The sequence below is a fragment of the Mustela putorius genome, unplaced genomic scaffold (assembly GCF_011764305.1).
Source record: "Mustela putorius furo isolate JIRA1106 unplaced genomic scaffold, ASM1176430v1.1 tig00003834_pilon_pilon_pilon, whole genome shotgun sequence".
Classification (NCBI taxonomy): Eukaryota; Metazoa; Chordata; class Mammalia; order Carnivora; family Mustelidae; genus Mustela; species Mustela putorius.
In genome coordinates this window covers 91,006,682-91,078,770 of record NW_025421987.1, presented here as the reverse complement: position 1 = coordinate 91,078,770, position 72,089 = coordinate 91,006,682, and positions in this window count along the sequence as shown.

The window sequence follows — 72,089 nt, the reverse complement described above, 5'->3', positions numbered from 1 at the left end:
AAAATTATAGGCCAATATTCCTAATGAGCATAGTAGCAAAAAAATTCCTCATTAAAATATCAGCAAACCAATTTCAATATACATTGAGAAGATCACACATCATGATCAAGTAGTATTTATTCCAAAAATGCAAAGATTGTTCAACATCCACAAATCAGTCAATGTTATGCACCACAATAACGAAATGAAGAATAGAAACATGGGATCATTTCAAATAAATGCAGTAAATTCATTTAACAAAATTCAACATCTGTTTTTGATTAAAACGTCTCAACAAAGTAGGAATAGAGGGAATGTGTTTCAACATAATAAAGACAATGTATGACAAACCCACAGCTAACATTATACTCTATGATGAAAAGCAGAAAGCTTTTCCTACAAGATCAGGAATAGGACAAGGATGTCCATTCTTGCTACTTTTATTCAACATAGTGTTGGAATTCCTATCCAGAACAATTAGAAAAGAAAAAGAAATGAAATGTATCCAAATTGAAAAGGAAGTATAATTGTCATTATTTATAGATGATACAATATTATATATAGAAAACCTTAAAGATGCCATAAAAACTGTTAGAATAAATAAATTTGATAAAGCTATAAGACATAAAATCAATATAACAATATATTTTGCATTTTTTTAAGGATTTTATTTATTTATTTGACAGAGGAAGAGAGAGACAGAGAGTGTGCAAGCAGGGGGGAGTGGCAGACGGGTGGAGAGGAAGAAGTAGACTACCCACTGAGCATGGAGCCCAATGCTCTGCTCAATCCCAGGGTCCTGGGATCATGCATGATCTGAGCCAAAGGCAGAGGGTTAACCAACTTAGCACCCTATCTTTTGCATTTCTATACACTAATGATATATTATCTGAATGAGAATTTAAGAAAATAATCCCATTTACTATGGATTCAAAAAGAATAAAATATCTAGGAATAAATTTACCCAAGGAGGTGAAAGATTTATGGTCTGAAATCTATAAGGCATTAAAGACACAAGTTAATGGAAATATATTCTGTGTTTGTAGATTGAAAGTAAATTGTTAAAATGTCCATATTATCCAACATTATATATAGACTCAATGCTACACTTAACCAAAGTCCAATATAATCTTTCACAGAAATAAAACAATCCCAAAATTTGTATGGAACTATAAAAGACCCAGAGTATCCAACAGAACCTTGAGAAAAACCAAGCTTAAGGCATCATGCTTCCTAATTTCAAACTATATTACAAAGATATAGTAACTAAAACACATAATACCAGCATAAAAACAGACATATAGATTGATAGAACAGAATAGAGAGCCCAGAAATAAACCAATGCATATATGGTCAATTAATTTATGACAAAGGAGCCAAAAATATACAATGGGGAAAGGAGAATCTTTCCAATAAAACGTATTAGGAAAAACTGGACAGCTGCATGCAAAAGAATGAAACCAAACCACTATCTGACACTATACATGAGAATCAACTAAAATAGATTAAAGAACAGAATGTAATACCAGAAACTATAAAACTCTTGGGAAAAAACATAGATGGTGAGCTCTTTGACATAGTCTTGGCATTGATATTTTGTATCTGACACCAAAAACAAAACAACAAAATAAAAATAAATAGGTGGGATTATATCCAACTACAAAGGAAACCAACAAAATGCACATCAAAGTAAACTAACATGATATTCCAATGAATAAGAGAAAGTATTTGCAAGTCATACCTGATAAAGGACTAATACACAAAAAGTATAAAGAACTAATGAAACTCAGTAGAAAAACAATTTTGATTAAAAAATGGGCAGAAGATTTGCATAGACATTTTCCCAAAGACGACATAGAGATGGAAAACTGGTATGAAAAGATGGTCTACATCATTAGTCATCAAGTAAATACAAATCAAAATCAAAATGAAACATTACCTCACAGCTGTTAGAATGGCTTTTATCACAAGGAAGAAATGACAAGAGTTGGCAAGGATGAGAAGTAAAAGGAATCCTTGTGTGCTATTGGTGGGTTTGTAAATTGGTGTAACCACTATGGAAATCAGTATGAAATTTCCTCAAAAAATTAAAACTAGAACTGTCATAGGATCTAACAATTTTACTACTGAATATTTATCTGAAGAAAACTAAAACACTAACTCATAAAGATACATGTGCCTTCATGTTCATTGCAGCGTTATTTATGATAACCAATATATTGAAACAACTTAAGTGTCCATCAATGGATGCATAAAGAAATTGCAGTATATATATTATTCAGCCATATCCACTCCAATATTTGGAGTATTATTCAGTCATAAAAAATTATTCAGTGATTTAAAAAAGTATGAAATCTTGCCATTTACAACAACCTTAAGGCCATTATGCTAAGTGCAGTAAGTTAGACAAGAATTAAAAAATAACGTATGATAGATGTGGACTATAAAAATAAATACATCTTTTTTAAAAGCTCACAGATACAGAGAAAAAATTGGTGATTTCTGAAGGTAGGGAGTGGGGAGGGGCATGGGAAAAATGGTGAAGTGTTTTTGTTCTTAGTTTAAGTAAATCAAATATAAATAATAATTAGGACAATGTATTTAATCTTTGTTGGTGCCTGACCCAAAGTAAGCATCCAATAAAGCCTGCTATTTTACTATTAATGAGAAAAAAATAAATAAATGAAATATAGCTAACTGGACATCCAGAAGTATAAGAGTGGGAGGGAAAGAAAAAGTATTTAAAGAAATATTGGCCCCAAGTCTTCCAAATTTAACGAAAACTATAAACTCAGAGATCAGAGCAGTTCAATTAATCCTAAGTAAAAATAAACAAAAAGAAACTCACTCCAAGGCATATAATGATTTGATAAAAACCAGTGATACAGAGAAAATCATAAATGCAGCCAGACAAAATGCATTACATACAGAAGAACAAATATAAGAATGATAGATGGCTTTCATAAGAACTATGAAAGCCTGAAGATAATATAGAAATATCTTTGGAGTAATAAAGGAAAAATAAAACAGTAAAATATTAAAACCAGTGGTGAAATAACTTTTTCAGACACTGAGATAATTGTCATTATACCTGAATAAGGAAAAAAAAATGTTTAAGAGGTTTTCCAGGCAGCAGTATAGTGATACCATACCAGCTGGAAATTTATATCTGTGCACACACATACGTGCACAGACACAATGAAAGGCATCAGAAATGGTAAATATGTATATAAATGTAAAAGATATCTTAGAGATTCCAAGAGATGATTAATCTCTTGGAAACATATACCTACAACAACCTATAAAAAATAGTAACAAGGAATTGTGGAGATTATAACAGAGGTAAATTTTGTAAAAACAATAGCGCAAAGAACAGAGGGGAAAATGGAAACACACTGATAGAAAATGTTTATATTATACATGATATAAAATATTATTGACTATAGACTCTGAGAAGATAAAGATGAATATCTTTTTTAAATTAATTTTATCAGGTGTGATAATAGTATGGTGGTGATATATATATATATATATATATTTTTTTTTTTTACTTATTTTATTTATTTATTTGACAGACAGAGATCACAAGTAGGCAGAGAGGCAGGCAGAGAGACAGGAGGAAGCAGGCTCCCTTTTGAGCAGAGAGCCTGATGTGGGGCTCAATCCCAGGACCCTTAGACCATGACCTCAGCCAAAGGCAGATGCTTAACCCACTGAGCCACCCAGTAGCCCCAAAGATGAATATCTTAATCCACAGAGGAACTACCTAAAAATAAAACAGTTATAGATAATAAGCCTGTAATGGGTATGAAGAGGGATCATTAAAAATACTCAATCCTAAAGGAGGTAGGAAAAAGAATAAAAAGAATGAATGAATAGGAAAAACAGAAAGCAAGCAGTAAAATGGTTGATAGAGGATTTGAACAACTTGACCTAAACGTCCTTCATAGATCACACTGTCCAAACTTCATAGAATATCAGGAATTTCATGTGCACGTGGAATATTCACTGAGTCAGATTTATTTCTGGCTACAAAAAAGCCATAGTAAATTAATGAGCCTTAAGTGATAGAAAATATATTCTCTAACCACAGTGAAACTGAAGTAGAAATCTATATCAGAAAGATATCTATCATAGCACCCAAATATTTGGAGATTAAACAATGACATTCTATATAATCCAGGAGTAAAAAAAAAAAAATCATCATTGGCATTATTAGAGATTTCATTGAAATTCTCATTGCAGCTTTATTCATAATAATCTTAGACTAGAAACAATCCATTTATCTTATGAACTCACAGATGTATAAACAAATTGTGGGGTATGCATGTGATAAAATACCACTCAGTATGAAAATGGGTTACTGATACATGCAACACCCCTTACTTGTAAAAGCCTTATGCTAGGTGAAAGAACCTGAACACAAACTATTATGTACTCTATGTTTCCATTTATATGAAATTCCAGAACACTCAAAGCTATAGTGACTAAAAACAGATCAGTAGTTGCCATAAGCCATCTATGAGAAAAGGGTATGGCTGAAAACAACTATAAAGGAATGTTTGGAAAGACTCTTTATAATAACTTGGGTGGTGATTACAGAACTAAGAACATTTATCAAAATTCACTGAATTATATACTTAAAATTTCTGAGTTTTATTATAAGTTAGACCCCAGTAAAGCTAATTTTAAATTATAAAAATCAATGCCAGAGAAAATACCTACCTGTGAACCTGTTAGAGATTCCACTCAAGGAACCAAGAACTGTTTAAAGAAATATGCAAGAGAACCTTCTCTTTCAGGAAAAGTCTTCTTTAATTCCTAGTAGTGGAAGGTAATTCAGAGTGTTTATTTTTCATTGTGAGTTGTGTTGCTGCTCCTAGAGCAAATGGTAAGTGTTTGACTTGCTTGATGTGCTCTAAGAGTTAGGCTAGAAAATCTGTATCAGAAAGTACAGCTGGGATGCCTCCTGCAGGTGTCTTTTTAGTTTATTTTCATGATCTAAATATGTTACCTCATTTTTTTAGCTTAACTGATTCCCTTAGAAGCATGTATAATATTTCTTATTTCTTTATACATCATACTGTACTCTATTCTTGACCCAAACGACTTGTTATTGAGGCTAGATTTGAAAATAAAGATATACACACCTTTATGAATCTGCATCATCTAGCTGGATTTCTTCATTTAAATTTATAAGGCCATAATGAAGAACTTCCACTCAGGTCATGATCTCAGGGTCCTGAGATCGAGCCTCGCATTGGGCTCTCTGCTTGACTGGGAGCCTGCTTACCTCTCTCTCTGCTTGCCTGTCTGCCTACTTGTGATCTCTGTCTGTCAAATAAATAAATAAAATCTTAAAAAAAAAAGAAATGTCGAAGGACCCCTGAAACAAACAAACAAACAAAAAGTTAAAAAAAAAAAAAATAAGGAACTGACTTAGAAAAGTGCCTAACTCTAAAAGTGAGTTTAATAAATGAAAACTAATATTAATATAATTAATAAAATAGAGGAAAAAAGGGCAAATTTCTGTCTGATGTTATCTATATAGAAGAGCCTGAAATCCTTAAATGCCAAGCTGACATTCAAAGGTGAGAGGAATTTTGATAGGTGCTGTAATTCAGCAACCACAGTGTTAAGTGGTTGTACAGGAAAGGTTCAGAAGACAGGAGAGTCTTGAATATAGGTCCTATCCCTACCTTGAAATCAGTTCTTTTATGAATTATTTATGATTATAGGAGCCAAATATAGCTAGTAGGGGCAGCAGAAATAATCTAATCTAATCCAATCTAATCGAATTTTAACTTTACTTGTAGGTGGACCCACTGAGACCATAAGTAATATTCAAAGAGGCTATAACCTTCCCCCAAGCTTGTAGGCAAGCTTTGTAATGTGTTAGTATAGGTTGGTTGCTGTCTACCCACCTCCCCCAAGAAAAGTATCCTCAGTTTTTATGGTATTATAAGAATTAGGAGCCATTTACCTGGGACAACATATAAAAAGCTTGGTCCCATATAGAAAAGTGACTATTTTCACACAGCTAGTCAGTGACAAAGCCAGAAGTAAAATGCATTTTTGTCTTTTTCTTCAGTAAAAAATAATTTTAAAAATATGCTGTTGTATTTAATGTTTGATCTAGTTTGCTCAACCAATGAAAAAGTGAACAGTGAATGTGAAATTTAAGGGGTCACAGGTTGCATTTGCTTTGTTTACGGTTTTCCAGTGCCAAGAACATACCCAACACACGGTAGGGTCTCAATAAATATTTGTTGAATAAATTAAGGACATTAATTGTTCTGACTCAATGAATTGCTACTGGGCTAAATTTCTGAGAACAAATACATATTTCAACCACATGGTGGAGCCATTTTATAGTTTATTTGAAAAATTCAATTCAGAAGAAACCAAATAACCCAACATACTACCTTTTCTTTGGTAAAGTTATTTAAATTCAGGATATGGAGTTATTTAAATAATTTATCTGGCAAATCTACTTATTTAGAAATCCGTAAAAGGTACAATGGCCAGAATCTTTGAATTACTGATAGAGGACAGAAATGCTGCATATGAGCAGTTTTTACTTACATTGTTTTAGTTCAGAGAATGTCTTAATCCAAATGACATTTACTTGGTAGCTGGTAGGCACTATACTACAGCTCTCTATTGGTCAGTAAGCACCACTGGGACTGACAGAAGCATTCACAAAACAGCGAAATCAGGATGAAGATCCCACTTGGTCTATAAAGGTGTTGACATGTGAGCTACAAAGATCTCAGAAGGATAAACAATAAAAGCTAGAGTTTCCCCAGATTTCTACATTTTCTCACACATTAAGGTAAATCAAAGAACTGGAAACTAAGAGGTAGGAAATCAAACTTTGTAAGTGGGCTTAGGTGGTAGAGCTATAGGGAAGGACAGTTACGAAGTCTAATAGCACCAGTTCTAAGAAGAAGGGGACTCTCATTTATTTTAGTTTTCACATTCAATAACAGGGAAGGGGAAATATAGGAGAGTCCCAACAGCAACCCTACTCAACACTATTTGAGAGCTGACTTTCTGGTTTTCTTTCTAATGTTTTCAAACTCTCTCTGCACATTCACCCTACCTCCAATACACACATGTTCTTTTTACATGCACACACACATACACACGCAAACACACACCCCATACGTCCTTTTCTCAACTATGGTCACTGGCCTCATCCTCTGTGTAGTACCCTAGGTTTCACGTTACTATTGATATTTTGGCTACTAAAATACTGCTTCCCACATACATCTCTGTGTAAGTGACTTTTATCCACTTTTTCTTTCATTTAAGTTACCTGATAGAAAGCCCACTATTCTGAATTGTTCCAAGACAGATCTACCTTGAATTCCAAACCACCTGGGGTAGATCTTGAAACTACATTCCCCTATAAACTATCTGTGACAGGCAAGTGGAAAGAAACATAAAGACAGTCCTTGGACAGGTAATAGGGCATAGATTCTATTTTGGAGATCTTCTTTGGCTCTCTTTAATTACCTCTTCTAAGTGCCAGTCATACAACCTTACCTCCTCTTTTTATTCTACCAAACCTTCAAGGTCCTCATGTAGCCTCCTTTTTTATTCAAATGTCTAAGGTACACATTCAAAAATCTTGCTGTATCAATCTAGTAAGTGATGCCTCAAATTAAAAAACAAAAAAAGTTCCTTTATGCAATCATATGAAAACAACATTTTCTCAACAACTCATAGTATTATGTTAGACCATCCATTCCATCAGTAGATCTTTTTAACCTTCTCAAGGGTTTGCAAACTCAACAAATTCCATTTAGAGGAGAAATGGAGGATGATGAGAAAGTGTGTGTGTGTGTGTGTGTGTGTGTGTGTGTGTGTGTGCATGTGCACAATTTGACATTGCTGAAATAAACTTCTCTCTTCTTTAAAAGCCTTACAAAAGCTTAGGAGAAGATTATCTATAGCCAAGATCTATATTTTTTAAATGGGTAGTGGATGGGAGCATACATACAGAAGTAGTTGAAAAACCTGCTTCAAAGAACACCACATTAAGAGTTAGCCTTGAAGACAGGATCTGACATTCCCTGCAAAACTCTTAGGAAGTTCTGGAGGTATGGCTTGGCAAGGAGAATAAAGAGGGGCAAAAAGGAAAAAAAGAAAAAAAAATGGAATTTTGGGGTGTCAACAATGATGATAAGGTTGGCAGCTTTATGATAAATCAAAAGCTAAACTGTAGGCCAATTATCTTACCAGAAAGAACAATGGAAAAAGACAGTTAAGAAGAGCCCTCCTATAGTCAGAACAAAACTTAAAGACCAGTCTCAAAATCGCCTCTGATTGGATTTATTTGTAATAGGCTGTAATTCCACTTGTGCCTCTAGGGTATTATTGAAAACAATAGAGCCATCAGCAGGCAGTTAGAGGATGCTAAAATTGAGTGGGATATTAAAGTTAGCAGCAAATTTAACAGAGAGATCAGAGAACATTGGCCAAAGAGAAACCTGCTAAAATCACTGTTATCCCAGTGACTGTGTGCATGCCCAAATCTATACTCTTAGAGGAGTAATATCAAACGGTTCATGCTGACAGAGAGAGAGCCCTCACTAAAATAATCTAACCAATTCACTAAACAAATTAATGAGCCCATACAACAAAACAAGGGCCAGAAAGGGATAAGGAGAATCAGCATCCAGGATTACTATATTACCTAAAATATCAAACTTCCAAAAAAATTATGAGACATGAAATAAAACAGGAAGTTATGACCCATAGATATACAAAAAAGCAGGTACCCAGGATAGGACAAGGAAAAGATGCAAATACAGAACTTAATGGACAAAGACTTCAAACTTCAAAGACTATAATTACATTCAAATAACTAAAAGAAGCAATGCTTAAAGGAAGCTAAGATGACAGTATCTCATCAAATAGTGGATACTCATAAAGAGGTAGAAATTATAAAAAAAGAAGCAAATAGAAATTATTGAGGTTATCAAATTAATTTCATGTATAGTTCAATAACCAAAATGAAATAGTTCTAAAAGTAGATTTGAGTAGAGTAGGTTTGAATTGGAACAGTGAACTGTAAAATAGAACCAGAGGAAATATTCAATTTGAAAAAACAGTGGGAATAAAGAATGAAGAAAAATTAACAGAGCTTAAAAAAATTAGAAAATATTTGGCTAAAATCTCCCAAATTTGATGACAATTAGGAAAGAATAGCCTTTTTAACAAATGATACCAGGATTACTAGATAGCCACATTCAAAAGAATTAATTTAGACCTTGAATGCACTATGCAAAATGAATCCAGTCACAAAAGACGACACCATGTTTGATCCCATTTATAGGAGATATCCAGAAGAGGCAAGTCTCTAAGGTAGTAAAATTGTGGCTGTCTAAGGCTGGAGGGATTTGGGGAACGTAAAGAGCGATGCCGGTAAGATAGGGTTTCTTTTTGAGGTGATGAAGTGCTCTAAAATGTATTGAGGTTATGGTGGCATCATTCTATGAATAACTAAAACCATAGGTTTTACACATTAAATCTGAGTTGGTTTGTGATTTGTATCTCAAAAAAGCTATTAGTTATTTTTTTTTAAGTGACATGTACTCATGGAATTTCATGAAAATGAGAATAACAAACTTCTAAAAACTTTTAGAGGAAAAAAAAAAGTTACCTGTAAAGGATTAGTAGTCAGCATGATATTCAAAAAACTTAGGCACAGAGGAAAGAGTGAAGATTTCAAAATCCTGGAGAAAAGTTTAATTTTCCATTTGATTTCCATGCTAAAAACATTCTCATTCAAGTATAAATAATGCATTAGTTTTCTAATGCTGCATAGCAAATTACCACAAACTTAGTTTAAAACCATCTACACTGAGCAACTTCTCTGTGTCAGAAGCTCAGGTCCAGTTTAACTGGGTTCTCTGCTCAGGATCTCACACAGCAGCAATTAGGTATATTGGCTAGAGCTCTAGGTCCTCTCCAATCTTACAGGGTTGTTGGAAGAATTGGGTTCCTCATGGTTATAGGATGAAGACCCCACTTTCTTTCTGCTTTCAAATCGCTAACTTTATCTCTTCCACACCCCTCAGATCCTTGCCCTGTGACTCTCAGAGAGCCTCTTACAACACAGCAGCCTGCTTCATCCAAGTCAGGATATTCTCCTCCCTAGTCATTTAAGGTGTCATCTTTTAATCATGGGAGTGACTATTCCATCACCTTTACTAGAAGTCAGTCACAGTTCCTCACTCACAAAGAAGGGGAGGGCACTATACAAGAATTTGACTCATTTGAAGGTCATCTTATTTTTTTTTTTAAGATTTTGTTTATTTATTCGACACAGATTGAGAGAGCAAGAGACTGAGAAGGGGGGGGGACAAGCAAGGAGAGTGGGAGAGGGAGAAGCAGGCTTCCCACTGAGCAGGGAGCCCTATGCAAGGCTGGATCCCAGGACCCTGGAATCATGACCTGAGCTGAAGGCAGATGCTTAACAACTGAGTCACCCAGGCACCCCTGAAGGTCATCTTGGAATCCCTTCTTCCATACAGGTGTAAGTTTCAGAAAGTTTATCCTTCTTATGCCTTTTCAGAGAAAGTGATATCAGATACACTCTTACAAAACATGGTTAAAAAAAAAAAAAAGAAGAGGGAGTTTTGATACAAGAAGGGGCATACATCTCATGTCATTTTGATTGTGTTGCAATCAGTGACCTCTGAGGTAAGCTCATACCATACCACAAGAGCTGATTGTTAACATTTTAAGAAGTTTTCAGGCCAGTTGTTAAAAATGGTCAATATTAAAAATTAAATAAATATATAATTAAGTTATATTAAAAAACAGATAATACTCACTTCCTTGTTATTTTATTACATTTTCTTACTGCCTATGCCCAAGATTACTTACATCTATTGTACCTTTATGGCAGGCATTCTGGACAATAATGAACTATTACACATCTCTTTCCAACTCTGCCTTCAGTGACTTCAGGATGGTAGTTTGAAATTAGCCATATAGAGAGAGCCATACCATGGAGCTTGGCAAATATTACAAATAAGGCCCAATCCCTTATTGCAGAGCTGGTTGTTAAATATTTAGTATATCATTAATTGTAGAAAGAAATTCTAGATTTCAAGGTACTATGCCTTTTAGCAAAGCAGCAAGATTTGGCTCTTTATAGCTATGCACTGTGAATGAAAAGATGACAAACAGTAAAAGATTTGGGGAGTTTGGGAGTGGGGAAAAGTATTCAGAGGACAGAATAAGGGATTCAGATATGGATATAATATAGGACCCTGACTCCACACCCCAACCTAAAACTTCCATTCCAAGGTATTTTGGAATAAGAATTTCTTAATACACTTGGTTAAGATGATTACTCATTATAGTTCCTAGTTCTGAAAGATATTACTAGATTGGTTCTATAGTAAATTCTTTCCTCTGGCTGATCCTGTGGAATAATATGGAGAATAAAAATGGCTGGCCTGGATGGAGCATACATTTATGAGATCATTAGTCCAGAGAACATAATATTCCTTTAAGCTTTGCCATTACTGAAGTATAAGATTATTGTGGGCAGAAGATCAACCCTTCTTGAAAACTTCTTGAGGTCAAGCACAGGCCTTGCACAGAATAGATGCTCAGTAAATACTATATACAGATGTCATATTAAATTGAGTTGAGCTGAATTACCTGGCATAGAATTAAGTCCAGTACTTTGCACTAAAAATGATTTAAGTATCAGAGATAATGTATTTAGAATAAATGTTTATGAACAAAAGTAACTTGATGGCCTCATATTTGTGAGCATACTGTCTAAACATTTTATATAGGAGGGATCCTACTGACACATATTTATACCTAAATTACAACTTCATTTATTTTATGGAAAACAATTAGAAGGCTCCAACTAAATATTAAGAACACAACTCTTTCCAAATATAAAGTTTCTTTTCTTTATATGCATTTTGAGCATTTTACCTTTTGCTAGGGATGCTACCTGGTTAACGCTGTTCGACTTTTACTTTTGAGAACACTTTTTTTTTTTTTTTTAATCAGAGAACATTAAAATTTTCACTAATTTTCTCATGGAGAAATATTTGAAGTGTTTCATTCTTCCATTAATTTCTCAATGAATTCTTGAATCTGATATCTTACAATCACAAGGATATCTAAAATAGATATCCTTGTGATTCTAATATTTCATTTTCCATTGTACAGGGTGAGGTTTCTAATGTTCTGGGACATGGCTTTCTTGGTCAAGACTCCAATTTGCAATTTGCAACACTCTTTTCAATATCCACTAATTGTAATTTAGTGCTAAATTTTGAGCTTTGCAATACACAAGAACCCTAAACTTGATATCTGATTTCATTTCATTCAACATTTAATGACTGCTAACAGGTACACTTACAATAATTCCTAACCAATTCATGACCTCTAGTCTTTAATGCCTTCACACTTTCATTATCCATCAGCCCCGTTTTATCTTCATTTTCCCTCACGACCAGCTCAGAATCCATATTTCATTACTATAACAATTACTTTGAAAACACCCAGGATTCTGTTCTCCTTTCTGCCTCCATCATCCGTATACGAATAACGCAACCACCCATCATTCGTATGAATATGCCAGAGTAGCTAGAAAGAGTCATGCAACCAGGTAAGAACAGTATATTATTTCCTAGAACTGCTGCAACAAATCATTACAAATTTGTTGGCCTAAAACAACAGAAAACCATTCCCTCACATTTCTGGAAGTCAGAAGTCTGAAATCATTATCACTGGACTGAAATCAAGATGTTGTCAGGGCCATCCCCTTTCCAGATTCTATTGTAGAGAAGAGGTTCTTTGGCTTTTCCAGCTTCTAGTGACTGTTGGCATTATTTACCATGTGGCAGGCTACTTCAATTTCTATCTCTGGAATCACATTTCCTTCTTTTCTTCTGTGTATAAGGTTCCTCTGCTTCATTATTATGCCATCACCTACCTGGACATTCTGGAGTAATTTCCTTAATTCAACATCCTTAATCACATCTTGTAAAAACTTTACTATGTAAATAAACATACAGTTTCTAGGGTTGATGATCTGATACATTTGGGGGAACATTTTTTAAACTACCACAAATAATTAAACTTTAAATTCATGATCTCAAAATTCAAGTAGATGCTTATATTGTCTAGCTGTTTTACTGTATCAGCTGACTCTTCAAGGTAATTACATCTGCTCTCTCAACTCTTCCAAATGGTCTCTTCTAAACTTCTCTCTTAGCTTAAGACTGAGTCTACACATGAAGTTTTTGTTTCTTAGCTTCCAACCTCATTCCATGCCACTGCTTAATTGCTCACTATGCACCAGACACAGATTATTCAACACCTATAGCTAGCTCTTTCTTAATTCAGAGCATTTTACACACACCATTCCCTCTCAATATATTGCATTCCATCGTTTGCCTTTCTCTCATCTCTTCTCCAAACCAAAGCCAAGATTCTCCTTGCTTAATCCTGCTGTGTCATAAAATATCACTTAACGTGGGCATTTCAGGTAACCCTCTCTTGTTTTCAATTTCCACTATGTTCGCCTTCTCCCTGCCATCTACATACTTTCTCTATTTAATGTAAAGAACATGATTATTTATTCACCATTGTATAACTAGTGTTTAGTCCAGTGTCTGGAACTTAAAAGGTTCTCAATGATTTTATAAAGGAATTCTAAATGGCAAACTGAACTGATACTAAGTAATGAAACTTTACAATTTTGTGTTAAAGTATGTGTACGGCTGAGAGTATGAACTTGAACTTGGGAGTCAGAGAAACTTGTAATTGAATACTGTCTTCCTCATGTCTTAACTGGAAGAACTTAGACAAATTACATAATACCTTGATATTCTACTTAGCATTGATTTAAAAAAGTGTCAAGTTACAACTCTACCTCTGACCACTTCTTTAATTATGGACCTTGTCAGACATAAGTTCTTCATTTTTTTAAAAATTGTGGACTTGGATTCGGTGAGGTCTAACATGCAAATCATGTCCAATATTCTATAACTCCTTTCGTGTAAGATTCTAAATAAGAAAATTCAATAGAACAAAAAATTTAAAATTTCTGACATTTATATAATTATGCTGAGTATTTATGACTTTTTAAACTTTTCAGTGTTTGTGTGTAAGTAAAACATAGTACATGAAAATGTTGGTCATCATAGTATCTATCTTTCCAGATTTTACTGTGCTTGATTGAGGGGTTGACAAGCCCCACTCTTTGTCAATCACTTTTCATTCTGCGCATTTGACATACTAGAAGGCTGTGACAAAGAACTAATTTTGGTTCAGTTTGGGTTACTGGAAACGTTCACAGAACTAGATGGATGTGGTCCATGTGAAACTGATGATAGTTTTGGACAACCCATCTGTGATTTGGATAGGTAAGAGAGTATGAGTTCACTAAGAATTTTTATTTTATATAATGTTAGAATATGGAGGGAAAATAACCTTTTTGGTACAAGACAATATCATATTAGAAACTACTAGGTACTAATTAGAAAAAAAATGTTTTAAAATTTCAGGTCATCTTTAAGGCAAGACTGATATGGATAATAGACTTTGACATCAGAATAAAGAAGGATAGTTAGGATATGCATGCACTGAATAAAACAGAGGAAAAAAACATGAGCTTGAATCAGGATTATCTGGATTCTAGTTTTGGTACTGCCATGAGCTTGCTTCATTACCATATATCATATAGAAGGTATAAGATGTGAAAGTGTTTTCTCCTGCACTAAGATATATTGACTCAAATATTTTTTGTCAACTCTCCACAATATGTATATATATATATATATATTTTTTAAGATTTTATTTATTTATTTGACAGAGAGAGATCACAAGTAGGCATAGAGGCAGGCAAAGAGAGAGAGAGAGGAGGAAGCAGGCTACCTGCCGAGCAGAGAGCCCAATATAGGACTCGATCCTAGGACCCTGAGATCATGACCTGAGCCAAAGGCAGCGGCTTAACCCACTGAGCCACCCAGGCACCCTCCACAATATGTATATTAATTAAAATAATCTAATGCAAGTAGCAGATGTACCTTGAAGAAATATACATAATAGAAATATTTATAATTTCATACCAGATGAAGTCTTGTGATCGGGCATTTGATGGTTATTTGATTCATTGAATCAACAATGTCATGAAGGGTCCAGGTTTTTTTCATCTGGAAAGTCTTATCCCCTCCTTGTTATGTGATGGCTGCAGCATTTAAAAAACTAAGCTTTCACACACAATGCTCAAGAACCAAAGTGATTTTCTTATGTCTTTTAAAAAATATAAGAATTGAGGGGTGCTTGGGTGGCTCAGCCATGAAGCGTCTGCCTTCAGCTCAGTCATGATCCCGTGGTCCTGGGATCCTGCCCTCATCAGGCTCCTTGCTCAGTGGGAGGCCACTTCTTCCTCTCCCACTCCCCCCACTTGTGTTCCATCTCTCACTGTCTCTCTCTGTCAAATAAATAATAAAATCTTTTAAAAATATACAAGAATTGAAAACATTTTTTATTAATATATAGGTACAGAAAGAGGGGGGAAGTATACACACACACACACACACACACACACACACACATACAAATGTAAGAATATGTTTGATACCTTAGAATACTTTGGTCAAACTGTGTATAATAAAATTGGTTGGTTACTCTTAATTGTGCTGGACAAAGTGGAGAAAGAAAAGGATAAGCCTGGGATTCCAAATCTCATCTCATAAAGGAACTGAAGTTTTCTGAGTCTGCCCTAAAAGAAACCCTTATCTCCTGCAACTGCAGAGCGGAAAATGTTGAAAACCAAACCCAGAGCCTAGTTCTGAGAGGGGCTGAATTATAATGTAAGTTGAATTCCCAATCTCCGAGAGCTAATGTTAAAATAAGGGCACTGATTGGGATATAATATGATTCTCAAAATAGGAATGGAAACATGTGGGAAGTTCCTGATGTCGCTGGAGACATTAAACCTCTAAATTCTGGTGAATTGTCTTTGCCTGTGAAAACTACCATTATATCCCCATCTAAGATTAACCCTTCTTTGCCTGAAAAAACTATAATGGTCTCCCCTGAAATAACTATAACACTCCTAATTCTATTCAGGTTCCCCCACTTTCATGCTCTTGGTTTCTATACCTACAAATAGACTCAAGTCCCAGCAGGCCCTGCAAACTGAGTTACAAAGTGTGGCCTATGAAGAGGTGTTCTGTACTCCAAAATAACTACACTGAGGATATGGGATATGGGATATGGGATATGGGATAATGGTAGAAGGGACATAACATTTACTCAGGCTTAATTTATTGATATTAGCTCTCTAAGCAGGGACTCTGAATGTAATGTAATATAGTATAGAGGGTTAAAAAAGGACCCTGGTTGGTTGGCTGAAACAGAACAAAACGTGACCTACCCTATATTAATGCCAAATCTGCCTTGGTAAAAAGATACACAGGCTTAGGGAAATCAGAATGTTAAAGTGTATTTATCATGTAAAAGCTTCTTCTCACCCTTGCAGGGTCCAGAGTTTGCTGCTTACAACATGACTATGAGAGATAAGTTTATTAGGGGAGCCCCAACATCCTTGAAGAGCTTTGTATTCACTCTTCTCTAGCTTAGAAATTCTACTGGAAGCTCCTACCACTAAATCAAGGAGACACAAAGAGGATAATTGGATTTCAGGGTGACAGAGGCCAAGTGAAACTACTTAATCAAAGGCAAAGTTAAGTGTGGTTGTCCTAGGAAGAACAGAACCAAAGAAGCAATCAGAATAGTGTAACTAGAGGTGCCTGGGTGGCTCAGTTTGTTAAATGACTGCCTTCCACTCGGGTCATGATCCCAGGGTCCTGGAATCGAGCCCCACATCTGGCTCCTTGCTCAGTGGAGAGCCTGCCTTTTCCCCTCCCGCTACTTGCTACTCTGCCTTGCTTGTGTTCTCTCCCTCTTTCTCTCTGTAAAAAAAAAAAAAAAAAAAAAAATATATATATATATATATATATATATATATATATGAAAGAATAGTGTAACTAGAATATATGATGTTGGCTGGTTAAGCATGGTTTCCTAGGAATTAATAGATGCACAGTTTATTAAATGCTTACTTGATTTGTATAAGCAGAAAAGACCTAGGTAAAGTGAACTAAAGTCTAACCTGAATAATTGAGTCATGGTCAATCAATTCCCAGATTTGAGTCAGTGCACAGATCCAGAAATTCATGAGTGAAGGGGAAGGTGGGTCCACTTGAGGAAGAACCCTCTTACACAGTCAAAAATTTGTATGGTTAATTTTTCTTTCAGCCTTCTCCAAAGGTACCTCTAGCCTTTTACCAAAGTGACTGTACCTTAGGGAAAAGAAAAGAATCAAGGATTATTGGACACTGGCTCTGAACTGACACTAATTCAAGGAGACCTAAATTTCAGGGTGTTGTACCACTCATAGGGCTTATGGAGATCAGGTCATTAATGGACTTCTTAGTTCAGATTTGTCACACAGTGAGTCCCAAAACTGATTTTGTAGTCTTCTTCCCAATTCTGGAATTCATAAGTGAATAGATGTACTCAGCAACTAGCACAACCCACACATGTTTCTTAACTCATGGAGGGAGGGGTATAATAGTGAGAAAGACCAAGTGGAAGCCACTAGAACTGCCTCTATCTAGGAAAATAGTAAACCAAAACCAATACTGCATTCTCAGGGGGATTGTAAACATTAGTGCTGTCATCAAAGACTTGAACATGATTTCCACCACATTTCTATTCAACTTGCCTATTTTGCTTGTGCAGAAAACAGGTGGATCTTGGAGAATGACAATGGATGGTCATAAGCTTTACCAGATGGTGACTTCAATTGCTACTGTACCAGAAGCAGTTTCATTGCTTTCATTAACACATACTCTGGTAGCTGGTATTCAACTATTAATAAAGAAAATGCTCCTTTTTATTATACCTGTCAGTATACCACCAGAAGCTGTTTGATTTCAGCTAGCAATGCCAGCAATACATTCTCAAGATCCTCCCTCAGGGGTCTACCCACTCTCTAGTCCTAGGTCATAATTTAGCTCACATGGATCTTGGTTACCCTTTCACTTTTACTGACCCATCATATTGATGACAGGATGATTGGACCTAGTAAACAAGAAGTAGAAACCACTGTAGATCTATTAGTAAGATACTTGTGTATCAAAGGGTAGGAAATAAATTTGAAAAAATTTCAGAGGCCTCTACCTCAGTGATATTTCTGGGGGACATGTGGAATATTCGTGTGGGACATGTGGAGATAACCTTTCTAAGTAAATAATGAATTCTTGCATCTGTCCCCTCCTACAACCAAAAAAGAAGCACATTGCCTAGTGGAACTCTTTGGATTTTGGAGCCAGCATTCCCCCTGGAGTATGCTACTCCAGTTCATTTACCTAGTGACCCAAAGATTGACTTGTTTTGAACAGGACTCAAACAAGAGAAGGTTCTGTGACATGTTCAGGCTGCTGTGCCAGCAGTTTCACCAGCTGTGTTATATGGTCCAGCAAAGCTAGTGGTATTTGAAGTGTCAGTGTCAGGTAGGGGTACTGTTTGTATCTTAGGCTGGCCCTTAGAGGTCAATCACAGTGCTGACCCTTAAGATCTTGGAGCAAAGCCCTGTTACTTTCTATGGATAACTGGATAATCAAGCATCTGGTTTGAAACAATGGTAGAATCATATTTTTTGAATACTTAGTATGGGTGGCAATATCTTGAGGGGCTGAAGCAAGGTTCTTCAGAAGGATGCATATATGCTAAATCAGCACACAGTGTATGGTGTTATTTCTCCCATGGCCAGGATTCATGGAACTAGAAATCAAGGGGTAGAAATGAGAGTTTATACCACTCTCTATAACCTAGCAGCCCACCAAATTTTTTTTATTCCTTTCTCATGACCTCATGCTCTGCTGCTTTAGAGGTCTTAATTCTAAAGTGAAGAATGCTTCTACCAGGTGACACAACAATGGTTTCAGTGAACTGGAAGTCAAGACTGACACATGACTACTTTGAGTGATTGATCTTGAATACTTGGAGAAAACTGAACTGCTGTTCTACAACAGGAGGTAATAAAGTATGTCTGGAATAGAGGCTATCTCTGAGGACATTTGTTAGCAATATCATATCATGATTAAACTCAATGGAAAACTACAACAACCCAACTCAGGCAACATCATCAATGGCCTAGACCCCCTTAGGAAGTTTAGGTAAAGAATGTTGACCAGCTCTGGTGCTTGCTGAGGGCAAAGGGAATATAAACTGTGTAACAGAAGGTACATACTAGCTCTAGCCTTGTGAACAGTTACAGAACCAATAACTGTAATTTGTTGTGAGTATTTGTTCCTTATTCTGTTACATGTTCAGGTGTATATGTATAGCAAATATATTTTCTTTCCTCTCTTACTCACTCATATAAGATGTATTGACCTTATACTATAGTATTAAAGCTACTGGATATCAAGAAGAGTGACATCGCCCAAGGCCTTCCCATCATCTTCTGGGGAAAGGGTTTATGTTTTCGATTATACAGAGGAGAACTATGTCATATTAGGTGGAATTATGACTTTCCTACTGTCTTTATTTGGAGATTATATATGATTTAAAGAGATATGGGAGCTAAGCTGACAAGAGGTAACCTGCAGTGGTTAATTTTATGTGTTAAATTAGCTAGAATATGGTATCCCATTGTTTGGCCAAACCTTAGTCTGGATATTGCTGTGAAAGTATTTTGTTACATGTAGCTAATGTTTAAATCAATAGAACATGGGTAAAGTAGATTATCCCTATTAAGGGAGTGAACCTATCCAATCAGTTGAAGGCCTTAAAAGACTTTGGTATCCCGAGGAAGAAAGAATACTGTCCTTGGAATCAAAACTGCAACATCAGCTCTCTCCTGTGTCTCTAGCCTCCAGATCCTCCTCCCTGCAGATTTCAGACTTGCCACAACTGCGTGACTTAAATCTTTAAATATCTCCCTCTCTATATATCCCATTAATCGTTTCTCTAGAGAACTCTAATACATATGATATAGAGTTCAATAGATTTTCATAAAAAGTTCTGTGAAATCTGCTCCCAGCAAGCACGAAGTCCACCTGCCCCATATCTACCTAATTATGGTCATTCCCACAACCCTTAACTAGACCATTATTCTAACTTCTTTTTTTATTATTATTATTATTTTATTTAATTCTTTAAATTTTTTAAATAAACATATAGTGTATTTTTATCCCCAGAGGTAAAGGTCTGTGAATCGCCAGGTTTACACACTTCACAGCACTCACCAAAGCACATACCCTCCCCAATGTCCATAATCCCACTTCCCTCTCCCACCCTCCCCCCAGCAACCATCAGTTTATTTTGTGAGATTAAGAGTCACTTATGGTTTGTCTCTCTCCGATACCATCTTATTTCATTTATTCTTTTTCTACCCACCAAGCCCCCCATGTTGCATCTCCACTTCCTCATATCAGGGAGATCAGATGATAGTTGTCTTTCTCCAATTGACTTATTTCATTAAGAATGATACCTTTAGTTCCATCCACGTCATCGCAAATGACAAGATTTCATTACTTTTGATGGCTGCATAGTATTCCATTGTGTATATATACCATGTCTTCTTTATCCATTCATCTGTTCATGGACCTCTAGGTTCTTTTTATAGTTAGGCTATTGCAGACATTGCTGTTATAAACATTCGGGTGCATGTGCCCCTTCGGATCACTATGTTTGTATCTTTAGGGTAAAGACCCAGTAGTGCAATTACTGGGTCATAGGGTAGTTCTATTTTCAACTTTTTGAGGAACCTCCATGCTGTTTTCCAGTGTGGTTGCACCAGCTTGCATTCCCACCAACAGTGTAGGAGGGTTCCCCTTTTTCCACATCCTCCCCGCCATCTGTCATTTCCTGACTTGTTAATTTTAGCCATTCTGACTGGTTTTGAATTTTATTTCCCTGATGCCGAGTGATGTGGAGCACTAGTCCTTTATCTGATATGTTATTTGCAAATATCTTCTCCCATTCTGTCAGTTGCCTTTTGGTTTTGTTAACTGTTTCCTGTGCTGTGCAAAAGGTTTGATCTTGATAAAATCCCAATAGTTGATTTTTGCCCTTGCTTCCCTTGCCTTTGGTGATGTTCCTAGGAAGATGTTGCTGCGGCTGAGGTTGAAGAGGTTACTGACTGTGTTTTCCTCAAGGATTTTGATGGATTCCTTTCTCACATTGAGGTCCTTCATCCATTTTGAGTCAAAACTATAAGATACCTAGGAATAAATCTAACCAAAGAGGCTAAGTAGCTATACTCAGAAAACTATAAGGTACTCCTGAAAGAAATTAAGGAAGACACAAAGAAATGGAAAAATATTCCATGCTCCTGGATTGGAAGAACAAATATTGTGAAAATGTCTATGCTACCTAAAGCAATCTACACATTTAATGCAATCCCTATCAAAATCCCACCCATTTTTTTCAAAGAAATGGAACAAATAATCCTAAAATTTATATGGTACCAGAAAAGACCTCAAATAGCCAAAGGAATATTGAAAAAGAAAGCCAAAGTTGGTGGCATCACAATTCCAGACTTCAAGCTCTATCACTATTCTAACTTCTAATAGCAAATATCAATTTGTTTTTTATATATTAGTGTATGGCTATATTTTATTTGGCTTATTTCATTCATCACTATATTAGTGAGATTCATCAATTTTCCATGTAGTTATAGTTCATTCTCATTTAGTATAATATTTTATTGTTTGAATATACTGATTTTTAAAATTCATTCTGCTGTTAATAGATATTTAAGTAGTTTAAAAAAATTTTAATTAAATAATTTTGCCTCAAAAATTTTAGGACATGTCTTTTGGTGAACAAATGCAAATATACTTGGTAAAATTGCTAGATAAAGTATATGCATGTCTAGTTTTAATAGCTACAGCAAAAAAATATTTTGTTATTTTGAACCATTTGAAATTTGTTTTTATAGGTAAAAAAATATTGAAAAGTTAGCAATTTCATATGAGTCCACATAATATTTAGTTGTTATGCCAAAAGTATCTTGGAATGGATTGAAACTACTAAGCGAGAAAACAAAGCACATCAAGGTTAATCGCAAGGTTTTTTACTTGAATGGAAATGGAAGAATCTTATTTAAGATAAGAAGACTGCCAGAGGATGGATTTTAGAGAACAATTAAGTTAATTTTAATATGTTAAGTTTGATATGCTTATTAGATATTCAAATAAAGATATCAAATAGGCAGTTGGATATATTTGAAAAAGGTCCAGTTGGAGATATAAACTTAAGGGTACTGTATGAAGAGTCATCTCAGAGCCTTGTGTCTTAGTCACTTGGGTTGCAATAACAGAATACTGCAGATTGTTTGGCTTATAACAACAAAACTAATTTCTTTCAGTTCTGGAGGCTGGGAAGTCAAAGATCAAGCAAGGTACTGGCAGATTTAGTGTCTGGTGAGAGCTGCTTCTGGATTCACAGATGGCTGTCTTCCCTCTGTGTCTTCACATGGTTTAAGGGGCAAAGAAACTTTGTGTGTTCTCTTTCAAATAGGGACTGATCTTGTTTATGAGTATTCCACTATCATGACCTAATCACCTCCACAGGTCTCAATTCTAGATAACACCACTTTGGGGATTAGTTTCCAGCATATGAGTTTGGGGGTGGGGAGTGGAGGAACAAACATTCAGTCTATAGTATTCCACTTCTGATTCTCCAAAATTCATCTTCTTTCCACATTCAAAATGTATTCATTCTGAGTAGCTTCTAAAATCTTAACTTGTTGCACCATCAACATTAAAGTCTGTGTCCAAAATCTCACTTAAAGTATCTTCTAAATCAAATGTAAGAGAGACCAAGGTATAATCCATCCTGGGGCAAATTCCCTTTCAGCTTCCTAGCTTTTAACAGATAGGGAAGTCTATGTTGAGAGGTTTAACACCAATGCTAAGTTCAAATGAAAACCTATAAGCAACCTCAACTTCCTTCCTAACATGATTAGCATTTCTTCAAGGTGCAAATCATGATTCACAATTCGTCTTCACAGTTCTCACAGTTAGGGGGAACAATAGTAATATCCCGACTTTGTATCCAAGCTCTGGAAGGCTCTGTCTGTTTTTTTGTCTTTGTGGTTATTTTGCAACAAAGCTAGGAGAATCTACCATGGAATGCTCACCAGATGCCATTTTAAACCAGAATCTTATTTTGATGATCAAGAAATTAACATTTATGGAGCACCTGGTTGGTGTAGTAAGTTAAGCGCCTGACTCTTGGTTTCAGCACAGGTAGTAATCTCAGGGTCCTGAGACTGGGCCATGTGTTGGGTTCTGAGCTCTGCATGGAGTCTGCTTAAGGCTCTCTCTCCATCTGTACTGCCTCCCAAAAGATAAAGAAATCCTAAAACAGACAAACAAAAAAAAAACCACCACATTTATTATGCTTCTGCTATATACAAGAGCTATAGTAAATTAAGGTAAAAGTATCAGTCCCACTACAGAATGGTGGTATCGAGAAGGAGCTTTAGAGTCAAGCATAATTGCAGCTGAGTCCTGGCTCCACCGTTCACTTTGGACAAAGATTAGTTGACAGGCTTGAAGCTCAGATTACTCATCTATAAAATAGCAATAATAATCGTGTCTAACTAATGCATTCAAAACTCTATGTAGGAGCAGGGGCATGATGATTACTCAATAAAAATTTGCCTTTCATTGATTGGGAAAGAAAAAAAGTAAAAAACTTCTAAAACAACTCGTAACAAGCACAGCAAATAATGAATGTGCATACACAAACATATACCTCACAAGGACTGAAGAGAAAACAAAACAAAACAAAACAAAACAAAACAAAAAAACACAGGGAGATTTCAAAGAGAAAGTGGGCTTCATTTCAGCAAATAAAGATGAGTTAGTGTATTTCATTATAACAGAGACAGCAGCAGCAGGAATGAGAGAGGACTCACAGGGTGTATAATGGTGAAATATATATTTTGATCAGAGTGGAAAATTCTCAGGGGTGAGAGGGTAGTGAGAAACAGTATTGAAAATGGTTTATTAGAAATAAATTGAGAGGGTAGTGATAGTTCTGAATTTCTGATGAGGATTTTGGACTTTGTATTATGGTTTTTCAGAGAAACAGAATCAATAGGATATATAAAGAAAGAGAGAGATTTAATCTAAGGAATTGGTTTATGCCATTGTGGGAAGTGACAAACCCAGGATCTGGAGGATGACTCAGCGAGCTGGAGATCAGGAGAGCTGATAGTGGAGCTCTAGTCTGAGTCAAATGCTTCAGAACCAGGAAGGTCTATTGTGGTGTTTTCATCGCAAAGGCTGGCAGGCTCCAAACCTTGGAAAAGCCCATTTTTCAGTGAATCCAAAGACAGAAAAAAGTCAGTGTTCTACTTTGAAGACAGTCAAAACAGAAAAATTATCTTATTGGTTGGGGAAACGGTTGGTCATCCTTGTTCTAGTCAGACCTTCAACTAACTGCATGAGGAAGAGCAATCTGCTTTACTCTGTCTATAGATTCAATGTCAGTATTATCCCCAAATACAGAAACTCCTGGAATGATACCTTACTAAATATCTGAGCACCGTGTGGTCCAATCAAGTTGATACATAAAATGAATCCTCACAGTATCTTTGCCATTTGGGAGTCTCTGAAAGATTGGAAGCGGGAAGTATATAATAAAATAATGCATTAGGAAGAAAATGAGGGGATAGATTTCTTTGTAGTGAGGGATGTATGGAAGTATTTCTGTGCAAGGAGAAAAGACTATTGCAAAAAGCCTAAAAAATGAGGTAATGACAACATCAATCCACAGGAAGAATAGAGGAGAAAGAATATGGAAAGGAAAAGTATGTGGTACAATTTGCTAAAAAATGTCAAATCCAGAGGCACCTGGGTGGCTCAGAGGCACCTGGGTGGCTCAGAGGCACCTGGTGGCTCAGAGGCACCTGGTGGCTCAGCATCTGCCTTCAGCTCAAGTCATGGTCCCAGGGTCCTGGAATCCAGCCCTGTATCAGGCCCATTGCTCAGCAGTACCCTGTTTCTGCTTCTCCTTTTACCTGCCGCTCCCCCTGCTTGGGTTGATGCTCTCTCTCAAATAAATAAATAAAATCTTTCAAAGAAAATATCAAATCCCTATATATGAAAATACATCTCATGAGTCTCTAGGTTTCCAGATTGTGGCAAGTAATTCAACTGATTCATAGAAAAGCAAAAGTGCACTGATTGAGATAGCAGACAAGGAATCCACTTTTTTTTTTTTTTTTTTTTAATAACATACATCCAGAGTCAAAGCACCTCTATCTCTACCACTACTCTCTTGGTTCAAGTCACCATCATTTCCCATCTGAGTATTACAGTAGCCACTTGATAGGCTTCCAACTTACCTGCAAACTATTTTCTAGGCCACAACCCTAGTGATCTGTGAAAAGTATACGTCAAATGTCTCAACTTTGTTTAGAATCCTCCAGTGGCGCCCCATCTCAGTTGGATTAAAAGTTATGGTCCTTACAATGTCCTACAAGACTGTTGATAATCTTGCCTTCTGCTATATTTCTGCGCACGGGCAGACCACATCCCTCACACCTCTGCCCTGTCTCTAAATCCCCTTTGCCCATTCTAGCCTCCTCTTATTCCTCAAAAACAGGAAACATGCTTCTTTTTGGCATGCTCAGTCTATTCCTTCTGTCTGCAATTCTCTTGTGCAGATATCTGCATGACTCCTTCCTTCCTTTCCATGGAATCTCTGCTCAAATGTAAATGTCTCCTCAGCAGAAGGGCCTTTCCTGACCACTGTAAGATGGCATGATCCTAGTGCTTTCCTAGTAATTTCCTTCCATAATATTTGCACTAATATATTATGCATTTATAAGTTAGTCCATCTGCTTCTTGTCTACATTTATACATTCTCTCAGGGAGGAAGTTTTTGTATTCATTGTTCTCTCTCCTGTCCAGCTTCTTATAAGTCAAAACAATATTTGTAAAAAAAAAAAGAGAGAGAGAGAGAGAGAGAGGGAGCAAGATTAAACCAGCAGCGTCATTTGAAATGAAGGATAGAAATTAGTGAGTGTATTTTTCTGATACCCCTCTTGCTCCTTCTTAGGAAACACACCCAAAGTTAAGCTGCCAATGCAGTCTGCTAAGCCTGGTATATTCAGTGGGATTAGAGACAACAATATGTATTAGAAAGATCAATATGACAGAAGCAAGACAATCCAGTTTTCAGTCCTTATTTAGTAGGTTGTGATCAGGTCATAGGACATAGAAAAACATGCAATGTTCTGTCTATCAGCATTCTCATTACCTGCTCTTCCTATTCCAGAATTAATACAGACACTGCATGCAAAAGCACATCATATATTGTACTGTTCCAAGTAAATTCATGTAGCCAATATTACTTGAAATTTCAAAACTAGAATATTAATAAAAATTTTCTACAGGGAAATAAAGAACAGGTTATCCCTTCCATGTATTTATAATAAGAACTATGCCTGAAATAATCTATTGAGTATGATATCATTTACCTCCATACAACCTCAATTTGAAGTGTTTGTGTGTATATATTTACATTTAAGAAAGGTAACCATAAAAATATTATAACACAAAAGTATTTATATAGTTGTACTTTGTGGGTTCAGAGCTTTGTGTCAAACATAGTGATTTTGTAAGAGTAAGTGACTAGTAAACTTTTGTTGAAATGGCTAATTTTGTTATTGTTCCTATCAGTAGCCAAGAGAAATCAAGGATTCACAATGGCCTATTTTTATATAAAATTTTTCATTAAAATATATATATATATATATATATATATATATATATATATAAAATGAAGTGAACACCAAATTAGGTGTCTGGGTGTTTTCTCTCTTTCTAAAGTTTCTCAGGAAACCATGAGGGTATTTGGAAAAGATCCATTGCTTTGGGAAGCTGGGCATTGTATAACTGTGGTTTAAATGGCTTTGTGAACACTTTTCCCTTTTGGCATTTAGAAGCACCTAAAAGCTAGAGGACTTTGTTAGGACCTTCCTCTGCTTGTTCTGGAAGACACATTTAATATCTCTATTGGTGTTACTCTCAATGTGGCTTCAACCTTTCAATTGTGTCTTTGGAGCTCTGTTCACTTCTTTTATTTTTTTAAAACTCTCTTCCATTTTGTTTTAACATGGAATTCTTTGGCATTATGAATACCAAGAATAAAACCATGGATTTACCCTTGAGGCTAAACTTTCCCCTGAACAACCCCCCAACACATTTTTTTTTTTTTTTAGACATTACCAGTTGCATTCACCCTTATTTGAATAGAAATTTCTTACCCCCTACACAGCCATTGGCAATGACAGGCTCTGCGTACCTCAGCTTTTGAGGTTTGTGTTTATTTCAAATCAGTTCCTTCAAGAAAATAAAAATAGCGTTCTGATGCTGAAAAAACTGGAGGGATTTGAGATACTGATTTAAATATTGCCTATCTGAAGGTATTTCTTTTATTCTAGAGAAACTTTTGTGCACTGGGTGAGAACGTCAAGATTCCTCATCCCAAAGATGGAGTGAGGAATCTGGCTTTCCTCTTTGGAGCTGGAGCCACAGGCAAGGGCATCAATATGCTGCAGGCAAAACACTCTCAAATAGCCTATTCCTGCCCAGTTTTTCTAAGCCTACTTTCTTAAGTATTAATTAGCAAATGAACCAATCCAAAACCACTTAAATGTTGGCTATTTACACACTCATTCCTGTTTTTTGAAGAAAAGGGATAGGTTAAATTACCTTTAAAAAAAAAAGTGTGGTGGTGCCAACATACTTAGTTGTTTAATTTATATTTAAGAAAAAAAAAAAAAGAAAGAAAGAAAAGAAAAACTAATTGTCTCCGTATTCCCCTCCCTACAACACACTCCATGTTTCATACTCTTTTGACTTTGCATAGGATTATTAAAAGGGAAAGAATTTTCATAGAAAAACTATTGCTATAATGTGCTGATTGTTACATTAATTTTTCCCCCAGCTCTATTGCTTGGCAGGAATTTTGGACTTTACTCAGGAACTGCTTAGTGAGCTTGTTGGTGGATGGGATTAGTCTAATCTCCTCTCAGAAGCTTCTAAGCACTGGGAAAGGCTGGGGTAGAGGAGGAGCAGTGGTGAAATGGGGCAGGCAGGAAAAGAAAGGTTGCTGATGACCAATGCCAAGGTTGATTTCATCTCAGAACTAAATTTGAATAGTGAGGAGAAGGGGGGATGAGGAGGGAAGGGGGAGCACAGTGATGATGAATAAGAGTTAACCTGGAGTGACGGTGGTGATCTTGATTTCACTGGACTTGGAGGGTCTCCAAGCTCGGGGAGTCGGGCAGGCACAAATGAGAGGGAAAGAAAGTGAGGGGCAGGTGGGGGAGAGAAGGGTGATTGGAATCCACAAATGTGGAACACAGAGAAGGAGAAAATAGAGGAGCTTCTAGATTGGAAGAGGGCAGAGGGACTGATTTGATATTTGACTCACCTGCATTACTATACCTTATCCACCCTAAAGATGACCTCTGTGGGGATCACTGTAAAATTTTTACACAGAATTCCTAACTTCTCCTCTCTTCTTTATCAAGATTAAATAAATTGGACTAGACAAGGTTTGCAACACAAAACCTAAACTTTGTTTGCGACACCAAAGAACTCTACTGTGCCAGAGAAATATATAGTATTATCATTGCCACCACTGTATCTGGATATACATGAGACAGATCTGGTTTATATACTTAGAGTAAATTCACTGATTTAAAATTTTGACATATAATTATACCAAAATTTAATATATATAATATTTATGTATTTTATAATTTTAATGTATATAAATTTTTGTTTTTTTCTGCCCCAAAAAGTAAATGATGGAATTTTTCTAGTGAAGGAGGTATGCTTTCTTTTATAGACAATAGGTCTTGGTAATTTTTAAAGCACTCTGCAGTATTCAATTTTGAACTTGGATAATAGTAAATACATTAAAAAGACTTAGCTTTATTCTCAGTCTGAAAAAAGTAATTAGATACTCTCCCAAGATGATGTAACACTAAAGAGGGTACAAAATGGAGATGTTTATGGAATTTTTGTTTTCTAAATTTTCCTATTAATTGTAAGTCATACACTTATGCTTTATGTGTACAAATGCTAAAGGTTTAAATACAAATTTGTAAACTGGTATTTTGGATAATTTTCCTGCATATTTTTGGTTTCTTTTTTTTTTTTGCGATTTTATTTATTTATTTGTTAGAGATCACAAGCACGCAGAGAGGCAGGCAGAGAGAGGGGGGAAGCAGGCTCCCTGCTGAGCAGAGAGCCTGATGCGGGGCTCCATCCCAGGACCCTGAGATCATGACCTGAGCCTAAGGCAGAGGCTTTAAACCACTGAGCCACCCAGGTGCCCCATATTTTTGGTTTCTTAATGAATTAGTTCATTAGAAAAAAAATTAATTCATACTTTATGAGATCTAGTTAATATCCATTAAAGGGGTGAACTATTGGAAATATTGAATATGCTTTTGTAACTGTTCAAAAAGCTAAATGTTTTTGCTTTTTTGAGGATTTACTCCTTGATCAGAGGTAATGCAACAAACGATTTGCCAATCTGATTTTTTTTCTTCATGTTTATTTTCAGAGTTTTGTCAATTGTGTAAGTTTTTCCCAAGAAATCACTTTATTTGTTCACTTTCTTAAATGTCGACTAGTTCTCTAATTCATTATTTTCTCTTATCTTTATTATTTTGTTTATTCTATTATTTTTTCAGTCTATTTATCTTGAATGCATAGCTTACTAATATTTAGCCTTTTTCCCCCAAAACTAATTATTGAAACTTCACATTTTTCCTTTACATTTGTCTTTCCACAACACTGCTTTATTTCTACAGGTTTCATTAGTCTTGATTATCATTCAGTTTTAAGCACTCTTTAATCTATTAATTAATTAATCTATTAATTGATCCACTGGTTACTTAAAATACTTTTTTAAGTTCCAAATATACTTTTTGGTATATTATTGGTATATATTGATATATTTGGTTTATTATTGGTATATATTGATGAATTTGTCTTTGATATTTTATATTTCTAACTTAATTTTGTAGAATATGAGCTCTATGATATTTTTATAAAAGCTTGCTTTATGGCCCATTTGGTCATCAGTTTTTATAGAATGCTCTATATTTGCCTTAAATTCAATGTACTTTCATTGATTGCTCAGTTTAAGACAATATATGTGAATAATAGAATTTATAATATTTATCTTTTTTTAAACTGCATAACCTAACAAATTCTGTGAGATAGGTGATATAAGCTTCACTGTCATGCTCTCCTTGCTTACTCAGCCAAACTAGATCTCTTGAATTTCTTTTTTTTATATAAATTATTTAAGATTTTATTTATTTATTTGACAGAGAGAGTGGGAAAGGAAGAACACAAGCAGGAGGAGGAAGAGGGAGAAGCCAGCTCCCTGCTGTGCAGAGAGCCTGATGCTGGGCTCATCCTAGGACTCTGGATCATGACCCAAGCCAGAAGCAAAGGCTTAACTGACAGAGCCACCCAGCACCCTACTTTTCTTAAACACTCTGCACATGGTCAAAAGTTAAGGTCTTTGTTTTTGAAGTAGCTTGAAGTGCTTTTGTCCCCAGGTTCTGTATAGCTTGTTCCCTCACTTGCTTTAAGTTCCTTGATCTGGTTAGATTATGTTAGAATCAAGTGAAAGTCCCTGAAACCGGTTCCTCCAGACCTTGGTATCTAGCCACAATAGTAAAACAGAAGCAATATATCCTGGAATAATTGAAGATATTAGTTCCACAAAGACTTGAAGGAAACAGGTGTTGGAGTTCTTATTATTCCCTATTCAATTTACGTGTTTACTCCAGGTGGTTTTTGGGGTAGATCATGGTAAACTACTATATACTTAACTGAAAGTCTCAAATGTGGCTGCTCTGATAGATGTGGTGTTCTTCACTGAAACGGATCTACAAAATATTTGGGACTTGGTCTGTGACTGTTGGTCTGGGGAAGGCATTATTCTCAGTATTCATCAGCAAAGAAGCTCAAATATAGTTTATGTGGACTGTTGGTAGGAATGCAAACTGGTAGAGTCACTCTGGAAAACAGTATGGAGGGTCCTCAAAAAGCTGAAAATAGAGCTATCCTACAACCCAACCCAGCACTTGCACTACTGGGTATTTACCCTAAAGATACAAATGTACTGATCCAAGGGGACACATGCACCTAAATGTTTATAGTAGCCATGTGCACAATAGCTAAACTATGGAAATAACCTAGAAGTCCATCAACAAATGAATGGATAAAGAAGATGTGATATCTATATATACATAGATATATATACTATGTAATACTATGCAGCCATCAAAAAAATGAAATCTTGCCATTTGCGATTGTGTATGTATGGAACTAGAGGGTATTATGCTAAATGAAAAAGTCAATCAGAGAAAGACAATTATCATATTATCTCTCTGATATGAGGAATTTGAGAGGCAGGGCAGGGGGTCCTGGGTAGTAGGGAAGGGGAAAAAAATGAAACAAGATGGGATTGGGAGGGAGACAAACCATAAGAGACTCTTAATCTCATGAAACAAACTGAGGGTTGCTCGGAGGTGGGGTGGTAAGGATAGGGTGGCTGAATTATGGACTCTGGGGAGGGTATGTGCTATGGTGAGTGCTGTAAATGTGTAAGGCTGACGATTCACAAACCTGTACCCCTGGGGCAAATAATACATTACTTGTTATTAAAAATCGTTGATGTGAGGAAAAGAGGGATATACAGTCATTATTTTGCCTCCTGTTGTCACACCATACTAGTCTGTGGAGATTTGGGTTATGTTGGCTTTCTACAAAATGTTAAGCTGTACAACTATATTAATGCTATCTCAATCAGACTTTGCATACAATATTCTAGAGGCCTTTGCAAGTCACATATGGGTAGGAGATACTCTCCATGAAGACTCAGGAAGTATATCAGGATGTATTTAGGGGTCCAATGACCTGATGTCCATTGGGACACATTTATTTGGATTCTAGAAGAAGCATATATTACATTTGGTATTATGGTTGTAACTAAGTATTGAGTGACTCGGCTTACTTTTTTGAGTAGAATAAAGAACCATGTTCCCCAAGCTGTAATGAAACCTGCCCTTTCTGTTGGGCCATATGACCCAGCATATCCCATCATACTACATAAGGATTATTTATGGAGGCTCTAGAGAGCCCCAATAGGAGATTACAGTACAGACTCTGGGTTTCTGGAACAAGCATGACTCTGTAACAGAGGACAATTTGTCATTGGACACAAGTTATGGGTATGGCCAGGCCCTATAGAAATTGAGCAACTGATTGTAGAAGTAGACCAGTCTTGACGAACAACACTATCAGACCCGTCATGACATAAGGTCAAGTGAATGTTACAACAATGCACTGTTGAATGGAAATAGTGCATTTGAAATTAGGTCTGAGTATATCCAGAGGGTACAGACTCCCATATTCTCTACCTCTGTTGCCTGAGGTTATTCCCTCAACTTATCCTTGTGACTTCATTGGCGACTCCCTATATATAATTAACAGAAAATATTTATGCCTGGTTCACAGATTGATTGCACTTATAGTGTTGGCCTTAAGAGAAAATCTCAGACAGAACCGTGAGTTGTACATTTACTCAACTTTAAGGACTTAGGTTTGGAACTTCTCTTTGCTAGGGAAAGGAAAAGAGGTGGTGCTTTTACCAGAGGATATAGCAAGTTCTTATAAACCTGCCTATTATGCATTCAATGTTTGGGGTTTCTTATGCCTAAAGAACAACAGGTAAAAAGAGGTTACCATCCTGCCAGAGATGATTGACCTAGATTATACAAGGGTGCTTAGTTTGTTGCTATACAAGTAGCAAGAAAGGAGTGATCCTAGAAATTCACTGGGAGTATCTCTTGATGCCTCCTTGACAATTATAATTGTGTGCATATGTGTGTCTTCTTTTTAAATCATAAATAGGTTTGAGCTATACCCAATTAATAACATTGATGATATTGACGATTTTTCAAAAATTAAGCCTACCTTAAACTGAAACAAACATCTTTTGGTTAAACTCTTACCCTCCAATGTATACTCATGGATTTATTTTTTTTAAGTTTTTAAAAGTTTAAGTTTTCTTATACTGAAGTATAACATACAAATCTATACAAATATACAAAAGTATACAAATATGCAAAATTTACAGACCATGAATGAAGCTGCTATCCAATTTTCATACATACCTTTTGGTGCATGGATGCACTCATTTCTATTGTGTTTATACATAGTTGTAGAATGATTAAATCCCAGGGCACTATATACTCAGAATTAATAAATACTACTTAAAGATATTCAAGATGGATGTATCCATTAAAGTTCACAACAGAAAAGTATGAGAAGTCTATTTGCTTTAATCCTTTATACCCATCTTAACCTTGGTGCCTTTTTTTTTTCTTTAATCTAGATCATCGCCATTGTAATGGGAGGGTAGTGGTAGCTTAATGTAGTGTGTGTGTGTGTGTGTGTGTGTGTGTGTGTGTGTGTGTGTTTTCTTAAAGGTTTTTATTTATTTACTTGAGAAAGAGAGATAGAAAGAGAGAGCAAAGAGGGAGAAGCAGATTCTCCATTGAGCAGAGACCCCCCAATGCAGGGCTCCATTCCAAGACCCCAAGATAATGACCTGTGCTACAAGAAGACTGCTTAACCAGCTGAACCACCCACGTATCCCAGCTTATTGTAGTTCTAATTTGCATTTTCCTGATAACTGAAGATTTGAAGACATTTTCATATACTTATGGGCATTTGTATATCCAGTTTTCTGAAGTGAATATTTAGTATTTTGCCCATTCCTTAAATGAGTTTTATATCCTTTTGTTATTTGTAGGGGGTTGTTTTGATACAAGTAAGACATGTATACCACAAATATTTTCCCAGTCTTTCATCTGATTTTCCTCACCCTCAATATCTTTTGATGAATCACAATTCTCAGTTCTAACAAAGCCTAATTTGTTAATAATTTATGGTTAGTGATTAAGAAATCTGTTTAAGATTTTGACTACTCCAAAGACATGAGTTTCTCTTCTGTGTTATCTTCTAGAAGACTTTTTCTTGTTTTATGGCTTACTTTTAGATCTACAATTTTTCTGGAGTTGAATTTTGAGTATAGTATGAGGTGATGTTCAATATTCACGTATTTTAAAAATATGGTATTCAGGGTAGCCTAGGTAGCTCAGTAATTTCAGCATCTAACTCTTGATTTTAGCTCAAGTCATGATCTCAGGGGCTTGGGACTGAAACCCTTGTCAGGTTCTGTACTTAGCAAGGAAACTGCTTGAGATTCTCCCTCTCCCTCTGCTCCTCTTCCAAGCTCCCTTTCTCTGTAAAATAAATAAATAAAATCTTAAACAAACACAGGTATTCAATTGAACCAGCAACATGTATGGAAAGACCATATCTCTCCTCATTGTTTTGGCACTGTCATGCACACACACACGCAGTCTTATATTTAATAAATATTTATTTTATATAGTGTAGCACATTTTGTTTTTAATCAAGATTTTTTGGGGCTATTTTTCCCTTAATTTCCATATATATTTTGGGAATCACTTCTCAATTTATAAGAGAAACATAAGAAAAATTTTTCTGGCATTTGGATTGGGATCAAGTCTATAGATGAATTTGAACAGAAAGGATATCGTTATGATATTGAGTCTTTCAATCAATGGATATAGCATACCCTTCTTGTCATTTAGACTCCTAATTTCTCTCAAAATTGAATCTTTGTACAGATCTTAGACATTTTTTCTTCACCTTAAACATTTTATTTTGCTTGTCACTGCAGCCACTTTTGCATTTTAGTTCTGCCCTCTAATAATTCCATTTAAGTTATTATTAGAAATATTGAACAGGGCAGAAGCAAACATAGATTACCAGGAATACTGTTAGGGAAGCTTCCTCCAGGTTAATGTCAAGAGTCAATAGCCACTTCCTGAATAAGTTCACTCAATTAATTATTGATTCATCATATGAATTTTCATGTAGCCCTCATTTCTCTAGCTTGTTTCAAGTATAGCATAAAATGTTTACCAAATTTTGGAAAGATGATTACTAACTATTCCTTTGCCAGAAGCTAGGTGAGAACTTTTAAAGTATTTGCACATGAACATTCAGGAATAGGCAGAAGCTGTGCCAGGGTATCTGAGAGAATTATCTCAGCAGCCTTTTCTGTATGGAAATTATCTCCACTCTCTTCCCACTAGCTTTAATCTCCACTCTCACAGGTTTCTGGGAATACATTTAGTCTGTCAATTTGACGTTTTATTTATTTATTTATTTTTGACAGACTGGAATATCTTTGTTCATTTGATGTTGTTAAAGCTTCCAGATATAACACCTGTTCGGTCAACATCTTAAATGATAATCCACCTGGATTCCTAGTTAGGCCTAACATTCTATGCTTCCGTTCTGTCTCAGATCTTCAAAGTTGACAATCCTATGAGAAAAACTGAAATTTAGCTGGTAAAACTAATGTATCCTTGTTCCTCTTCATTATCACAATGTCCTAATTCTGGGAAATCTCATGCTATCCTGTTACGAATTTCCCTTCTATAATCCTGACAAAGATCAATTTCCAGTTCACATTAGTAGTTTGTGGGATCTCTAACAATACATAACAATAGAGTACTCTGTCTTCTTAACCTGTTCATTTTCACTTCAAATATATATCATGAACATCATTTGTGGGTGAAATAACTGATGACCACCAATCGTTCTTTCCTGATTTTCTCTTCTAAGATAAATCTCCTAATGGCTCTGAATTGAGAGGATTTGATGAGCCATAGAACAAAGAGAGCAACCACTTACTACAGAGATTCAATCTGGAGACATCCAGTGGAGTTAAAGACAACTTTATTAACGAGAAAGTAGAATGGTGGTTGCAAGGGTTTGGGAGGTGGAGAATGGGAGATGTTGGTGAAAGGGTACAAACTTCCAGTTAGAAAGCAAACAAGTTCTTGGAATCGAATATGCAGCATGACAATTGTAGTTAATAACACTGTATTATATACATGAAAGTTGCTAAGGGAGTAAAGTAAACCTTAAATGTTCTCCCCACAAAAAAAGAAAAGAAAAGAAAAGAAAAGAAATGGTAATTATATGACATGATGGAGGTGTTAGTTAACCCTATGTCGGTAGTTATTTTGCAATATATAAATATATCAGATCAATACCTTAAAATTTACACAACACTCTATGTTAATTATATCTCAAAGCTGGTGGGAAGAATTGTTCAGCTGATCCCTGAAGTCCATAGAGTGATTCTTGGACACAAAGCCCTATGAACTCTACCAGCCCTGATTCTCTAGCCCAGAACAAAATCATCAGCTGAAAAACAATTCTAACTTCTCACACGTCTCTACCAAGTGCACAAATTTGTGGTCATAACTTATTCTTTGGGGCAATTTAGGATTTAGAACCCATTCTCAAAGAAATTCTGTAGTGTCCTAGGTTTTAAAACAAAGGGCAGAGAGCAGGTCCTCTCCTTAACCAAGGCAATCATTTGCTTTACCAATTCCATTAACCACTGAAATTTTGAATGATAAATTTGTCACTTATATAATTTGTCAATTATAGATGAAAATTCTAAAAAGTTAAACTCACAAAAGTCTATTTCCACAGATTCTGCTGTTTCTAGCACATTCTATCTGCCACCCCATATTGGCTTCTTTTCCTTGGAAATCTGTGTAACTTAAAATCTTCAAAGCTTACAGATACATTATAAAGCTAGAAAAGTAACTTGGAAACCTTTAGCTTGCCAATCCGATTTTATAGAAGGGAGTCCAAGATGCAGAAGTGATATAAATGGGAATGACATGAAATTTCACATTTTATATGTTGTTTAAATATGTATATTTAACACACATATACATTAAATATATGTTTGTTACATATATACACATATGCATGTTTATATAAACTTAGGTATGTAATCCATCCTCTGAATCGGTCATCATCTTGAACGTTTTATTATCGCTCTGGGTCCTAAAATATGATCTTATGTATGGATCAGATGAATTGATATAAAGAAGACCTTTGCAACACTCTACAGAGACCGCCAGACTATAAATAGATAATATCTGCCAATCATTCTTGGAAAATAGAATATTATTAAATGTACATGTCCTCCTTCAAACTCTTTCTTCTTTCTTTTTAATCAGGCTAGAAAATAAGAAATGCCAATAGAACAAGCGGAGCTTTAATAGTATTGATCCTATTCAAAGTTATGTAGAATAGTGTAAAGGGTCCAAGGGAAAGAAAAGACACATTCTAGCTCCAAGCATGTCTAGGTGGTTTGTCAATGTGCGGTTAAATCCCCCTCTGAATAGAAACTTTAAAAATTTTTCCCACTGTGCCTTTAAAAAGCCTCTTGTGTGTTAGTCTGGATGCTGCTGCCAGGCCTCACTGGGACATTCCTCATCTCTCACCACTGAGATTCTCTAAATGTCTGTCAGCCAGTTGTGGCACTTGCTGAATAGGTCAGCGTTACTTCATGCTCACAGAAAAGGTGGCAAAACAAGCTGGTTGTCTGTTCCCTCTGCTTATTATTTATTTTAGGCAAATGTGAGTCCCTAGGCTTGAGACAGAGTGCTGGTGGTAACTAGAGCATAGAATAATAGCTTCAGAGACGTGAAGGGGAGGGGTTGGCAGCCAGTTCTCAGTTGGGGAAGCCTGAGGAGGTAGAGTTTGGGGTGAGCAGGGGGAGAAACGTGAGTTAAAAGAAAAGTCCAAGTGTGAGTCTGGAATCCTGAAACGGACGCAGAATACTGACTAGTTAGACAAATTAAGTCCTTTCAGGGAGGTCCAGATAAATGATTGGTTTGCATTCAAGCAGAAAATAGCATTATTTCTGGCTTCGAGTGGTATACGTTAGAGAAAGGAGAGGACAACTCCTTCTCTGTAACCTGAATGTTTTGAAAGAGAGAAGAAACATCCAAGAAACTGAAGAAGTACGGCTTTTTTTCTTTTTCCTAGAGGAAAGAGATTCTGTTAAGGGAGAGTTTTTTAAAATATCAAATTCATGAAAAGTGAAAAGACATACATTCTGTAGAATATCCAGCCTAAACTGCATTGGAAGGCATGGTAAAGAACACCAATGTCTTCAAGTGATGACTTCCGGGTCCTCCTGCGGTCTCTGCTGTACAGGGGCAGCTAGCTGGTGTGGGCTCCTGGTACTTAGGATCCACCACCGTCAGGGTTTTGATATTTTATTTGAACTAGAACCTCCTTTGGTCATCTGAATCCAAACAATCTCAGTGAAAATCCCCTTTGACAATCTGAATCTCTGATGTAAGAACAAAATGTTGAAAGGAGATAGTTATGTGTTTGTGAAGAAACTCATTTCTCATTAAGTTGTAATAGGTGGTGACAGAAATGGAGACAGATTTCCTTTGACTCCTGGTGAAAAAAAAAACCACAGAAGAAAAAAAAGCAAGTATATACAATCCACATTAACTTAGTATGTCAAAATGTCAGTGTTAGTTTTTAAAATACAATACTTGTATGCGTTCTGGCTTTTAGAGTCGAGATTGAAAGGAAAAGAGTCATTTTTAATTTTGAGTAGACTACGGTTTATGTTCTTAAGAGTTTGTAAGAGCAATTTTTTCCTTATACCTTGTATTCTATGAGACAAAGCATTCTATGAAATTTAGAGTGACTCAATCACAGATATACATATTAAAGTTGAATATTCATTTGTATGAATTATGTTTTAAAAGATGTGATGTACAGCATGGTGACTATCATTAATAATACTATATTGCATTTCTGTGAGTTGCTAAAAGAGTAAATTTTATGGGGTTATGGACATTGGGGAGGGTATGGTGAGGCTATGGTGAGTGCTGTGAAGTGTGTAAACCTGGAAATTCACAGACCTGTACCACTGGGATAAAAATATATTATATGTTTATAAAAAATAAACATTTAATAAAAAAAGAGTAAATTTTTTTTTATTTTTACTTTTTTTTTTTAATTTTTAATTTTTTATAAACATATATTTTTATCCCCAGGGGTACAGGTCTGTGAATCAAGCTCTAAAAAATGTGTGTGTTTTGGGGGGCTATGTATAATGATAGAGATTAACTAGACTTACTGTGATCATCTCATAACATGTATACATGGCAAATCAGTATGTTGTACGCCTGAGACTAATATTCTAGCCAATTATACCACAATAAAGAGCTTTGGTGTGAAAGATGAGCTGAAACAAATATATAAACACGTATCTATTCATTTAATAGATGTATGGTGTGGAATACACACATGTCTATATTTAAATACAGAAACACAGCAATATACTGTGGAACTGGATTTAAATCTTAGTGTTATTGTATATAGTTGTGTGTTTGCACTAATTAGTGTCTCTAAGTTACAATCTCCTATGTAAAATAAGTACAATAATTCTTACCTCAGACTTACTTAAATGCTTAAATGATATCATATAAAGGGTTCAGCACTGCATTGTGAACATAAATGCTCAATTGGTTTTTGATACTTTGAGGCTGGTTCACTGTTTTTTTTGTCTGTCTCTCTTAATTAAAAACCTCTATATTAACAATAAAAAGAGTCACTGAGGAGGATAAAAGGTCTTTACCAGTATAGACATTCACAGGAAAAGACTGAAAGAGCTTGATCAAACATAAGGTTGAATATTTTATTAATATTCATGCCATGAGAATAAATAAACAGAGGTGAGGATGGGGATGTCTATATGTCTGTTTCAATGGCTACAAAGGGACTAGATTGGGTTAAATGTTCACAAATACACATGCCTTTTCATTTTTGCCCTCTTTTATTTATCCGAGTACAAATTTGGGCCAGGCTTATGTTTTAGTTGTCAGAGCACACTCTACCCACCATATACACACCAAGACCGAGATATTGCCATGGCAATGGGGAAGGCTGGCCTGGATTCCTTACAGTGTGAATGCTTCAAAACAAACAAACTTGCACCATGGACCCAAGGCAGCCTATTTTAATCAGCATTCATGGCTCTGACAACCAGAGGCTCCTTTATCCGCTTCGTTTGCAACAACTTGCTAATGATAATTAAAAATGCTTGGTGTTTGCCAACAATGCCAGAGCCACCTTCCTTGACTTAAAAAAAACAAGAGCAAGGGGGAAATCTAAGAAGAGACTCCACATAAGAAATTTTTGTGTGATGAGTTCAGAGAAGTTTGGAAGGGCTGGTGCAGAGGGATAACACGGTTTAGGATTCTGAGGATGGAAGTGTATTACATCAACTTCAAAACCCAACCTGTTGTTGGGAAAGAAAAATATTTATAAATAAAACTAGGAGTTGGCATGGAATTTTTGTAGAAATCAGCATGTTCATTAAATGATATAACTAATGTGGAAGTATTATAAAATTTAAAGATGTATCTGGGATTCCTAATCTATAATTCACAGAAAATGAAATGGATCCAGGAAGCCTAGCTGCCTCTGAAATTTTAGACAATATTATAGGTTTAGGCCCATCTGAAACACTTTTTTCTGAATGGAAGATCCACAGCTCAAAAGTTTTTAACATGGTTAGTTACCATGGTTAACCGTAATGGTTAATATTATGGTCATTATTTTTCAGTTTTTGCATTTTAGATAGTTGAATTTTGAAGTTATTATGTTGGAAAGTGATATTAAAATACATTTCAGGAGAGATTAAAAACTATACTCAGGAATTTATTCTAAGAATCAAATATAAAAATAAATCAACAACAAGTCTGTATCAGAAAGTTTTTAGTGGCCTCAAAAAATAGCTTTAGGAAAAAAATATTTGTCAGGGCACCTGGGTAGTTCAGTCAGTTAAGTGTTTACCTTTGACTCAGGTCATGATCTCAGGGTCCGAGGATGGAGCGTCACATTGGATTCCCTGCTTAGCGGGGAGTCTGCTTCTTTCTCACTCTCTCTCTGGGCTCTCCCTCTTTCTCTCTTTGAAATAAATAAATAAAATTTTTAAGAAAAGTAAAAGAATATTTTTCATCTCACATTACATTAAATATAAAGCCAAGAGTTGCACAGTTCATTAATTCAGTAATTAATTTATTGCTGCCTCCACTTCTCAGCTTTGATTCTCCATATATTTACTTAACACTTCAGGTTGGGTTCCCAAGGTATCAGAATGCCTGTAGTAGCTCCAGGGAATCACATGTAGGTGTAGTAATGCCTAAAGCAGAAAGGAAAGGATTCTCTTCATGCATCTTTATTTAAACCCAGAAAACTTCCCAGAATTCCCTCACATCCCCTTTCCCTCTCATTGGCCAGAATTGTGCTACACTCCTTTGCTTACAACAATCATTGGCAAAAAAAAAAAAAAAAGAAAGAAAGAAAAGAAAAGAAAAGAAAAAAATCATTAAATTCATTCCCTACAGATAGGGAGAGTCTCAGCCCACCTGAAGGAAAAGATTGCTTGGAGAAGCTGAAAAAAATTAGAGATCTATTAGAAAGAAGATGAGGGAATAGCCATTGCACAGACAAATATCAGTACTGGCCACAGTGAAATCCCTAGGGTATTTCTTTTATTCAAAAGTTTGTGGGTTTTTTTATGGTTAAATATTTTACACACATGGACAAAAATTGATAGTAACATAGCCAACATCTGTGACCCAATCACTCAGCTTATGTACTAACATTTGTTCAGATTTTCATTGAAGGAGAAAACTATATATATATTTGTGATCCCCTCTGTACACAGCCTTGATTAGAGTTCCTTCTCTTCTTCGCCATCAATGACCACTAACTGGAATTCCTTATTTCTTTTCTCATGCTTACCTTCATATTTATGCTACATATTTATGTACTTTCAAGAGCTCTAAAATTCATTTGTGATTTTCCTCCCTTAGTAAAGAAAATAGAAAAGCATTAAGCTTGTAGGGAAAAGACAAAAAATAATATTATATTTCCAAGAATTTCTGACTACAGGGTTTTGGTTCCTTGTGGTCCTAATTTGCTTCATCAGGCTTCATTAGGCCAAAAAAAAAAAAAAAAAAAAAAGAAAGAAAGAAAGAAAGAAAAGAATAAAAAACAGTAAAAATTAGGACTGCATTTTACTAGAAATTATTTTTCAGAAGCAAGTAGTCAATGATAAATAATCTTCCACTTGGGATCTTAAAAATTTAAAGAAACACTTCAGTGAATAACATGTCCCTATTGCATGTGGGAGCATCAGGAATAACAGATCAACTAAGTCAAATTTTGTTATATAGAACACTGCCATCAGGATGATGCTTTGAAATCCAACTGAATTCTTATGCTCTTCCTTTTACATATGCAACTAAAAATGGGGACTCAGTAGCACATGGTCCAGGAGAAAGCCTTCATATTGTCTCTATCGCCAGCTATTTTTATTCCTTAGGAGAACTCCTAGACTGTAAGTGTACTGCATGAGTGGGCAGGGAATTGGTGCCCCTATTTGTTGTGCTGTTTGCACCATCCAAAAACCCCCCAAATACTCAACTGGCTACCATGCATAAGGTAGAGAGTTTGGGGCTAATCATAATGCCTCCTGTCCAAAAACTGATTTAACTTGCTTAGGTGCCAAGTAGAACATGTCTTGTTCATCCACTTTATGCAATTTATATAAGTAGTCAACAAACGATCCAAGATGAATGAAAAAAAAAAATCAAAACAGTTCACATATTAAGGATATCACTCTCTTTGGGCATAAACAATGGTCATAAGATGTGATAAGTGCTCCCTTGGGTGAAGATAACAGAGTGATCACATATTAGACAGAAGTTAGGGTCCACTGTGGGGATCTAAGGATGTTCCATAGAGAAAGGTTTAAGATCATTCTTGAAGAATAAATAAGAGGTAAAGTAGAGAAGAAGAAAATGCCAGACAAATGAAATATAATGTGTTTCAAATAGGAAGCCCAATTCCCTTTGGCTCCTGGCTTCTTCAATGTCATCTCTTATAAAGCTCTTTTACTAGATCCTTTTACTTGGCTCTTAAGGGAATGCAGATCTGCTCCCATTTTGAACAAATGTTCTCAGTTCAGCTTCCGACCTTCTGAAGCTCCCTTTCGGTCATGCTTTCATTTATTTCTTCATTCCATCTTCTGACCTTCTTTTGCCTTCCTTTTTGTTTCAGAGGTAATTCTCTTCTCAAACCTAATATTCTTATTAATCTTTCATAATAGACCGTGGTAGTTCACTGGGACCAGAGTATGAATCCATAATAACTAGAAATTCATTTTCCCATCCTTAAGCCCAAAGTACATTTAATCTTCAACCCTACATCAAAGCTAAAGGAAAAATATTGCATCTCAAAGAATGGGAAGACAAAATAATATCCATAGTAAACCATCCGAATGTGCATATCACACATGGAATCCATCTCTCTCTCCCTCTCTCTCTCTCTCTCTCTCTCTCTCTCTCCTCTTCTCTCTCAGTGTTTTTTAACCATTTAAAATAATTTATTTCCTCCATAAGGAGTCTTTTTAGATTTTTTTCAAGTTGTCCTCCATGAAATTGTAATACCATAGATACATTGTATACTGTATGTATATCTATCTAAGTTTATTAAAAAGTAAGATTTTTTTTATCCTTTAAAAATTAGTTTTTTGCACTGGGGGAGAGTTGAGATATTGCCTTGTTGGGAATTCATGAATGTTAGATTGATCTATCTATCTATCATCCATCTATTCTTCCATTGATATGTCTTTCACTTTCTTCCAAAAGAAAAAAAGCACTAAACTTTGATGAACTTTAGGCATCAAATTTATAAAAGGTGAAATTACTCTAATTCGCAGAGATATTATTATAAGATATTATGATTTACACGAGTGTAAGATTATACAGATTGCATTTTGAAGAAATGTGGCCTGAATGAGCACAAGCTTTGGCCACTATCCTGGCAGCTTTAAGTTTCTAGCATTTTCTCTATGACTTTCTCTGAATAAGGTTTCATTTCCCTACCAGTCCTTTATCGAGGACTGTCTGCATGTATGTGAGTGGAAGAATAAGTATATTTTTCTCATAGTTCATACAAATATTTTAATTACGGACTTATTTCTAGTCACCTAGTTGGATTATGTAAGAAATCATTGCTAGTCTGTAAAATCCTAGTTCAAAAACTGAGAGGCAGACTCTCTTTGCATAGAAGATTTAGAATTGATGAGTAAAGAGCCCCTCCTCAATCCTACGTAAGTGAGGGAATTTATGAGGAGTGTTCTTATACTGACTTGATTATTTCTGAAAAATTTTTTTTAAAATATTTTATTATTTATTTATTTGACAGACAGAGATCACAAGCAGGCAGAAAGGCAGGCAGAGAGAGAGAGGAGGAAAGCAGGCTCCCCGTTGAGCAGAGAGCCCGATGCAGGGCTCGATCCCAGGACCCTGGGATCATGACCTGAGTCGAAGGCAGAGGCTTAACCCACTGAGCCACCCAGGTGCCCCCTGAAATATTTTTTTAAAAACCCTCTACCAAACATGTACTAAGTAATTAGATGCCACCAGATAGTTATTTTGTTGATTAAGTGTTAAAAAGAATAACTCCATGAAAAAAAGTAAGACAAATTTCATTTTCTTAAATGCTAAACAATTAAATGTGTAAAATCTGGTTTCCACTCTAATGCAGTCTCTGCATTCGAATATTACAAAGGTGTTCTAATATGGAAAGAATTCAAGGAAGAGTCTCATTCAGGATAAATTTATTTCCATACAATTTTCCCTTTAAAATGGACCGACTCTGTTTGTCTGTCAATGGTCATACCCTATGTTTAGTGGACAATAACACACTTTGGAGCTATGTGCCTAGGCTTGAATCTTATACCTAGTCTAAAAGAATTGTATGCTTGGGGCAAATCATTCTGTCTCTTTGAACTTTGGTTTCTTCATTTGAAATAATGGAGATAACAGTATATATTTCCAAGATCTGGTGGAAGATTAATGAGATAATGGGTCTAGCACGAAGGAGACACTAAAAAATGTGAATCTGTAATTTTTCCAGCCGTATTTTGCTCCAAGCACAGAGATCGTGATAAAGATTCGTGAATAGACACCTGTGAACCACTTTCTCTATTCGAAATACCAAATCCTTGGGGGTTTTAGGAGATTGATAAATAGTAGAAAGAAGAAAATAGTCATTATCATTATTATTAATAACATTATCATATCATAATAATATCATTATCAAGTATTTCCAAAACATATATACTATAGGTCAAGCTTCATTTAGGCCCTGTGAAGATTTTAGGAATTAATAAAGCCAAGAGTTCACTAAAAAGTTAATTGGACAGACATAAAAAGCAAACAACCTTAAAAGGCAAGGCTTGATAATCTACTGCTATAGGGTTCAAAAAAAAAAAAAAAGCCATAAGAGCACATAGAAGGGTATGTAAAAATGTATCTGCAGGAATATTCCCTATTACCAAAAGAAGAAGCAAATAATCCAAAAACAGTGTCCTATTTAGGGACAGGCTTATGTCAGAGAGGCTACCTTTCCCAGAGTCCTGACCCACAGAAACTTTGCATTTGAAAGTATTTCCATTCCTCATTTCATGTGCTGGTGTTATACACCACTGCTGCTTTCACTTTTATCCTACTTGTATGGGCATCCAGGAGCTATAAAACCGACTTTTGCCAGATGTCTAGTAAGGCAGATTAGCTAAGGATGTTAACAAGGAGCAACTGACACAAGCATTCCTCAAAAATGGCTTGCACTTGGGTTTGGGGAGCACAATTTGCCAAAAGGGAAATTTGTGGGTGCTAAATTTAGAAGTGAATAGAAAACTTGTGGACTACACAATCCCATTTGGTTCCTAAGCCAGACACAACTTCAGAACTGTGTGGGGCTTTTTCTCTCCTTTTTTTTTTTTCCCTTTTTCTGTTTTATTTCCATGGAAGTCTTAGAAGAAGGAGCAAGAATTCCTTTCAAGCAAGAATGTTTATTGCCTGCATGATGCAGTCTTCCATTTAGTTAGAAAAACATGTTTTTCAATTAACTTTCCCTTGATAGACAATGATTTAATTTAAAGGGATGGCTGTTTTGCTGTTTTGCAAATTGCAATAAAATAGATTTTATGTAGGCTAAAACCTAACTTTTTTTTTTTTTAAAGGGATGATTGGGTGCCAAAGTTTCTAGAAGCAGAGACTAATTTTTTGGCTCTTGCTTCTTCTCATGCCACAATATTTTTAGTAGTGTACCTGCAATGCAAAAGCCTGAATAATCTCACTTGAAGTATCCAAGTGAAAATGGATTGCATCCAATGTAATCCATTTGATTTTCATTGGTTTGCCTTTTGGTGAACAGATTCTCTTTGCTGATAACAATTTGCTTTAAGACTGACAGCAGATCTTGGCTCAATTGAAAATGAATGCCTCATTGTTTTCCATCAAATCTTCACCTTTAATTCTCTTGCTCACTCTTTCTCTTTGTCTCTCTCATTCTATCCCCCAAGCTCTTTGTCATATTTAATGTCTAGGGACATGAGGATTATAGAATATGTGTTCCTTTATTGACTTACCAAGCCAAGTAATACAAATGTGAATCTCTTGAATCCCACTTAGTAATCAGCATATACAGATTTTTAGGTCCTCATATATGTAAAACATATGAAAGGAAGAAAAAAAAAACCCACAAACATAAAGTGTTAACCTGAATGTAAACCATTGCTTAAAAACTTATAGTAAGTCTGTCCATAAAGCCAAATGGAAAGTGTACTGATTTTATGAGTGACAGCCATCATGACAACAATAACAGCAATAACAATTAACTAAAAAGCAAGTTTTGTCCTCAAACATCCCTCCCTACCTCATCACCAGCAGAAGCTACGAGAGTGATGAAGTCTTATCTAACAACTTAATCTCTTATAAGTGGCATTTTAAAATCTTTAGCTTGGTGTTTTCACAACTAAAATAGAAATCATCAGGTAGTATTTGGCCCAAGAAAAAGCTTATTTCTTAATTCTGGCATTAGTGTGCAACTTGATAATGAGGAAGGATGAGAGAATTGCACAATTTTTAAAATAATTATATGAAATGCTAACTTTATTGTGATGCAAATGGTCTTACATACTTGGGGGACTTGAGAGAAAATGTTTTCCACAAAATATGTTTAGATACTATTTTTATATGTCTTTGAGAAATGAAGAACACATACATAAGTCTATATGTGTTTATAAGGGATCAGTGGATTACCTGGTGAACATGAAGAAACCCAAAGCTGTGTACAGTTCACACAGCCAAAAGGAGCAGACTTGATATGTTCATGCTTGCTCTGGAATGCTCTCCAAGTCTTGGGGTAGCTAAGCAACCTCACAACCTTAAACTATTTTCTGGGTCTAGGAATGCCAAAAGCTACCACAGACTGTTCTGGTGACATTCATGGGGTGTGTTCCTTAATGAATAACATAACTAAAGAAAGAAGAATGGGTCCTAGAGGGAAACCAATTCTATTGGGTGCATAGAAGACTTCCTTAAAAAATGAGGGAGACTGGGGAGCCTGGGTGGCTCAGTAGGTTCAGTGTCAGACTCTCGATTTGGTTTCAGGTCATGATCTCAGGGTTCTGAGATGGAGCCCCAAGGTGGGCCCTGCTCTCAGCAGAGTCTGCTTGTCCCTATTCCTCCCGCTTGAGTGTGTGCTCTCTCTTTCTGAAAAATAAATAAAATATTTTTTAAAATGAGGAAGATTTATAAAGTGAAGGTCAGAAACAGTTGTGAGTTTGGATTCTTTACAAATGGTAAGTATCTGAAGTCAGATCAAGACAGCTATGAGATTCCCCTAGTAAAAAAATTCCCCTTGAAAATTTTCATTCTGATTATGGGAAAGTCATATACAGCACAATTATAATTGTTAACCTCATTTATGTGATTTAGCTATCCCAACCATTCAACAAAATTTAGTATACCTACGCAACAGAATGTGATGGTTTTGTGGAGGAAAGATGCTTGTGCAGAGGGAGAAGCCATTTATGGCAGTGATTATATTAGTGAGTCTAAGATAATTAAGAGAAGTGATGTGATTAGTAAACCCCACAATGCTGAGATGCAACTGTCAGCTAGATGACTATAAATTCCAACTGAATCTTTGCCAATATATGACAAAAGAATATAATCCTTAAAGGGGAGGGAAAAACTGACCCTTGAGTTAAATTAAAAATAGCAAACACTTCATATTTATATGCGTTGAGTAATCTGAAAATATGATGTCATTTCACAATCCTGTATTAAAAATAAAAAGCCTATAACTTGAAGAGAAGGCATGATGTTCCCTTGTTTGTACAGCTTCATGGTAACAGATCCAGGATTCCAATTCTACCTTTATCGAATCTACAGTATGACTGGTGAGATATTCTGGTTTACCATTTCAACTTTCTTCTGAAAATATTTGCATTATAAATATTAAAAACTATAGACAGCTGAATAAAGCAATTGAAATCTACCAATTTCAACATTTATTATATTTGATATCTTTAGGATTTAATTTTTAAAGAAAGGAACCACTTCAGATAGTTCTGAAATCTGTTGGTAAACTTCACTGACTGATTCCATTAATGTCCCTCTTTCTAGAAGGAACCAGTGTCCTGAAGTTGAAATCTATCATTCCCATCAGTGTTTTCATATATCATATTATATATAATATATATGAATTGTACTATACATGTGGAAGAATACATTGCACATAAGTATAATATACATATATATGTATGCACAGTTTTGATTGTTTTAACTATAGTCAGTGGGTTACGCCTCTGCCTTCGGCTCAGCTCATGATCTCAGGGTCCTGGGATCGAGCCCCACATCGGGCTATCTGCTCAGCTGGGAGCCTGCTTCCCCCTCTCTCTGCCTGCCTCTCTGCCTGCTTGTGATCTTTCTGTCAAATAAATAAATAAAATCTTTAAAAAAATATGTGGACAATTTTTTGACACACCTGTAAAAGATGGAGCTTAATTTTCTTCCTCTTGAGTGTGGTATAGACTCTGTGACCCACATATAATTGATAGAAAAAGAAAAAAAGAAAATTATGCTGCTTCAGAGACCAAGCATAAAAGTCACTGTGGCTTCCTGCCTATATGCTCGGCGTGGGGGAGTGCAGAGCCACTTCGTGAGTACACCCAAGGAACCTATGAAAAAGTCTGGGTAGTAGGAAACTGAGGCCTCTTGACTACAGGCAGCAAACAACTGACACCCCCTGCCAACAACTAGCAAGGAACTAAGGCCTTCTTCTGAGAGTGAGCCATCTTGGAAATGGTCCTTCTAGATCCAGTCAACCTTCTAAAATCTTGGCTGATAACTTGCCTTAGACCTCGTGAGAAACACTGAGCCAGAACCACCCATCTAACCCACTCTCAAACTCTAGACCAAGCAGTAATATTTTTATTGCTTTTAAAAACTAAGTTTTGGAGTGCCTGAGTGGATCAGTGGGTTGAAGCCTCTGCCTTCCGCTCAGGTCATGATCCCAGGGTCCTGGGATCGAACCCTACATCGGGCTCTCTGCTCAGCAGGGAGCCTGCTTCCCTCCTCTCCTTCTGCCTGCCTCTCTGCCTACTTGTGATCTCTGACTGTCAAATAAATAAACAAAATCTTTCAAAAAAAATAAATAAAAAACTAAGTTTTGGGGTAATTTGATATGCACCAATACAGCTTTTGAAGCATCCTCATCAGAGACTTTTTTAGTTTTTACTCTTTCTCGACTTTATATTAGATTATTTTTCTTTCTCTAATTGATTTTCTGAAGTTTTTTTCATCTACTTTAGATACTTTAGATACTAGTGCAAATAACTTTTCCTCATCTGAATTTCTTTCCAAGTTTTCTTATGGATTACTTTGTCATATAAAAGGTACAGATTTTAATGCATTCAAATATATCAAATAATTTCCCTTATTATTAATGGCTTATAAATTTACTATAAGAAAACTTCCATGGAACAATTAATGATGAGTACCTTTTAATTTCCTTTTAAATGCTTAAATCTTTGTTTTTAATATACACCTACTTAATATATTTTAGAAGTGTGCATGCATGTGTGTGTGTGTGTGTGTGTGTGTGGTATGTGGTATAAATCTATTTTTTTAGTATGAATAGCAAATTTTTCCCAAAATTACATATTCTCTTCCCCTTAGCCTAAAAATGACACTTCTATCATATGTCATATATATATATATATATATATATATATATATATATGTATTTCTGGTTGATGTATTTTCTTCCAATATTTATTTTCTATATCTGTACCAATAGCCCACACTATTTTAATTATTTTACAAAATATTATAAAACTTCCTTGCATCATTTTTGTTACTTGAAATTTTCCTGACACATGCTGATTTTTTCTCCTCCATATAAATTCCATTATTATTCTTTTTTATAACTTACTGAATTTATATCAGTAAATTCTTTTATCTTAAAAGATAAAATAATTCCTTTTAAAAGAATTGATTCTTTTATCTTAAAAGAATCAACATAATATTATGAAATGGAGTTTTCTCATCCATGAACGTGATATACTTTCTTGAGGTGTTATTTTGTTTCCATTAGATTATATCAATAAATATTTTGAGTATCTTTTGGTAAGATTTATTCCTAAGAAGTTTCTAATTTTATTACTCTTTGAAATGTTTCTTACTTTATTATCTCACTTTTTTATTACATTTTCCAATGGATTATTGATTCGGGTGAGTTGATATAGTTTTGAGCAAACTTGCTAAACTCTGCTATTTACTACCTTAACCCCATCACTGTATACTTTCTTGTTTTTATATACCTCTTTATATCCATATCAAATAAGTTTACTTTTATTTCTATCTCTGCAATTATTATTGTTTTATGAATTGTGATCTCCTACAGTAAAACTGAAGGAAAGTGGGAAGCACAGTGGGTGACCTTATCTTTGAAGTAAATGTTCTAAAGTTTTACTACTACATGTTTGTTGCGCTTTTTTTTTCTTTGATAGATTCTTTTGTCATATTAAAGAAATTCCCTTCTATTTTAAGTTAGTAATGTGATTTGTTCAATTACAATTTAGTACTGCATAGATAGTGTGGGATATTATTTCTACATATCTGTTAGAGACTCAATCTTGCTTACATGTTTCTTAAATGGTCTATTTTCTATAATCTCTCTTACCTTTGCTTTGTGGGTAAATTCTTTGGTGTTATATCCTGCTTCTTCAATCTGCTCAACTTCTGTATCCATTTCAGAGTTTATTCTATCAATCATTTTTTTAAGGGGATCAGTATGTTTTTTTAATTTTTTCATCTTTTTCTTTCATTTGTGGTTCTTTTTGTTTCATAATACCTTATTCAATTCTTGATATTATTATTTCATTATTTATTCAAAGCACCCAACCATATACTTTTATAGTTATTTTCATACTGTGGTAGTATTTTCATATTATTTATAGTAAACCTATCTCTAATTATTGATTTTTAGAAATAACTTTAGTGTACTGGGTAGGTATTGGCATGTTGATTCTAAGGCTCATTTTGAATGGGAGGTCTCTCAGTCTCTCTGTCCCGACATTTTTCCTATCTAATAGTGTTGTTGTGCTGTGTTGTTATTATGTAGCCTCTAAACTAGAACATCATCTTCCACGTGTATCCCAAATCCTCTCCCGAGATGGTAATACGGACAATTTCTCAGACTTGCTCCAGGTTTTCTACCTGAGCCCGTGTCGCTGCCTCCTGCAGCCCATGGCACACATCTCCACGTGAGCCCCAAAGAGCTCCAAGAGATGTTTTTTTTCAGTTTATTGAATGGGAGAGTTTTGCAGAACTCCTAGCTTTAAACTGTGTCCTGGGTGTCAGTGCCACACCTCAAGTACAGAACTTTTATTCCTCTGAGGACAAAAATTCTGGTTGAGGGGTACCTGCGTGTCTCAGTGGGTTAAAGCCTCTGCCTTAGGCTAGGGTATTGATTTCAGGGCCCTGGGATTGAGCCCCACATCGGGCTCTCTGCTCGTCAGGGAGCCTGTTTCCTCCTCACTCTCTGCCTGTCTCTCTGCCTACTCATGATCTCTCTGTCAAATAAATAAATAAAATCTTTAAAAAAAAATTCTGGTTGATTCTGATTTTTGACCTAGACCCAGGGAAAGCTTCAACTGTATTGATTTGTGTCATAGAACGTTTATTGTTTCTAATGTGACCATATCTTTTTAAAGTTTCATTTTACATTTTATATATCCTTGCTATGTATTTAAAATTTGAAGAGTGAGGAAATGGCTATAAACCAAAAAATAAAAACTTGACTAGAAATCTATTTGATTCTTGAAGGAAAAACAATTATATTAATCTTTATTAAGTCAATTGAAAAAGAAAGAAACTGAAACAACAAATGTACTATATGTTAAATATTAGTTACATGTTATTTAAACTTATAGTTTACGTGTCGTTTAATATTAAACTTATAACAATTTGCTGAGGTAAATTTTATCACATTTTATAAGTAGGTGATCCAGTAATTCCGCTACTGGGCATTGACCCAAAGAAAATGAAAACACTAATTCAAAAAGATACATGCATTCCTATGTTTAGAGGGTGGCTAAGATATAGATGTAACCCAAGAGCCCATTTATAGGTGAATGGATAAAGAAAGTGTGAGATTGTATACACACACACATATATAGACATAGAGGGTGTTATTCTGAATGAAATAAGTCAGACGGAGAAAGATAAATATCATATATTACTTTTATGTATAATCTAAATAAGCAAATGAATAAAAAGCAAACAAAAGGCAGAAACAGGCCCACAAATACAGATAATAAACTGATGGTTCTCAGAGGGAGGGGCTGGGGGATGAGCAAAATGGATGAAGAGGAGTAGGTGGTACAGGCTCCTAATTATGGGATGAATAAGTAGTGGGGATAAAAGATAAAGCATAAGAGTATAATCATTTGTATTGTAATAGCATTGTATGGTAATAGGTGATAACTACACAGGTCGGGAACATAGCGTAAGATGTAGACAAGTCAAATTACTATGTTATATACTTGAAACTAATGTACATTGTGTGTCACTTACACTTCAGTAAATAAATAAATACATAATTAAAAGATTTCAGATTTCAGTTCAGTTTTCTGTGTTTTAAACTAAATATTTCCCTACTATCCCATGAGTCAATCAGATAATTTTGTTTGCTTTATTTGCATGTAACAATACCTATTAATAAGAAAGATCCAATCCATGGACACATTTTTTCTATTAGATATAGCCAGATAAAGAAGTAAGAAAAAAGTCGTAAAGAAATATAGAAATACAAAAAAAAAAAAAAAGGAGAAAATACAAAAACCCTAACGTTTGCACAGTTTTGTAGGTTATGGTGAGCTTTTGCTTACCTACCCCACCTGATGATGCTTTTACCAACCCTGTGTGAACTGGTACCCCATTTTACAAGTAAGGCAACTGAGACTCAGAGCAGTAAGGAAACCTGATGAGATCACACAAGTGGTAAGTAGAAGAACTGCATTGAGGACCTAGATCTCTTAATTCCAGATCTTGTCCTCTTTCTGCTATATCACACTTTTTTTTTTCTTTCTGATATAACCTGGCTTGTTTTCCTTGTCTTCCCTTATGTCAGGAAATTTCAGTAATTTACCAGGATACTCATTAAAATTTCAAGGAATATTTTTGATTTTTTTATTATTATTTTATGCTTTTATGCTATATTATTATGCTTCTATGATGTAACCACAGTACGAACATGAAATACATTTATAATATATAATAATTTAGGGGTGAGCTGCTGGAGAGGTGTGAAATGTGGAGGCAAAAAAACATTCTTTATGAGGCTACCTTGTGGAGATTATTCTTGATAAAATGAGTTAGATTAAAAAAATTTTAGTGTTTCTAAGTACACAACTTCCATTTTTAAATGTTTTCTTTACCCCTTAAAAACCTTCCCTCCTTTTTCTGTGAATCGAATGCCCAAACATCCTTACTCCTATTCACAGGCTTTTTACCATACTCTTAGGGCTTCCAGAGTTTAGAACCCACACCTAAATACAGAGAGTCTCAGAATAAAGAAGTGCCCTTTAAATAACAGGACAGCCCTATTTTAGAGTGGCTACCTTAGTGGATGAGAATCTTATGGTCATTGAAAGTGTACAAGAAAAGGGGGAAAGAATCAGTTTTCCTCCAACCTCTTTAAAATTTTTTGTAAAGATCAAGCTCTAGAAAGGATCAGTGGAAAAGCACATTGCCCCCACCTGGTGGAGATCCAGGATGGTTACCAGCTTGACTCTGTGTCATGCATGTAACCTTCCTGGACAATTTTCTAGGAGTTTGGGAATCTTATACCTATATCCTGAGCTCAGCATAAGCCAGAGTCTGGCCAGGTGCTACAGACTGATCCTTCCTCATTCCATCATTCTGATAGAATGATGGGTCAATATAATGACCAGTATATAAAGTTCTGTACTCCCGGAGGGGCCTCCCTAGATTGGGTGCTACTGGTGTTATATGTTTAGACTTATCCATCCTTCTTAGAATCAAGACTCTTCCAGATAAAATCTAAGGGGAGTATAACACAGACTTTGGGTTTCTGAAGTTGTCCCTACTCTGTTTAATTAAAACTGCCTTAAGAACTTCTAATCCAATTTTTTTTTCTTGGATTCACAATATATTACTAAAATCTGCTGACTGTTTATATTTCAGTAAAGAACTTCTCTTGGCTCAGGGAAATAACTTAAATACCAATTTATTTGAACAACATGTAAATATTTTTCTTATTTGAGTTGAGAATACTTGCTTCATCTAAGATAGTGGCCTAATAATATGATGGAAAATAAAAATTTACTTCAAGAAAATTAAACTTATCCTTTAACTCTGTAAAAGATAAATCAGTAATAGATTGCTATTCCCTGTATGGGGATGAAGTTAAATTTCAGATATTACACAGTTATTATCAGAAGTTTGATCCTGATGGGGATGCGGAAACCAAGATAAAATTATTGATAAGACTTGATCCGGTGTACATGACTTAGAAGCAGGATGGTGATTGTCTAAATTCCAGTTATATGGTATGAAGACTCAGGCTTTATTCATTGCACCATGCAACCTATGTACCATGATACTGTCAAGAAAGGTGTTTGTTTTACTCTTGGATAGAAAACAAATCCCTCTTTCCCAATGTAATATATTAAATTTGTCACAGATGCTTAAGAAACCTGAAGGACTAGTGCAAGATAAGGAATGACACAGTCAGTGTGGAACAGCCCCTCTCCCTCCCCAAACCCCAACTATGTTTCTTTTCAGTCATAGGGTCCTAAACAAAACCTGGAGTTAAATCTTTGATTCAGGGTGTTTAACTTTTCCAACTCCCTTTATGTGCAAATTTTGCTCCTTTTAATATCTGATCTTTTTAAAGATTGATTGATTTTAGGGGGAAAGAGAGAGTGAGCTGGGTGCAGGGGCAGAGGGAGTGAGAAACTTAAGCATACTTACAGAGCCCAACATAGGTCTTGATCTCATGTTCCTGAGAGATCATGACATGACCCAAAACCAAGAGCTGGACACCTAATGGACTGCACCACCTAACCAGATGTTAGGTGCTCCTAACACCTTTAAAAAAAAAAAAAGATGTAAAGCGTATGTTTTTTAAATAAACTAAACACATTTTCCAGGGTCAGAAATTATTTATCATAGAAAATAATCATGGGCAAAGATGATAAAGCTGTATAACTGTTATATAGTCATGAAATTATTTTTTAAGATTTCATTTACTTATTTGACAGAAAGAAAGAGATCACAAGTAGTCAGAGAGGCAGGCAGAGAGAGAGGGAGAAGCAGGCTCCTTGCTGAGCAGAGAGCCCAATGTGGGGCTGATCCGAGGACCCTGAGATCATGACCTGAGCCAAAGGCAGACACTTAACCCACTGAGCCATCCAGGTGCCCCAAGACATGAAATTTTTATGAGTGTATATATGTGTGTTCTTAAAAACTGAACTCAAACTGGAGATAATCTTGGTAGACTTATTACGACTATTTCCCCAGAATCCCTGCTATTTTAAATTATGAAGAAAAAATATAAAATATTATTATGGTATAAAGTATAGCATGTTCTACAAAAAGTATGCAATATGATGTAGTAGATTAAAGATGAAAAAAGCCTGGCTCTGTCACTCACTAGGTGTAATGATCTTGGATAACTTACTTAAACTTCATGTGCTCCTGTTTCCTCATAGGTAAATATGCAGATAATAATATCTTCCTCATGGGAATGTTATAGACATGAAATGAATAAACACACATTAAAGTTTTAAGACTGTGTCTACATATAAAAAGCATTAATAACTCCTGGATACTACATCTATACATTGTATATCTGTATGTATGTAGTTTAGAAGAGAATCTCAGTGGGAAGAGTCTCTTATAAACTGTTACTGGAGGACCTATATCTTGTTCTCTAGGGCTATGAGCTATGGGGACTGGGGAAAGAGTACTTGTTTTCTCTCCACATATTCTGATTTGCTAATAAATTAGCCATTCTTCATAGTTTTCTTTTTCCCAAACCTATACTCTGGGGAAAATTATACTCTGGACTTTAGTTTCATAAAATAGAATAACATGTTAGGTGGATTTGGAATACAGACACACACTCATGAACTCAAGTACATGTACACACGGGTGCGCACACACACAAAACACATACAGGTCATATATGCTATTTTTCAATATAATCTTTATGGTCTAAAGTATTTTAAAAGATATTATGGCATCATTGAGTAATGAAAACAAGGAGAACCATTTTACTACTGTGAGAATGCAAATCTTTCTCTTAAAATTTAAAAGAGAGTGATGGGGTTCCTGGGTGGTGCAGTCAGTTAAGCAATTGACTCTTGGTTTCAGCTCAGGTCATGATCTCAGGGTTGTGAGATCAAGCCTCATGTTAGGTTCTCCACTCAGGGTGGAGTCTGCTTGAGATTCTCTCTCTCCATTTGTCCCTCCCACTTGCTCTCTCTCTCTCTCTCTCAGATAAATAAGAAATCTTTCTTAAAAAGAGAGAGTGATAATTTTATTTCCCTCAAATGCACAGACTCAAACTTTAATTGAAGCAATCACACGGACTATCAGCGCAACAATCACGTGATGGATAATTCTGCTGTGAACTGACAGCTAATACAGCACCTGTGAGGGTTTGCATACGACACCTGCTGTTTCAGGCAGATGAACAAATGGCTATGCTAATATGTCTGCAGACTCCAAGTTTCATTCCTATACTGTAAAACAATTAGAATTGGAACTGAACCGTTTAGGCCCCTTGATCTCAATCCCTAGGGGGAAAAATGTCTTTGCCCCTTCAGCCTATACAGATGGTTTGGATCAGAATTATTCTTTCAATTCAGCTCCTGCATAGGACAAAAAAGCCATTACTCATTCCATCCCATATACAAGAGATCTTTAGATATATTCTAGTTTGTATTTGTTATAAGAAAAACACATTTATTACGATGAAGGCCTTACCTTTCCTTCTCTATCTGACAAGAAAAATATTAAAATGGTTTTCTTTTTTTTGTCCTTCAGTTCCCAGTAATTAAAGATTAATCATACAAAAGTCATTTCAGGTGCTTAATAATTTCATTAAAAAGTTCTTACTTTTTTTTTCATATAATCCTTCTGTTTCACAATTTATCATTAATTTTTCTTCTTTTTAATTGGATAAGTTCTTTGGATGTTGGTGGTACATAAATTCTAAAAAGAATCAGAGATTTCAACATTTTACTTTAATTTGTGGCATTTCAAAATCATGCTGAAAATGGTGAAATGTATCATTTGGAAATGAATACTAAGATAATAATTGAAAATTCATAATCTCCTCTTTGGTTTAATTAAATATGTAGAAGGTAAATTGTCTTCTGCCCCAAAATATCTTCAAGACCTGTGGCATTTTTTTATGAATTTGTTTGTTTGTTTTCTTTTTTGAATGTGTTAATTAGGTATATGATACCTGAGTTTAAACCCTTGATTTTCCATGATTGCGTTGAAGAAGTTCAAACAATTTTGAGTGCCAGATGGATATGAATTTGGTAATAATTCAAGTTAGGAAAATGTGGCTTTTATTTACTAAAACATTTTACTTAATTTGTGTAAAAGTTTGGCACTGAAAGAATATTAGTACTCTCTCCTTCCTCTTGCTAATTATAAACTCCTCAAACTTTGCACACTATTAAACTAAAGCATCACTCTTCTAGGTTATGAATGGTATTGTTAGTTATCTACCACTGCGTAACACGTTGCTCCAAAACTTAATGGATTAAAACAACAAACATTTGGGGCACCTGGGTGGCTCAGTGGGTTAAGCCTCTGTCTTTGGCTCAGGTCATGATCTCAGGGTCATGGGATCGAGCCCCCCATCGGGCTCTCTGCTCAGCAGGGAGCCTGCTTCCTTCTCTCTCTCTCTGCCTGTTGCTCTGCCTACTTGTGATCTCTCTCTCTCTCTGTGTGTCAAATAAATAAATAAAATCTTAAAAACAACAGCAAACATTTACTATATCATAGTTTCTGTGAGTCAGAAATTTGGAAGTGCTTTTTGGCAAGAGGTCTCTCATGAAGTTGCAAAATGGATGTAGGCCACTATTGTAATTATCTGAAGATCTGACTAGGGCTACAGGATCCATTTAGTGCTCATTCATGTGACTATGAAAAGTAGTCTCACCTTCTTGCTGGCTGTTGGGCAGAGGCCTCAGTTCACCATGAAGTCCGTCCCATAGGGCAGTCTCAGTGCTCACAGTATGAGCGTTGACTTCCCCCAGTATGAGCCATCTAAGAGAGAAGCTGACTTCACAATGTCTTTAATGACCTAACTTATACACCATCACTTCTGCCACATGTTATTAGTAAGAAATGAGTCATTAAATCCAGCTGACACTCAAGAGGAATGGGTTGAACTTTGCCCTTCGAAAGGAGCAATATCAAATAATTTGTAGACGCAATTTTGTGGATGCAAATTTGTGGACTACAATTTACCCTCTGGTTATAAATTGTTAATGTTCATCTTACATGAAAGGTAAGCATATGCCTCCTCATGATCGTCCCCTTCCCCCACCAAAGTCCTATCTTTTTATAGCATTAGTTCAAAGCTTAAATTCTGTCAGGGTGGAGCAGATATTCTTTGGGTACAGCTCCTACCATAGAGTTTTTTTTTTTTTTGCAAATGAAAAACTGTGAGATAAATAGACAAAAGTGCCCCATGGCCAGTGTATCATGATATAGACATTCGTGTTTGAAAGGAGGTATCTCAGGGCACCTGGGTGGCTCAGTTAAGCAGCTGCTTTTGACTCCAGTCATGATCCCAGGGTCCTGAAACAGAGCCCTGCATCAGGATTCCTGTTCAGTGGGGAGCCTGCTTTCCCTCTCCCTCTGCCTGCTGCTCCCCCTGCTTATGAACTCTCTCTGTGTCAAATCAATAAATAAAATTTAAAAATAAATAAATAAAAATAACAAGGAGGGTGTGTCTATCTCTGTACCAGGAAGAGAAAGATGATTCTAAATCTCTAGAAACTTACCAATGAAGAAGGCAAGGTCTTCGGTCTTCCTAACAACCTTACCCTTGTTACTGTGCTTTTCCCCTTAACCTTCTGCAACTGAATACCCACCTCCAACATCTTCTTTGTCCTTAGCTGGAGATGTTATTTAAGGTGTGCCTTGGGCCATTTCTGGCAGCTATTCAGTTTTCCTGGGTATCTCCCCTGTATACATTTTATTAAACTTCTGTTTTTCTCCTGTGAATCTATCTTTTATTACAGAGGGATTTCAGTCAAGAATCTAGAAGGGTAAAGGAAAAAATATTTTTCCTCCTTCCTAAAAAACTGGTTTAATATAGCATAAAACCCTGTTGTCTTTCTGCTACACCAATTCTGACATAGCCCAAATCACCATCTCCTCATGCAAATATTCTCGTTTGAGCACCAACGCTTTACAAAGAACCCTTTCTTTTCCAGGTCCCTATGCTTTGAAAGTTGGTTTAAAGAGAGTTGAAGAAGAAAGAGTGATATTAAGATAGGGCACCAGGTTTACTTCCACTTTGCATTGTTTTCATCTCTTAGGAGCCTCATTTGTCCATTTAATACTCTTTGACCACACAGTGTTCCAGGCTTGATCAAGTTTGTTAAGTACTGAATGAACTAATTCATTAATCTAGCTACTTTCCCGCCCTACCAGCCTATAAATCTATCATCATACTGAGAAGGATTAAAAACAAAACAAAACCTCAGAATAAGAAAAAAAAAGTAGACACTACAAGAATGCCTGAGCAGTGAAGGGGCTTTAAAAAATGTTTCCTGTGAATTTACATCTTTAAGAGGATTACCTCTGGAGGGATATTGGTGCCTTTTTTCCCCAGAGTAAGCAGTTGTGGGGCAGTTTGGGCTCACCTTTTAGCCTTTGTTTCATTAAGAGCTCAGCTCCCTGGGTGGAGAACTAGCTGGGCTGTTTGGCACCTGAATGAGAAGAGCTTTATTATACTGTGGAAAGGGAGGAGCCATGTACAACCTTGACCATGAAGCTTTGGACACTAAAAATCCTCAAAGAGCTTTCTAGAGGTTGTTCTTTAAAATAAATTTTATTAAGATAAAATTTAAAAAGAACCATTTTAAGGGTAGAGTTTGGGCAAATATATGCATCTTTGGTATACATTCCATCACAAGCAAGATATATCATATTTGCAACATCCTAAACAGTTTTTTTCCTGCTGCTTTGTAGTCGACCCTCACTGCAAACCCGAAATAACCATTGATCTACTTTTGATCACAATAGTTTAGTTTTATATTTTCTAGGAGTACATATGAATAGAATTATCCAGTATATACTCTGTGCCTGGCTATTTTTCTAAACATAATGTTTTGTGATTCCTGCATGTGGTTCCATGTAGTAATAGTTCATTGTTCATTTGTTTTCACGGTGAGCACTATTCCATTATGTATATACTAAATTTGCTTAGCTGATGACTTGGCTTCTAATACGTGGTCATTCCCAATTTTGGCTATTAAATAAAGTTGCCATGTACATTTGTGTGGGTCTTTGAGGGAACTTATTAAGTCTTTTTTGGGGTGAAAACAGAGGAAAGGAATTGCTAGGTTATACACTATGTGTATCTTTTCTTTTCTTTTCTTTTCTTTTTTTTGGTTTTTTTGAGAGATAGTGTGCTCTGGCTCACACACACACCAGCAGGCGGTGAGGGAAGGGCAGAGAGAAAGGGAAAGAGGAAAGCAGGCCCCACACCCAGTGCAGGGCTCATCTCATGACTGAGATCACACTTAAGTCAAAATCAAGAGTCGGATACTTAACCAACTGAGCCACCCAGGCACCCCCCAGTTTGTGTATTTCTCACTTAATAAGTGATTACCAAACTATTTTCCAAATTTGTTGTATAATTTAGTAGTTCTACTGGAAATACAGGAGTATACACTTGCATATATTGAGATGAGTCTATGTTTTTTCTTCCTTCTTTTCTGTCACTATTTAAATAGCATTGATTTATTTCTGAATGTTAAACCAGGTCTGCATTTTTGGATTAAACTTCAGTTATCTTGTTTATTTATTCTAGGATATCAGTTTATAGTTTTCTGATAATGTTTTTGTCTCATTTTAGTATCATAAGATGACTTGGAATATTTCCATTCCTCCCCCATTTCCTGAAAGAATTTGTAAAGGATTTGTATTATTCCTACCCTGAAAGATTAATAGAATTCACCAATGATGCGATTTGGGCCTGAAATATATTTATATTTTTTATTATGAACCGAGTTTCTTTAATTCTTTAACCATATAGGTTTTCTAAACCTTTTTATGTTTTATATATATATTTATATGTATACACACACACACACACACACACACACACACATACATATATTTGAGGAATTTGTCTATTTCATTTAAGTTGTTATCTTTGTCAAGTCAGGTTCCTAAGACAAATTACCCCAGCCTGGATAGTTGATAAACATATATACACTTATTTCTCACAGTTCTAGAAAGTCTGAGATCAGAGTGCCAGCATGGTTGGGTTTTGACGAGAGACCTCTTCAGAGTTTAGGCTATGATCTTCTTACCTCACGTGATGGAAAAAGAAGGTAAGAGCTCTCTGGGTTCCCTCTCATAAAGTCAATAATTCCATTCATAAGGGCTCAAAGTGGTTGAACGTGACCACCACCTAAAAGACCCACTTCCTAATATGGTCACATTGGGGAATGAGAATTTCAACATATGAATCTGGGGGGACACAAATATTCAGTCCATTGTAGTTGTCAAATCTACTGACATAAAGATGTTCATAATGTTCTCTTGGTATCCTCATGTCTGAGAATCTATAGTGATATACATCAGCCATTCCTAGTATTGGTAACCTGAGCTTCTCTAGTTTCCTTATCAGTCTCCCTAAACATATGTCAATTTCGTATCTCTTTAAAAACAAACCAGACTTTATTTGATTGATTTTTTTCCATGTTCTCTTTGAATAATTTCTACTATTATCTTTATTATTTTTTCTTCTTCGATTTACTTTCAGTTTAATTAGGTCTTCAACTGCTTAAGGTGGAAACTGAGATCACTTTCTTTCTTTCTTTTTTTTGCTAGGTTATTTTCATTTTCATTCAGTTGCAAATATATTTTCTAATTTTTAAGCTGGAGGATTTTTTTATTTAATATTTTTCTTTTGTTGATTCTAAACTAATTTAATTTTGATTGGAGAACATACCCTTTTAAATGTATTGATTTTTGTTTGATTGTTTTTTGTTTGGTTTGTTTTGTCTATCATGATGAATGTTTAATGTGTACTTGAAAAGAATGAATTCTGCATTATTCCTTGTTAATTGCATGGAGAAGTTTAAATAAAAACTTAAAAACTTCTTAATAAAGTAAAATTAAGGAACTTCTTTGTTGATTAGCAGCCCATCCAGAAATGACTAAAAAGAATTTTACTTTAAGTTTTACAGTGAAATAGAACATTTTTTCTCTAACTTATTTTTAGCAGCTAGTTCTGGGTACAGAAATATTTTTATATAATTATAGCAGAGTGTTTGCCTTAATTAAGAAAAGAAGATAGCTAAATATTGATCCACGATCACCACTATTTACTCTTGGGATGTCGGTCTCACTCAGGATAGAATTGTAGACACTTCTCTTGTTCTTAAAATCAGTACCATATTCAGTAATAGGAGGGTATATCAATCCAAACAATGCCTTACTTTACTTCATCAGTAGCCAGTACAATGTGGAGATTAATAGCAAGGAAACAACATCCAGGCTACCTATTATTCATTTTTCATAGTTCTTCTTCAGAAAATAGCTCTGTGAAACTGTAATGCTTCATATAAATGATTAATCACATATAAATTCTAGGAAGATGAGTGACATCATCAAGATGACAACATAGGTCTCTGACTTCAGTCCCTCTAAGACTAACTAACAACCGCTCATAGATAAGTCACCACTATGAAGATCCCAGAAACTGGAGAAGAAGCTGAAGCATTTTTTGGGTCACAAGGACAGGGAAGGACGATATTAGAAGGGTTAGAGAAGTGGCTATACTCTGATCGTATCACTCCCCTCATCCCCAGGCCAGCGTAGGACTGACCAAGAAGCCCCTCTGAAAACTCTGGTTTATCCAAAGGGATAAGAGAGCCCAGAGTGGACAACCAGTTCCCCCAGAATTGTGGGATGCTTTCCATGAAGGCCAATCAGGTCTTACTCCATGTGGATTAGGGAATCTGTGGGATTTGACCAGTGGGGATCAGATAGAGATGGAGAAGGGAGATGGGCTTATAACATCCAGGGCTCAGATCTTGGCCTAATCCATTCCTGCTTATAGCAGCAGTTCCCAAGAGTGAATCTGCCCATCTTCAGAGTCAAACTGCTGATCCCATCTGGCCAGACAGCAAGATTGATAGTACTATCTTATTTGTGTCTTCAGCTAACAAGCTGAATTAGCCATGGAGACTGTACCATGGCTTACCTGGGTAGGGAAGCAAATTTGCCCCTCCATTTAACTCTTCAGTATAGTCTTTAGTCCTTCCCAACCAGAAAGCCTGGCCAGAGAACACAGGCAGCCATAGAACCCATCCTAAAGCCCCAGCTGGGCAAAAAGCCAAGCCAGCAGCCCTAGCCAACTGTTAAGTATAGCCTCTGGCCTTGCATTAGCAAATAGCTTGAATCATGACCCTGGGTAGCCTCAGAGCCCAGCCTACCATCCTGCCCAGTATCAGAACCCAGGCTATGGTCTTGTTCAGTTGCTGAACAAAGTCTATTGTCTCTTCAGGATGGGTGAAGTCACTGGCTGGGTTCCTCAGTTGAAGAGCAGAGCCAGTGACTCCACCCATCATGAAGCATCACCTGCAGCTCCACCCACTGAGAGAGGCTGGGTAGTGGCCTTTTGGGAATGCAGAGCACAGTCCCTAGCTCCACCCTACTGCAAGATAGAGCTGAAGGCCCCTTCAGAGCAGTCAGCAACCTCATCTACTAGAGACCCCAGTAGCAAGCCCAATCTACCCATGGACACTATCAACCCATCCAGTACCCCAAGCTGAACTGACAGCCTTTCATTATAGTATTCTCTTTAATCATGAAAGTCTTGTATTATATGATTTTCTGTGATCTGTCTTCCTTCCTTCCATCCATAGCTTCCCACATAAATGTTTGAAGCTCAAGTTAAGGATTTATTTACTTAAGAGCTCTTTTATCACAGCAAAGATGGGTTGAAAGAGGGAATCTTTTTTGGCCAGATAAAAATATTTACCTTTTTATGACTTTATTCATACTCCTCTATTGAATATTTCTGAGCACTATTTTTTTTCTTTTCTTTTGAGTACTTATTAAGAACAAACATTTAAGTCCTCTATTTTTGTTATCTGGCTTTTTTCTTTTTCTTTCTTTTTTTCTTTTTTCTTTTTCTTTTCTTTTCTTTTTTTTTTTTTTTTTCTGACACACAAGAATGAAGTCTAGCTTTTAGCTACTACAAATTCTCTGGTATTAATTTTGTGAAAGTCCATGCACAAAGGGGCACAAAAGATGCAAGTGAGACAGCTTATGAAGCTTATAGTAGTGTGCTCCAGGGCAAGCTGTTAGGGTAACCAGCTCCTTAGCAAGCTGCTTGCAAAAGTAAGAACGTGATGGCTGCTATCAGAAAAATCTCCTGGAAAGTGACGAAAGATTTCCAAACAGAAAGTGATCTGAGCTTCTTATTTAAACCAGAAAATGCAGTGTTTTTTGACCTAAGGTATTAATCAATAAAGCAAAGTAAAAATATCTTGAGAACCAATAAACTGGCTAAGTTTAAGCAGTAGATCACTAACAATTTTTAGTTTTGTTTTTTTAATTTTTTTAAAGATTTATTTATTTTATTTGAAAGAGAGAGAGGCACCTGGGTGGCTCAGAGGGTTAAACCTCTGCCTTCAGCTCAGGAGATGGTCTCAGGGTCCGAGGATCAAGCCCCCATCAGGCTCTCTGCTCGGCAAGAAGCCTGCTTCCCTGCCTCTCTGCCTGCCTCTGTGCCTACTTGTGATCTCTCTGTGTCAAATAAATAAATAAATCTTTAAAAAAGAAAGAAAAAAAAACTTATGAAAGAGAGAGAGCAAGAACAGGAGAGGCAGAGACTGTTAAGCAGATTCCATGCTGAGCACAGAGCCAGACACAGGGGCTGGATTTCAGGATCCTGAGACCACAACCCTTGAGTAGAAACCAAGGGTCCGACTCTTAACCAAATGCACTCCCCAGGCACTCCATCACTTAACAGTTTTTAGACAGAAAACAAAAAGTGGGGACATCTGGGTGACTCAGTCAGTTAAGCATTTGCCTTTAGCTCAGGTCATGATCCCAGGGTCCTGGGATCAATTCCCACATTGGGCTCCTTGCTCAGTAGGGAGCCTATCTCTCTGCCTTCTTCTCCCTCTGCCTACCTCTCACCCTGCTTTTGCTCTCTCTCTCTCTCTGACAAATAAATAAATAAAATCTTAAAAAAAAAAAACAAACTGAATTTAAAAAAGCTCATTCTCCTTTTCTCAGAATTAACACGAGGCTGGTCATTCCAGCCTTGGGGTAATTATAAGTTCTCATGAGTCAGAATTCTCTAGAAAAACAGAACCAGTAGGAGATTATATGTATATTACAATTTTATTATTTAATATATATATGCATATTTATTTGGTTTTTATTAAGTGGCTCATGAATTGAGAAACATTCCATCCAACAAGTAGACGGGAGCTCCAAGGAATTGTACAAAATGGAAGGTTTTTATGGGAAGGAAGATGGGGCAAGAAGTTATGAGCAAAAGAAACAAAGGCTTGCTCCAGGCAAGGTCACCTTCCCTATAGGAAAGAGCAGGGATCTTTTTTGCAAATTACCTTGTCTTCCTTTGGGTGGTAGAGAGGGTCCCTGTGACAGATGACCTAATTGAGCTTGATCAGAAAATTCCTAACTGACTAGTTTTTTCGCAGGAGGTTGAAAATGCATTTAGGTTAGATATTAAGTCCAGAATTGGTGACTTGGCTTAAGTGATGCCTTTGGAACCTGTGCTTGCCTTTTCAAAGATACACACACACACACACAAACACACACACACACAGAAAAGTTGTAGATTATTTTTTAATATCAATATTTCTTAATATATAGTCAGTAGTCAATTTCAAATTTTAACCAATGACATCTCCTTGCAATTTAGTGAAAATATCGTATATAGTTTAAAATAAATACAGACCCAATAAATTTTAGCTTGGATTACTGTTCATAAAATTCACTGTGGTCCATCTTTAATAAGTATTTTCAGTTCATTTATTCTCTCACTAATTAATTCACTTGTTCTAAATTCTAATGTACTAGGCAAGTGTAATAATTCCTCATATTATAATAAGATGACCCTAAAGTGTCCTTTGTTCTTGGTTGCTCCCATTCAATCATACAACAATTAAAGATTTATAATTGTAATTAATAACCCAATGTTCCAATAGACATTGGTATACAAAGTCAATTAAGATGTGCTTCCCATCTTTATTAAATATTTAAAAATAAAGAGTAGAGAGAATAGCAAAATACATTTTCATTAGACACAATGCATGATTGATTTTGAGTATATACCACTCTTTTTGAAGGACTGTGTACTGGCCAAAAATGCACTGTTATACACACACACATTTAGACACACCATGCATATAATTTAACAAACATCATACAACATATAACATAGGTAAAATCATATGCATTATATAACAAATAAATTATAGATATTATAATATTAGTTTTGCCTATGGAAATCAGTATCAAATTAACATTAATGGTACTTCTACAAAGTCTTAATAGGCAGCATTATTCAAATAAAAGACAAAATAAACTTTAAAAATAATTTTAAACAGTTTTATATATGTTCATGTAAAAAGCATTCAAGCTGACAGATTATTTTAGTAACATAACAGAATATTCATCTTTTTAAAAAACTTCGTTCATGGAATTCTTGAGAGTAGAGGAAAAGAGAGATTTAATGAAAGGTTAACTATTAGAAATAATTTATTTATATCACTTTCAGATTATCACCCTCACAAAACACTAAAAATTAAATATCTAAGTTTATAACATACTATGTCATCAAAAGATTGAGAAAGTTATACCTCTACCTGAGGAAAATTTTTTTATGAAATAAAAGATTTTTAATCAGTTATTACTCTAAAGCCAGTTCTTTGATTTCTATTATTCTATCTGTAAAACCAACAAAAGGCTAATTTGGGGGAACAGAGATCAAGATCAGTTGAAGACTGATGCAATGCAAACCACTTGGATTTATTAACATTATGATCATGTTATTAATCTCTTGCTAGTGAAAAATACTTAATATTTTTTAGATTTAGAATAGATTTTTTGTTAACCTTTGTTTTGGAGTTCCAAAAAGCCAATATTTAACAATGGTATTTAAGCTGAAATGACTATGTTTCATGATTATGCTTTACTACAGTTTACTTTCACCAACTCAGATATTTCAGAGGGGAGTAAGGCGCAGAAAGGAAGCTAAGTCATGATGAACCCAGACCAGAAAACTTAACAGACTCTCCTCTTCCAACTTCATTACATGGTTTGTTCGAACTTATATTTACATTTATAAAAATCAGCATAGATGTTTGAATACACTTGCCAATAGATCAAAATAATTTATATTTCTTTTAGCTCTAGAAACACTTTGAGACCCTTTTAAACCATATATGCAACCAGTAATTATCGTAAATAATATAAATATGAATTAGGTGTTTAATCATTTGACTTTCTAATTAAGGCAAATGGCCATGGCCAACAGGGCGGGAGTAGCACCGAAAGCAGTAATCTGTTCCCTTCACACAAATAGCTGCTGAAAGGCAGATGGAGGTGCCAGTTGTGCGGGACGCAGGTGATTACTGCCCAGCCTGCACGCCACCAGGTTGTTTTTCTCTCCACCAGAAAACTGTCCATTAGCTTTCCTAAGAGCCAAAAGCAAAAGGAGAGGAATTTACGAAGTCGCTAGCCCATATGGCTGGTAGTGAGTTAATCTGTGTCTGAGCAGCAGGTAGCATGAGCCAGTCTGTCTGTTGGGGCTGTTCGTAACCCAGGGGCAGATCAGAAAACAGCAGGGAAGGGGATCAACTCAGGCTGCAAATACAGTCAGGAATGTGGCAGGAAATTATTTCTGAAAACACACTTTGCAGCATAAGGGCAGCCATCAGATGCTACATGATAATCTATCTGCACTTTGTACACTTCGGTAATTATATAGAACTGTACATATAGGAGTAAATTTAACACAAAATTATAGATACATAATTATCATGAGATTTTACTTTATATGGCTTCTTCCATTAAAATAATTATTTCAAGTGCTCCTCAAAAATGAGGTATGAAGGCATTGAGATTTTAAAATTTTGGAAAAAATGAGAAATTGCTCTAGATTAGCAATATTAGGAAAAGAAATGGATTTATTCAAGAGGTGACTGTTCTGATACCCAACCAGGAGAAAATTAGGATTAGATAATATCCTGTGTATGAAATAACAAAATGGGGAAGAAAAAATCGAAATACTTTAAGAACTGTTTGAAAACATTAAAGGAAGGCTGAGACATGGGGACAATTAAGTACTAAAATTTAAGTAAGGAACCATGGAAATGATAGAGTGATTGAATGATGGCCATTAGTTCCTTCCTTCTATTCCTTTTCCTTCCTGCCTGCTTACCTTCCTTCCTTCCTTCTTTCCATGTATCTCTTATCTCTTTATGTATCAATCTATCTACCTATCATCTATTTACCTGTTATCTATCTATGTATGGTAATGTGAAGACTAATGTTAAGATTAGGCATATTCTTGTATTCACAGCGTTAAAATGAAGGCATTTGCAAAAATAAACTAAAACAAGGAATATGTTTACATATAGTCTTTTGTTTCTCACTCATGAAAATATAGCCACAAATTTGTTCAGATATACTTCCATTAAAAAACAAGAACATTGTTGTCATTCTTTAAATATTGAAGAGGTCAAATACATAAGTTATTCACAGAGGAAAAGGAAAAGCTGAATTAGAGTGCTATGCCCTCCAAAAAAAGACTATATCTCTTAATTATATTATTTTAAAATCATTTATAATAATTTCAAATTTTCTTTATCAGTATTCCTATTATAATGAGTGATTATAGGAATTAGAGTTAGGATTGGAATGTCAAGTTATAGAAGTGTCGGGTTTGGAAATCAAGATACAGAAGAGGAATATTTTATTTCTTTTTTCTCCTTCTATTAAGAAAGAGCACCTAACATGTACAGTGTAATGTTCCCACACAAATACTATAAGAGACACAGAGATAATCATAGATAGTACTAGCCATTGTATAATTCATGGGTAAAGAAAAATGTGTTTTTCTATGGTGTTCACAACTAGCAAGAAATATTTCCAGAACACTAAAACTGCCATTTGTTTTTAGTAATTAACCTTTTTGATGCCATAAACTTTTGTTCAAACTCAGAGTACATTCCATGAGTGTAAGAGTTCAATTATGCAAGATGATTAAATTCTAGAGATTTACTATACAATATTGCATCTGTAGTTAAAAATACTGTATTATACACTGAAACATTTAAGAGAATAGTTTTTATATAAAATAAAATATTCTCCAGACAAGGAAAGAATTGATTAAGAAAGGGCAAATCTATGCCTCATGACCCAAGTGCAGGACTGTCTTCCTTTTTTCTGAGATCTTGAAACCTTCAATGAACTACACCTCATCTTCTATTACATCATAGTTAAAATATGTTTTAGTTAAAAGTGAAATTTAATTTTAGTTAAAACTAAAATATTTATGGGCACCTGAGTGGCTCAGTCAGTTAAGTAGCTGCCTTTAGCTCAGGTCATGATCTCATGGGTCCAGGGATAGAGCCCCACCTCAGGCTCCCTGCTCAGTGGGGAGTCTGCTTCTCCATCCCTGCCCCCACCCATGTTCACTCTCTCTCTCTCTCTCAATAAATAAATAAAATAGATTTAAAAAGCTTAAATATTTACTATTTTTATGGTTCTGTGATCTGACCCTCATCAAAATGTTTGGCTGTTTCCACCGTGAGGCATATTCTACTTTTCTTAGAAGAAACCTGGAAAGTGAAATAGTGTTACTCCTGGCACATAATAGTTGCTCTGAGATATTTGTTGAATGAATGAATGAATGAATCAGCCAATAAATGATACCTCATAACTGTCATCTGACACTTATGTAATTGGGAGTACTTCCAGGCATGGACCTCAGAGACCAAATCAGATTTTCTTCTCTCATTTTAAATTTTAACAAACCTCCAAACAAATTTTTTAGTGTGGTCAAGAAAAGCATTGTGAGAAAAATGTCATCTGACCTGGGCCTTAGAGTTTTGGGACACCAAGAATGGAGGGAAATAGATATTCTAGGTCAGTACATATTTTTAAGTGACATAGCATAAAGGAGAAAAATACCAGGATGTGTCCAAGGGTACAATGCAGAATGGTATGATAACCAATTTTGTTTATAAGTCCTTCCTGAAAGTACAACATAGAGGGTCCCTGAAACATAAATGTCAAATTAGTGATAATTCCAGAAGGATTTCTGAGTGAGAGATCAACAAATCCTGGAAGTGATGATTTGGAAGAAGCTGGATGATTTCTGATGATGAAAGAAAAGGACACGAATAACAATCAGAAAGATGTACCCATCACCAATAGGCTTTATGGTAATATTTATATATGTATTTTTGTAGTAATATTTAGTGGTATGCATCTAAGTTTCCTAGAAAATATTGAAGAGTAGATTGAAGGAGTTTATATTTTATTAAAGGGGAACGGTTTGTCTTTTATTTGTAAATAGACACACACACACACACCACACACACATATATATACACCCACACACATATATATGTATATATATGGATGCACAGGTTGTATAGCAATTTAATATTCACTACGTTTTATTTCTACAATAATAATCTTCCTGAAATTATGACTCTCTAATAAATTCCATTTTATTATAAAAGAGCAGAACTGCATTTTACAAAAACAGCAAAAACTGAAGTTTTTCACCCATGTGATCTCTTTGAAATGCATCAATGTTCATTGATTTTTAAATTTACCATCAAAGATAAACTCAAAATGGATGAAAGACCTCAGTGTGAGGCAGGAATCTATCAAAGTCCTAGAGGAGAACATAGGCAGTAATCTCTTTGAATTGGCCACAGCAAATTCTTTCAAGACACTTCTCCAAAGGCAAAGGAAACAAAAGTGAAAATGAACTTTTAGGACTTCACCAAGATCAAAAGCTTCTGCACAGCAAAGGAAACACTCAACAAAACAAAGAGGCAACCCACAGAATTGGAGAAGATATTGGCAAATGACACTACAAAGGGCTGATATTCAAGATCTATAAAGAACTCCTCAAACTCAATACCCCTAAACAGATAATCATGACAAAAAATGGGCAGAAGAATGGGTAAACACTTCTCCAAAGAAGACATACAAATGACTAACAGACACATGAAAAAATGTTCATCATCATTAGCCATCAGAGATATTCAAATCAAAACCACATTGAGATACC